Source organism: Crocodylus porosus, unplaced genomic scaffold (assembly GCF_001723895.1).
Source record: "Crocodylus porosus isolate Cpor-Errol unplaced genomic scaffold, CroPor_comp1, whole genome shotgun sequence".
NCBI classification, from domain to species: Eukaryota; Metazoa; Chordata; order Crocodylia; family Crocodylidae; genus Crocodylus; species Crocodylus porosus.
Genome location: NW_017728951.1, coordinates 17,739,765 through 17,811,853, shown reverse-complemented (window position 1 = coordinate 17,811,853; position 72,089 = coordinate 17,739,765). Strand labels below are relative to the sequence as shown.

The 72,089-nt window shown below is 43.2% G+C and overlaps 1 protein-coding gene across 3 annotated transcripts; it reads right to left on the bottom strand.

Annotated features, from left to right (window-relative positions):
* Positions 1-17,224: 17,224 nt before the first annotated feature.
* On the bottom strand, positions 17,225-61,674 carry CCDC186 (coiled-coil domain containing 186). Of its 3 annotated transcripts, XR_002104846.1 has the most exons (18): positions 61,625-61,674; positions 61,436-61,446; positions 47,800-48,511; positions 43,971-44,097; positions 41,293-41,421; positions 39,861-40,073; positions 37,342-37,461; positions 36,122-36,247; positions 35,712-35,810; positions 33,857-33,943; positions 32,830-32,972; positions 30,002-30,257; positions 27,489-27,678; positions 26,431-26,511; positions 24,487-24,697; positions 22,183-22,402; positions 21,255-21,633; positions 17,225-21,141 (listed from the first exon to the last, which is right to left on the bottom strand). XR_002104846.1 is itself a non-coding variant. In XM_019555910.1 (17 exons), the coding sequence occupies exons 3-17, from the start codon at positions 48,492-48,494 to the stop codon at positions 21,550-21,552; spliced, it is 2,781 nt and encodes a 926-aa protein (XP_019411455.1). In that variant the 5' UTR covers positions 48,495-48,511; positions 61,436-61,446; positions 61,625-61,674; the 3' UTR covers positions 17,225-21,549. The 3 variants fall into 3 exon arrangements, 2 of the variants coding, with proteins under 2 accessions (XP_019411455.1, XP_019411456.1); XM_019555910.1 differs by having other exon boundaries at positions 17,225-21,633; XM_019555911.1 differs by having other exon boundaries at positions 17,225-21,633; positions 36,143-36,247.
* Between the last annotated feature and the right edge of the window lie 10,415 nt (positions 61,675-72,089).

Below are 72,089 nucleotides of genomic sequence, written 5' to 3'. Positions count from 1 at the left end.
TGAATTGAATCGGCTACCGAAACTTCGCACAGCCCTACTGGGCACTGAAAAGCATTGTGAGGAAAGACTGTAATATAGATCCACTGAAGTCACTAGAAAAACCTGTTGTTGGCGTCGGCCTAGGAGTTTTGCCAAGTAGACTTCTGATGTGTGAGCTAACTTAAGAGAGGCTTGAGTCTCATGTTCAGAATTGGGGTCACAGAGAAAGGGTGCATTTCTGAAGTTTGGGAGATCTGCCATCTCATGCATCATCTGAGCATGGATTATTTCTAAATCTTCTGATTCAAGTCACAAAGTCGCTAGAGGAGCAAGAAAGAATATTTCGCTGGTCACATATACATAAGACGCTGACTGCACATTTGTCACTGCACAATCATTTAGTACTTGCAGACCGCACGGCTTTCTAGTGATGCTGACTGTGCAGTAGTTTGTTACTACTGCGCTGTAGAATCATATCACGGTTCATGCAATGCAATGCTACTGCACAGTAGTAATGAGCTACTGTGCAGTAAGGGTCTTGTGTAGACGCGGCCACTGAATACCAGATGGATGCATGTTGCAGAGCATTTTTCTTTCTTTCTAATGTGTTTTTTAATGAGAAAACAGAGCTTTGCTGAAGGCAGGATCTTGAACTTGATGGATCCATAAAGCAAATGCCTTCTCCCTCTAGACTAGATCAGCTGGATACAAGACATTGTTTCACACTTTATGTACAGTTATTCCAGTCTGGTATCTGAAATGCCATGGACGTGAAAGGAATAACTCTCAGTGCTGCCAGAATTTACGTAGATATGAATTAATCAGGGGATAAGACCTTATTGACTTGCACTTCAGAATTGCACTGGTAACACTTAGCCTTGGAGCTGTATTGAGCCTACATAGCAAAGCTGCAACACTTAAGCACAATGAGGTAACAAAGGTAACAAAGAGATTAGAACTGGAATAAAGCAACCTCCAGATCATACCCAGTCACTGGCCTGTTCTGCCAGCCCTGCTGAAAACTGCAGTGGGACAGTTGTATTGTAAGTCCCTAGAGTGATTCTGTCCTTGGCTTTGGCAACTGAAGTCCAGGATGTGATGTTTTGGTAAACTTGCCTTAATAGAAGTAGGTTTTGAAAGCATCACATGGTCTAGTCTCCAGTGTGATCTCCAAGAGCAGAAAGATGCAGCGTGCAGAGATGAAGCAAAGGCTTTATAGCCAGTTGCTGCTTCTGTTTGTTGTAGCATAGCACAGATTGTTTCCTGCCTGTTAATCTGCAGATTAACTCTTCGCCATCCGGGCTATTTAACAACATCTACAAGTGGTAAGAGCATACTAAGAGCTGTTCTGCAGGGTAGATTAGCCTACACTAAACTTCATGCTGGGCAGTTCAAATATTACCAGCACCCACGCTGGCTAATTTAAGCTACCTCTGCCTCGGTGACTGGACCAAAGACATCCTGTTAGATATAGGAATAGTTAAAAGCCCTACTCCCAAAACACATAGGCTATGTTGGACACTGCCAATATAGATGTAACCTTTTAACAGGTCTCTGTAGTCGGCATCCAGAAGGGGGATGAGCAGTGAAAAGAGATGATCTCCACCACCTCGGCTAGGATGCCTCCTGACAGCTACTAGAGCACAGCAGGGTTTGAGGTGATTTCTGAGACAAAATATATGCATGTAAAAAATAATAAAGCACCTGCATTGCAAAGCACTTTGGGTTTATCATAGCCTGCTGCTTTCATCAGTGTGTGGTTTTGTTCATATTATGCAACAGAAAGAAATGAGAAGTGGGGTTCAATTGTTACCAATGAATTTTAAACTATCTTAAAGGCACATGTACCCCTGCTTCTGCCTTTGGTCAGTTAAGATGAATAGTGGACCAGTAGAACATTGAAAATGAAGTCATCCCCAGCTGCCTTGACTGTCTTGGCTCTCTGGAGCCTTAAATATAATATATAAGCTACTTCTTAGCTCCTTGTGGTTTGGTTGTGCTTTATCGGCCTTTGTTGTTGTTCTGTCAACTGATTTCCCCCGTCCTTTTTTTGTTCTGACAGTGAGCCCTTGACAGTAAGCACTTCTGCATCCTCGGACTGCTCTGATTCCTCCCGATGCTCACTAGTACTCCAGTAGGGAATGACTAGGTGTGGGCTCAGCTGGTGGGTAAAAGTTTGGAGCAGTGGACACGTGCTGGTTGTATGCTCAGCACAGCTCAGCTCAGACAGTAGTACTTGGCCTACTTATGGATGTTATTGTAATGTCCTGAACATTTCTCCCTCCAGAGCTTGAATTCAGCTTTGGAGCCAGTCTCACCTTCTGCTACTTCGAAGACAGTTCTGGCCCTGGTGTGTCTTGTGTGTGCTGCTGGAAGGTCAGAGCACTTTGCAAATATATTGAAGACCTGATTCTGCAGAAAGCTGGTTGCTGACTTCAAAGCCAGCAGCACTGGGCCCAAAGTGCAGATATGATCATGTTTTGAAGGAGATAAGTACCCACAGACAATACATAACACATTTCGTATTAAAATCCCCAGCAGTATCTGGGCTATTGTAAGGGAAGTTCAGAAAATGCTGCAGTTTTTTGATCGGCTGAAGGTCAGAAGACTTGCATATGTCAGGTTCTTGCATACTCAGCTGAAACGCCTGTTTTGCTCAAGGAAATGTCTAGATACAGTTCACAATGGTTAGTAAATGCCAGTTCAAATAAGTCTGAATCCACAGTGGTGCAATGCCTGACAAATCCTCTGTACCACACGTGGCTTGTCTTAATACCTATGTCCATAGCTTGAGTAAATTGATTATAACAATTTGTTTTTCCTCCTGCCTACAAGGAAAATGTTCTGAAAATTCAAGTCAAAAACATTTTGCGACTCCCAGCTGCCTCCTCATCTGCATAAATGAAGGCGACTAATGGGTACCACTGGGAAACTAAAGTTAGATTTCTATGGTCTTATTTAGACACCTGAATAAGTGGCCTGACTTTCAAACGTATCTGTGACCCACTGACTCCTTATGTAATACCAAGCTCTTATCACTCTTGAGGCACAGATCTCAAAACAGTGGACAAAGGAAGCAAGCTTTTAGCTTTATTTTAGAAACAGAAAATTCAAGACATGGGGAAGGGAAGTGACTGACTCTCTTTTAACTTTATACCTGCATTCAGAAATCTTGGGCAAGAATTCTGTGTTCAAGGCATCTCTAGTTTTGGGTCTGTAGCGTAGTACAGGGGAGGGTGAGTCTTGTAGATGAAGCATATGTAGATGAGGCTGTGTGACTTAGAAGGCCTGAGGTTTGCCACAGACTTCCTTTCCAACATGGTACAAGCTCTTGTCTGTATCTGTTTTCCTCTAAACGTTGGGTATGATTATTGTGCAGGAAACCTTGGTTCACTCTTGGTTTATACAAGACCTCTAAAAGCATAAAATAGGAGCTGTTGATACTTGAGCTCAATTATCACCATGTGGCCTAGATTCTCTTTATGTTGGGAGGAACTATGATTTGGGTGTAAACATCTTGCACTGTGCATGCATTTCTGTTCCGCCCCTCTTACATACTGTATCATGTGACACTCATCTGGCCTTAAATGAAGAACTTTGTGAAGCAAGAGAAGGAAATATCACTATCTGATTTGATGTGGCTCTCACAACAAAGAGGTGTAAGTACAGTAAATGTATCAGCCCATTCCAGCAAGGGCAGAATATTCCCTTCCTTGACGTTTAGCATAAATACAGAAGGGGTCCAAGCCCCTTGGAGTTCAGCCATATAAGCAAATCCATTTCCTTATGAGCAGCTCTGGCTTATGACTTGAGCCCATCCCTACTGGAAGTAGGTGAGTCTCTGCTCTATTCAGCATATCAGCCCCCTCCTGGAAGAGCAAGGGACAGAAGAGTAGACAGGACACTTCAGTCTGAACTATATTTCTGGCTGGCCTGTCCTACAGCAACAAAAGCCGCTCTTTTTGCGCAGCAATGTTGGAGTGCACTACTTCACTTTTTTTAAAAGGGTGCTGGGCTTGATCCCTCCCTTTACTGCCTGTTAGCAAGGCTCTGTTTAGTAGCTCTAGCCTTCTGGCTGCCAGTTGTTTGGTCTTCATCCTGCCCTGTTCCCGAAGCTGAGCTGGCTTAACAAAAGTGTGCAGCTTTTTGTGCTGATCGAACTGAACTAGTGCATACCTGAGTGAGTATAAACCTGGCTCACATTTGTTTTACTTACATAAGTAAACTTACAAGGGAAGGGGCAAGGTAAACTGATATAACCAGCTTTAAACTCACCTGGATGTGTCTACATGCATATGTCCCAGCTCGGCTTCTCTGGTTTTAAATTGACTGCAGTGAAACTGCAGCTGCCTTAGCCCTGTTTGATAAACTAGGTTGAAAGTGGAGTTTTTTACTCTTTCGTGGAAACTGCAGCTTTTTGAAAGTGTGACATTTGTTCCAGTTCTGAATAAAAACTAAAGCCTCTACAAAACAGGCTCCAAATCAGTGTTGGAACTATGAGAACATCATTTTAATCATGTTGAAACAGTATCAGTGGAATGATTTAAACCCAGCAATTAGGAAACTTTGGTCACTATTCAGTAAAGCCGGTACACTAGGGAGGAAGGGGAAGAGAGAATGCCTAAAGTAGCTAATAAAAAATGCTGGAGAGGGGGTGTGCCATAAATCTTGCCAGGCACCTGTACCTGTAGTCCTGTATCAGATCAGGATTCAGCCTGGAACCCTCTCCCAGAGGTAATTTCTTATAAGTAAATTCTTCTAAAACTGAAGTAAGGATCCAGCTATTTAAAGCATAGCTGGTGTTGTTGCTACCTGCTTTACGCAACAGCTCAGAGCACTGCCCAGGATGTGGGAGGTCTGGTTTCTATGCCCTCCTCAGTCTGAAGGGATTCAAATCCACATCTCTCCCTCGTAGCCCTAATTATCAGGCAAGAGGCTGCTTCGTCTGTTTGAAGCTGAGCCATGTGAGCCAAGATTCCTTGGGCAAGACAGAGGACATCAGAGTATGATTCTGTAATCCTGTGAGCAAAGCAGTCTTCAGGGCTAAGGAAAGAAATTACTCATAAACCAGTATAAGTGATCAGAAACCAGTTCAAATCTGTAATAACAGACGTTCAGTGCATGTAAACACTTTCAAAATGGCCAAAACCAGTTTAAGATAAACCTGGATGGACATAACATCAGACTTCACTGACTTAGGTTAGGTCAGTTTATTGAACTTCTGTTCCAGGCCTCCTCCAGATTCAAGTTAACTCACATTCCCCTAGCATCCCAGGATGCTTTGCACCTACCTCCTCCACCAGCCCCCATTCGCAGGGCAGGAGGGGTAGACTTGGCCCAAACTGTCTGCTCCAGCTAAGCAGGGAGGCAAGCTCTAGCACCCCCTGGCTTCTGGTCTGGGCCACTGCAGGCATGTGGCTGCATTTCTGAAATGAAAAGTGAATGTTTGTTCACTTGCTTATTAGTTTAATTTACACAGCCTAGATTAACCTGTGAAGAGTGAATCGATTCAGCCTTGGACTTTGTGACTGTCTGTACGTAGCCCAGAAGAGAGAAGGTCTGTGTTCTAATCCCTGTTCCTAGGACTGGGAGGATGTCAGCCAGCTAGCCTCACACTGAAGCACCCTCGTGCCCCAGCTAGACCCTTCGCAGCACATTGAACCAGGTCAGAACAGCCTCAGGCTGGCAGGCTCAACCTCCAGACCCTCTGCCAGCTGGGGCTGCTCCAGTATGGCTCAACGTCCTGTGGTCCTAGGCACATGTGTAAACATGGCACCCAGGAGCAATAAGCTCCAGTGCAATATGCACCAGAGTTAATTGCTGCGCATTAATATGCACATGTAGATACAGTAACTGTTTAATTCCTGGTCACCACTGCCCTTCAGTATTTTAGAACTAGTAGAGCTCATACTCTTACCTCATTTACTTTTTATTAAAGCAAAATGAAGAAAATTCCTGCACCTGGAAAAGAAGCTATGGCTATCAAATGCTGGTATAAAATATCAGCAAATGCTGGTGATAAGCCACTACATTTCAGCAGTGTAGTGGTTTAACTTCCTTTTATAACTTTTTCAACAAAGATGTATTGCTTAACACTTCAAAGTTTAGTAAATAAAATTCGGCCTTAACAAACTTGCATAATTATCAGCTTTTTAAAATATCTCTTTCTTTAATAACGCTACTTATATTAAAGTCAGAGCACTGAATCTGAACAGCTCAGGTTAACTCTGTCAGAATTTGTCAAAATTGTCGCATTTCTGCAAAACATGCCCATTTCAGGGAAACGCCCCCTTTTTTTGAGGACAAGTGTTCTAACTCTGTCAGTTCTAATTAATCCTTGCTCACAATATCCTAGCATGACATGTTATGGGACTGAGCCATGTTTAATTGTTCACTCATCAAACGCGAGTTACCAAAAGCCTTGAAAGTGGGTAGAATAACAACTAGGAAATAATATGAACAAATAGCATAGCAGCTTTTTAGCCGATGGCCATAACATCCAACCTAATAGAGATTGTTCTGACTGCAGTTGTCTTACCCAAAAACTTAGCTTCTAGCTGGTTGAAGTCTGTCAATCCAGTAAGGCTCCTGGGGGAGTGGGGGGCGGGGATCACCCACAGACACTGCTGGCAGGGTCAGCAGCAGCCAGCGGTGATAGGGGACCACCCGCACACGCCCCCAGCGGCATCAGCGGCAAGGGGTGGGGGGGTGGCAAGCACCAACCACCCACAGGTGCCCCAGCAGTGTCAGTGGTACTTCTTGCAGGGGGTGCAATGCCAATCTCAGGGAGTGCACATGCACCCGCGTGCACCCCCTACACACACCCCTACCTCACCAGTGGCAGTAACGTTGCATAGCATGACCTGTGATGCAGCACTACTGCGCAGTAGTAATGAGTTGCTGCACAGTCAGTGTACGGGGACGCTACGGCACAGTAACGCTGGTTCGTGCGCAGTCATTTAGTAGTTGGGTATGCAAGTATGAAATGACTGCTCAGTAACAACTGTGCAGTCAGCATCTCATGTAGATGCAGCCACTGAGTATCATACCTGGTTGCTGTTAATGCCTTCTATGGAAAGAGATTTTCCATTCAGGAGCAGCTGGCCAAGTATTTTGTCTGCTTTTTGTAGTTTTCATTAATGGTGAAAGGAAATGAATTGCTGATTCAGCTTTTCCATCTGATGAGCTTAGGGATGTGATAAGACTGGATTCCCATTCTTGGCTAAATTGTCTGCAGTCACAGCAAATAAATTGGGCTCCAGCTCCAATTTAAAAAACTCCAGTTCAGGGCGCTATGCCTGCTGCAAGGTTTTCTTGCTTTGTCTGTAGTGGTTGCTGTGGTAGTGGCTGACACTGCCTACGATAGTCTGAAATAGTGCTTAGCAATGAGGTCGCTTGACGCAACAGGCCTGTTCTGAGGCTGCTCCACGGTCTGAGAATGCCGTCTCTTTTCTGCCTTGCCTGAATTTCCTCAGGTATCTAACTTCCTTTGTCACGCTGAGCCAGTGTGCAGCCTCTCTGACTTTCCAGGGACCGGCTTCTCTTCCACAGTGGTCCAGCAAATTGAGCAGTTTTTCTGTTATCGATCTGGGAATTATCACACATGATTCACCTGCCAGTCCTGTTTTGCTCATTCAGTTCCTCACAGCTGTGCAAGCATTCCCGAGAGCTTTTCCCAGGAATGTGTCAGCCATCCAGACAAGATGACCGACATGAAGACTTGTAAATCTCTTGCCTCGTTTGTAGTGTTCCACAAAAAAAAAAATTCCAGGAATTTTTCAGGGTTTATCATCCAGGCATAAAAAATGGGTTGAAATTGGGATAAAAGGAAGAAAAGAAAAAAAATTGGTTTAAATTGGGGAAAATAATAACATTTGGTGGGGGAGAGGGGCTGAGCATGTGCTTGTCTGTACGCATGCACCCCTCCCGGGCAGGAGAGTCTGCGGGAGGGAGGGGTGGAGGGGAACCCGTCACCCCCAGCCCAGCACTGGCCCCAACCCCAGCCCCACACCATCCAGGGGGTCTGCAGCAGGGGGGCCAGGGTGGGGCCAGCCTCAGCTGTGCTGCCAGGCTGGAGGGGACAGAGCCCGCGGGACCCCCGCACCCACTCCACCAGGCACTGCTCAGCTGCAGCGGGGAACAGGATGGGGGGCAGGGAAAGGGGGAGTGGGGAAGGGGTGGCAGCTCCCACCACTGCACAGGTCCCAAGAGCATGGTGGGAGTGAAAAACAGGTGTAAATCATTAAAAACCAAATAACTTCAATTTTAAAAACCAGTAAAAAATGAAAATGCAGAACACTACTCATATAACCTGGTTCTCACAGTCTTTGGGCTCCTGCCTCAAACAGGGCTGGTGGATGCTTTCTTTTATGTGGAACTCATCCTATTACAGCTGATAGATCTCTGTACCGCCAGGCTGCTCTGGATAAGAAGTCAGATGTGCTCGTGTGTGTGGGAATGGGGGGTGGGTGCATGCATATGCATGTAGCCAGTGGTTCATGGTCATCGTCTGTATTGCTTGCCACCTTTGCACATACCAGTACAAGCTGAACTTCTTGCATGTGAGCACAATTTGCAAGATATTTCTTTGCAGTTCAGGTATATATTATTCCTACTGCTGGTAGTGATGGTCACCATGGAAGCTAACTGCTATCCTTTCTGTAGGAGCTAGCTAACCCCTTTCTCAATAGCATCATATTGTACAGCAGCCTCCATTTCCATTCCCTCATTTCAGGATAGGCTATTTTGGTTACTAGTTCCTTGGTACCTGTGCTGGCTACATCACATCAAGGTAACCTGTTCATATCACATCTTTAGACACCTGCAAGGATGGGCAAATCTAGAGTTTTGAAAAGAGGAGTGCAGATGATGAGGTGCATTGTCACATAGAAAACAACACTTTTTTTTACTCCAGTTAAAAATAAACTAGAAGGTTTACTAATATGCTGGGGGCCTAGGGTTGTGCTATACAGTTTATGATCGAAGCCAAAACAAATATCGCCTCATTGCAATGAGTTAAAAACCATCTGCAGGGATGTGAAATAGGAACTTCATTGCCAGGACCAGCTAACAAACAGCAGAATTGCAGAATAAAGGCTAGCTTGATTGGTGGAAACATGAAGACCATTAACAAGAAGAGGGGGGGTTTTAACATCTGTGTGATGAAGAGTTTAGAAGGGATTGGGTAAATTGTACTGAGCCATAAAGTCAATTGACTCCCTCACTGCTGCCTGAATAGAAATGCTGCTGTCACTACCAAGCACTTGGTTTTAAACTTTGGGTGGAGCAGAAATCAAAGCGTGGAGGGGTGGGGGGGGCAAGTATACCAGTTCCCCGCCCTTGATTCATCCCTGCCGGCACGACTTAGAAGAAACTCTCTCAGTTTAACAAATCCTAAGAGTCTCTGAACTGATCTAGTATCTTCAGGTGTAACCATTGCCTGTATCACTTTTTACTTTTTAGGGTCAGGTCATAGCCCTCGTGTGCAGTAAGTGTTTCCCTCAAGAACACGATGAAAATGCAGTTGTTATTAGATTGATTTCCCTGGTTCTTTATAAAAGATAATGAGGTTGTGGGCATGGTCTGTGGTCATGGTATTTAGTGTGCAGACATGAGGATCACTGCAGTCCGGTTTGCCTATGCCGGTATCAAGTTGCGCTTTTGCCTATTGTCAGTTTGATTCCACATGGGGTTCGCAACCAACTATAGCTACTTGCTGGTGTTAAGAGTGCAGAGGGGTGGTCGCTTTCCTGATTCAACATCACTTACCGGTATCTGGCTTTCACCAATATTAGGACTGCAGCCACATAGTATTTCTTTAGGTGAAGAATCTTAGATAGTGTTTTCTGGCTCTTCATGTTCCCTCTGACTGCCGTGCGACTGATCCAGCTTGGAAAACGTGCTAATACATTGAACTTGGGTATCTGACTTTAGCAATGACCATGCCGGTTTTTACTTGCTCCAGTTTTCTCTCTCAGTATGTGATGGGTGCTCTGCAAGGCAGGTGCTGTACTGACCGAACCGTTTTGTCCAGTGCCAGTTGTAACATGCCTAAAAGACAACCCAGTTCTTCCACCATATCATTGTAATCTTTTTAGCAGCTTTGCTGCAGGGATGACGTTGTAGATAACTAACTGCTTTGGATATGTCTTGCTTTGTCACTTGTATGAATCATTTGTCTCAGGCTCAGCCTTAGTTATGAAGTTCACTCTGTTCAGGTGAGAGTTGTGCTTTCTGTGGGTTTTACCTGACATTTCAGGCTTAGGTTGTCTGCTTCTAATTTAGAGTGCACCGTTGCTTAACTTTTAATTTTGTTTTGCTTGTCTGCAACTTTGCTTTTGACTTTCGCATGATGTTCAGGAAGTTGTTAATGCTGCATTCTGGACATGCCTACACATGTATTTATGCCAGTTTAAAATTACTGTGCAGTAAATTACTGCACAGTAAACTGGTATAGGCCGGCATCTGGGTCTAAATTTAATCCCAGGTCAGAGCAGCCTGCCATGCTCCTGTGTGGCCACCGGGGGAGCTCCAGCCTCTGGCCACATGGCTGCCAGCACTTAGGACTAACTTTAGCCTCAAATTGAAGCCAAGGGAGGCAGCCAGCCAGGAACCCTGGGGCTGGGCTCAGGCTGGCCCACTAGTGGCTGGGCAGACCCAGCAGGGAGGCCCCCTGGGTTACTGAGCAGCAAAGCGTCTACATATTCATTGCTACACAGTAACTAATCAGGCATAAATTTGATATGTGCATCATGCAGATATCAAGTTTACACTGAAATCAGCGTGAGTCCCCATATTTAATGTGCAGTACAGGTGTGCATGTGTAGACACGCACCCATACTGCACAGTAATTTTGGTTACTGCACAGTAAATGCGCCTGTTTTGTATATTCATCTTCTTTGTCTGTGCCCTGTGCTAGATACAAACACAAAGGAGCTTTACAAACAATTAATTTTGTTGTTTTGCGCTGCATTAATGTCATATGCATGCAAAATCTCATCTTAGGAGTCACTGCTTACTTTCTCAATAGGGTGCAGTCTTTTCTTTTGTTGTGTCAGCAAATTGTAATGCTTACCAATTTTTATTAAACTAAAAAGATCCTATTCATAGTGTCCTGAAGTCCTGATCAGGAGGCTCACACCAATTTCAGATGGTCCCTGTCCCAAACAGCTTACAATCTAAGCATACAAGAGACAACATGTGGCTACAGATAAACCAACATGATGATACTGGTCCACTTGATGGGCGGCAAGCTAGGCATACCAGAAGAAAAATTGCAGGCATTGCGGCCAAGGCATCATGAGTGGGGCTTTAGAGAACAGAGAGTCAGTTTCATAAGCCATTTTATTTTTATAGGCAGACAAGTTTCTTTGAGTAAATCCAATATCTTTTATTAGACCAACACAAATAGTTGGAAAAATTCTTCTTTGCAAGCTTTCAGGTACAAATAGCATTAGTCAGGCTGAGAAAGCATCTGCAGTTGGTCTGTGCTCTTCCTGGATGGAATAGTAAAGAAGCCAGAAGCCAGTATGCATGCAGGAAAGCCAATCGGTGAAAATGTAAACTGAGTAAATCCATGACTGAGAGACAGGTGGGGAGAAGGGGAATGAATATAGCTGGTAAATAATAGAGAATTTACCTGGGGAGTCAGATGTTAGGCAGGTTATAATGTGTCATAAATCCAATGTCTATATTTAGCCCGTGGTTTTTTGTATCTAGTAGGTTAATGAAATGAAGTTTGTAGGCCATCTGTGAAAGGTGTTTTGTAAATTCCCTTTGAGGATCAGGACTGAGAGATTGGAGAGAGAGTAGTTTTCTTGTGAGAAATGTGACCCCACCAGTAATTGGTTATTCTTGCCTTTGATACATTTTTGGTGTGTGTTCATACTGGTGCACACTTGTTGTTTGGTTTCTCCTACATATTTTCCATCAGGGCATTAGGTGCACTGGATGAGATATGTAACATTTCTGGAGGTGCAGCTATAAGATCCAGGGATGCTGATGGTTCTGTTTTGGGGTATAGTAATTGTGGGGGTGTTGGAGATGTGTTAACTGGACCCATTCGGTGTATTTTGGGCTGTAGGAAGTTTGCTTCTGGTGATGAGATAGGTGAGGTAGTTCTGGGAAGATCTCTAAGAATTGGGACTTCTTCTAGCATGGGTTGCAGCTGTTGCAGGATTCTCCATATAGGGTCCAGTTAGGGATATGTCAGAACCAGTGGTGTGAGATTCATGGGGGTTTTCCTTCTGTACTCCAGCAATTCTTCACATGGTATCCAAGTGGCTCTGTGAAAAGTGTGATCTCTCTCTGGAGGAGTGTCTTTCTTGAGTGAAAGCCCTTTTGAGATTTGTGCGGGACGATCACAGGTGTTCTCTTCAGTGCGAATTCAGTGGTATCAGATGGCTTGGCTGAATATTACAGCTTTTTTGGTGTATTTAGGGTGATTGCTGGTTCTGTGCAGATATGCTTGTTGGTCCATGGGTTTCTTGTATATGGCCCCCAGGTCTGCCTTTACATTATCTTTGCTGCATCAGGTATTTGCCATAGAATGAAACTGGCTGTAATTTACTACAGAAAAGTATTAGGGCAGGTTTTCTGTTGCAAAGAACTAAAGAAGACGGTAACTGTGAAATACCCTTGAGAAATCTCTGTATTTATCTTGTGAATCATGTTTGTAAGTGTAACACTGCTAACATTGCATGGCATCCCATGGCACCCTGGAAAGGATCTCCAGGCACCCCCGGGTGCTATGGCACCCTAGGTGAGAATCACCAACTTACACTTTCTACCAAGCATGATTTAATTGCTTCTGTGAAGCAGAGCCTGCATCTCTGCAAAGGCAAAAGATCTGACCAACGGTTGCAACATGTGCTAGCAAACCAGGAGATACGGGTTCTCTTCCCAGCTTTGCTTTGAGTGTAACTTCGGGTTTGTGACTTGGCTCCTGCCCCTCAGCCACCCCTCTTTTAAAAGGCAAGCACTTGTCTATGTCTGTAGGGAGGTTGCAAGGTTAAATTCACTGCCAGCTGGAAAATGCTGAGATTCCCCTTTAACAACACAGCAGCAACCCTATCTTTCAAGAAATGTTCAAGATTTCTTTTCATCACTTACTTAAGCTATTCAAAATGGTTGGAAATGATCAAGATCTTTGTATCTCGGTTGAAACCCACTGCAGTGCAACGCACCCCTGCTCCACTGCTGGGACACTAATTCCAGGCCTATTCAGAGGAATACAATTCGTCCCCTCAGCCCCAAGCAGTACATCTATGAGCTGTCTTATTAAAGAGCTTTTCTAACCCAAGCAGTGGCCCTCCAGCTGGAACAGGCCATTTGGAACACCTTTAAGTCAGAGCAATTAATGAAAACCAGCTTAGGCCTTAAAGGATTTGCTGTTCAGGAACATTCAAGCAGTCAGAATACCCCAGTCTGGAGAGAACAGAGCTAATAAAAAGGGGCCAACTATATTGTGGCTGGAATGGGAGTCAATATCAGATCTCTGCAAGGGACCGCAGCTGATATAGATAAACTGGCTGTGATGCAACCCTTCCTGTGGACACGCTGTACAGAAAGCCCCGTTTTTTCAGATTACAGTAAGAGCACAGAGGAAGCAAGATCCTCACTCACTCTAAGCCTGCCTTTCCAAACAGCATTATACCTAGAAAAGGTCTCTGCTTTCTCTCGGGGCCACACGACCAGTGCTTTTCTTGCTGTCTGCAGCTGCTCGCTCTGATGTGCACACCTCTCCACCAATGAATTCCAGCCCATTGCATGGGGTTTCTACTGTTTCAGCTATTCCTAACAAAAGGAACATTTAATTATTTCCCCCTTTAGCCTGAATAGAAAGCGAGTAGCTCAACTCTCGCGTTTGTAGAATCTCAAGGTTGCGAGGGACCCCAAGGCAATCTAATCCCACCCCCACCCAAATGCAAGAGTCACCATTTCTAAACCAAAATGAGATTCTAACCCGTGACTTTACCCACCCCAGGGAAACAACTCATCACCTGGCTACTGCTGAATCTGCCAAAAGCTTTTAACAGCGTTGGCTGCCCTTTGATCAAAGACACACTATAAACCATGCAAATTCCAGCACAAGGTACCATGTTTCGGAAAGCACATGTTGCCATTTAAATGCCTTATATTCAGATTTTAAAAAAAGAGATAAATGAATCCATCTCAATCAGCTGAATTGTGCGCTGCTGTCAGAGAGCAGCCTTGGAAGACAGAAATGAAAGCCCCTAGCAAAGGAAATAACATTATTCTCATGAAAAAATGTGATTTGGTAGCTTTGCTTCTGGTTTATTGACAAATTCATCAATTCTCTCTTCTCAAACTTCACCCATTCCACAAGGAAGGAAAACTTAAACTGAACATTTTTCTAGGAAGTGGTTCAATGGCTCATCTACAGTTGTCAAAAGCCATCAGCTCAACTGTTTATCTATGTCTTTCTCTTTTCTTGTGCTACGCACGTGCATGAAGCTCTTCTGCTTGTATATCCGCCTCCTGTTTGGTCAGACTCCAAATGCCAAATTCTCAGGATTGCATGCGATTGTTTTCCTAAATCACTTCCACAGTGCAGACAAGCCCTCAATAATTAATGTCTACGTTAAAGACTGAGCACTGATCCAGAGAAGGGTCTTGCATTGCTTTCCCAGTCCAACCATTGTGCTCATCAAGCTTCTTGTCAATAGAGTAAGGAGAGAATTCGGGTTAGACTGTCCAGACTCCCCATCCATTTGAATATGTTAATGTTCTTTACTTTAAAAGTCTCATAGACTGCACAGAAACTTCAGACATCTTGACACATGATCCAGGATAAGTGGAAAGGAGGAAGGTTAATTAAAGCCGCTCTCTCTCTTTCTCTCCAGCCATTCTAATTCAAAAGGCCCACAGCGTCTCATGCATTTAGTATCCCATGCTTCAAAATGCTGGTGGGGCGCTGTAACTAAAGCATGTGCATAGGTGCCCTTCATGAATACGTCCTATACCTCCAGAGCAGGCAGCTCTCTCAGGTGTGGCCCTCTTTCTCTTTGTCCACATGCTGAAAACTGTCTCATTAACATCAATAGCAGTACTCAGATTTAATTACCTTTCAAAATTGACGGCTAAAAGGCTGCCCAAATTCATGCCACTCAGAACAGGATGCTCAGGGACACAGTAAACAGAACATTACACATTAGCTGAGTATAATTTATTCAGATAAACAAGGCGATCTGGTATAATTCACTTCCCACCACCCAACCCCCACATCCTCCCCACATGCCTGCTTCATGCATGATTTTTTTTCATGCATTAGTATACTAGAGTGACCTAACAATTCAGACTATTCCAGCTTTTGAGGCTTATAATTTTTTAACCCTGTTACTTTGGGGTCAAACTGCAGGGTTCTGGATTTATTCCCCAACAGCTTTGATATTACACTGGCAGTTTAAGCACAAATAAATATACTGCTTTATACCTTTTAAACGCTCTCCATTAACACAACTGTAAAATCTCTTATAAAAGTAGGACTATATTTGCGTCTCACTTCCCATCTGTAAAATAGGGATAATACACACCAACTGGCAGAGGCAAGATTACTACTTGGAGTTCTTTACTTCCTTGCCAGGTCTCACTTAAGTTGCTGCTGTTTCCTTGCAGAGCCAGCGGGAAGAGAGTTTGTCTGTCTCTCAAATCTGCAGCTACATTGCCAGCTTTGCTCGTGGAGGGGATGGAAAAGATGATAGATAACCAATTTCTATTTGCTTAGGACAAGTGTGTTGAGCCAACAGTAAGAAAGCACCAAAGGGCCCTTTATCCAGTTACTGTGAAGACAGAAGTCTGCAATTAGTTTCAGTAGGAACAGAAACAGCACCCCACCTCCATTTTTTCTTTGCGCCACTTCACTCTGTAATCTATGAAAACGGAGCTTGTTTATAGCTAATAAACCTAGTATAAGACATAAGCACTCTGTCTGTATTCCTGTGCAGGTAGGCCAGTCTGTAAAGGTCAGACAGAAGCCCAGAACGGCTCTCTAGAAGCTCAGCTGGCCCTGGCAGGCTTGCTCTGCCAGGGTTTAGGAATCATCACTTGTGACAAAGGAAACAGATACTCCATGATGCCATTTTGCACTAATCTAAGTGTCTTAATTTTTCTGTTCTAATATTACGGTTAAAAGGGCCATAGGCACAACTTAGACTGAATTCAGCATCTGTCAAGCACAGGGGCACAACTACCAAGAGTGCAAAGTTGTGACCTGCTACTGGGCTTACTGTATTTTCTCTATGCAATATGCATTTTTAAATGAGTTTTAAACACTTAAGATACTAATTACAGCAGCTCATGATCCTCTGCAGTGCTCGTCTTTCTACAGTTGCAGCAGGGAAAATTCTGCTTCCAATTTCTGAAGGCTCAAGTACAATATAGCTTGAACGCAATCCTGATTTCTCTTGGTGTTGCTGCTAGATAGTAAGAGTTCATCTGCAGTGCACAAAGGCATACTGCCATCTTTCGTTTATGTAGTGCAACAGAAAAAATAGATCTAGTAGCAGGAGTTGCCATAGCCGCTGATTTCAGTACAACCATTAATGAGAAATTTGTGGCTCAGTAGCCTTTAATCTAACCTTCCCAGACGGACACGCCTCAACTGTACATGAAGTTGGATGTACCTGGATGACATAGTTGCAGGGACAGGTCATCAAAAAGCATTGACTGGTCATCGATACAAGCACGTTTAGTTTGGCTTCCAATTTGGTTCGTTAGATCTTACATTCTTAGTTCCAAGGGAAGAAGTGAGGCAGGATAACTAAAATTAACAGTTATTTTTACTGTCAGAATTGGCCGTTAATTAACATGCACACATATGCGTAATCAGCACCACCTTATGTCTACTTCTATTAAACAGGGCTACTCTAGAGTAAGGTACTATCAGGTGTGAAGAGAAATGGTAAAATCTGGTGATAAGTAAGCATCAGCACTGGGTGCGTGTGTCTAGCTTTATCCCTTATGACAAAGTGATTTATCCAAGCCTCCATGGGTTATCAAGTGCCATTTCAGACCAGGTCTTACCGGGGCACCATGTGGTACAGCACAGAGACACCTGCACGAGCTCAGGTATTGGAAACACTCTAGCCACAGTAGCCAGGAGCTTTGCGTAGGCTAATTTATACTCCCAGACCTAGCTTGTACCACAGTGGGGAGTGCAGACATAACTCAAAGTCTGCCTACTTGTTATGTAAAACACATATCAGGCATGACATATCCAAAAACAAGCATTCACAAGTCTGTTTATTATTTCAAAAGTACAATATATACATAATGTATAGTGATGTCTTAAACTTCATTTATACAGAAACAAATATCTACAAAGTTAATCAAATCAATAGTCACTATGTGTATATTCATACAACATACATACATACATTGGAAGATTAAACAGAGTTTTACCATCAGAACACAAAATGGGTAAGTAAATAATCCCTTCCATTTTGGAAAATACCTAATACCACTCTCCACCATCTGTGACTTAGCTGGAAATTCTTTATTTGGCGAAGTTTTCAACTCTTCAACAGGCCTGGAAAGTCTGATTTCTAGCACCACCTATTGGTAAGAAATCAGAGTTGTGCAATAGTAAAAAAAAGAAAAGTTCTGAAGAGGAGCCTCTTCCCCTCACCATGAATAAGGCCTGTACCTTTGTGAACCTCCTCGCAGAGCATGGTGGCCTATACAGTCAGAGATTTAACAGTTAAGATCAAATGGGAAGTTGAGGTCTGAATTCTCAAGTAGGAACACAGCAAGAACAGTTATGATGCAACACACACGTTTAAAAAGGCTGACACTTTGAACAGACCTGGATTAGAACATCTTTGGGGAACGTACGCCAGATCTCGCTGCTTTCAGAAGACTATGAGAAGTAAAAATCTTAAGTACACTTCTCTATTAAGTATGTATAATAAGAAAACCATCACCAGGGTCTAGGATATACAGGGGACCCACTAGCTTTTTAGAACATATCTGAGGCCTTTCCACGATGGGGAAAGGTCAGCAGAGTTTCTGTAGGAAGTGTGGCCTGTACTGCCGGATGTGGGATATACACATTACAAAAGCATGATCTATTCAGAAGTGGGTGAAGCATTCTGTAGGATGCAACTAGCCAAAGGCTTCTGGTTTAGATTCTTATTTTCAAGAAGAGCCTTCAACGTTGTGTGTCCCACTTTGATAATTTTCAATGAGAAATGGATAGTTGTTTTAGACTCTTGAAAATAGAAGCCCCAACTTACTTGGGACACTTAGGTTTAAAAGACTTAAGTATTAAAATACATAATAGTTTTAAGACTATTACTTAATAAGAATAAATTTATCCTACTTCTTCATGAGCCTCACAGAAGTATACCTCAAAACCTTGTAATGTAAACCATTACGTTCCCGAAGTAAGGATTAAACAGAACCACTGATGCATAGGACTTGGGGGCTGGCTGTCTACAGTCACGATGTTCCTCTGCGATTTAAACTATTCCCTTACTAAAGCAGCAGTGTCTTGTTTCAGCTCTTTTTTATAGGATGCATTCATGTTCCTTGAACCAAGTGAAGCCATCTATCTGACTCTTGATCTGTTCCCTGAAAACAAAAGCAGCCACTGACAACGTTCATAAGGATAACACATTTTCCGGTCATTTGCATCTTCTTGCATAAGAGAAAACAGACATAAGTACAGTCAAGAAAAACTTCTCATGTTAAGACCAAAGATGTGTCTATGTGAAGACGCAAGACGTTTCCCCTCTGTGGCTTTACTTCTAACATCTTGGTCTATTTAAATTGAAGGTGGTGAATGAAAGGAGGTTTTGGCTGCTTATGAAAACGACACACACAAGCAAGGATAAAAAACCCCTAGAATTCCCCTAGAGTCACAGACAGAAAGCAGCATTTTTAAGCAAGACAAAAGGATAACTAGTGTGCTAAAATAATTTAAGACGTGTAATGGAGTGATGTCAAGAAGCACTACAAAGAATTCCCGCACTATCATTGCACTTATCCCATCTGCATCACATTTCTTCATTTATATTAAACAGCTGAAAAACATACATTAAACAGTTATAGGTACTATATGGAGTGAGCTTATTATCAGAATCTAAAATATGGGAATCAGTTTAATACAGGAAAATAAGCCAAACAGGCATATAAGTATAAAAATGCAAAACAAACAAGAGCTAAGCCATGTTTGGACACACAACCTTTATTCCTGAATACTGTCTCAGAGGGCCTAATTCAGTTGTACAAACTTACCCCTCAGGTGATATCCTGGCATTCTTGAACAAAATAGTAAAACTCACTGATTTCATAATGAGCCAGGATTTCACCTCAGGAGGCTAGCTTTCATTGCCCCATACCCACTTTCCCATCACAAACATTCAGAGTGAGGACAGACAAAGAACAGCAAGTTCAAAGGGAATAGGGACTTACTGGATATTCCAGGATAATTATCCATTTGTCTGCTCTTAGTCTGCAGTAAGCACAAGTTATAAATCAGGGAAACTTAAATCTGTTTAGTTCCAAGATAAGTTTCTCCGGTGTAACGTTCACTTACTGTGGAGTAAGAGTGGACAACATTACCACATGCCAGCTGCTCCAGGGGAAGTCGCTGCCCTCTTTGCCTTGCTGTTCTGAACAGTTTGTCTGTATACCCGCAGCAGATACAGTCCTGAGGCTGGGCTGGCTAAGGGTAACAACAAAAATTGCAGGACTGCTCTCACTGCCCCTGGAACTTGGGAAAGAAGACATCCCCCAGCATTAAGGGTTGAGGGGCCGCATGACCCTCTCCTTATTGGAAATCATTAGTTCTTTACTACCTCTGTTGTTGGTGAGTAAAAACACCAGCTACTCAGGAGCAACAATCTGAGCCTGATCTTGTAAACATGCATGTGCATGGTCATCTCTAACCAGTGGGGCAGTCTCACTGACTGATTCACATCAATCAAATCAGGTACTCTGGGGTAAAATCTTCTACTGCTTAAATGACACTCAGGCTTCTGAAAATGGAAGTTAGGTGCTTTAAGCCACTTAGATGCATTAGTAAATTTTACCCTGTCTTTTGACACAACCGGAGATCAATTTTGCAAATGACAAGTGGGGAGGAGGGCAGAAAATCTGGGTTTGTTTTTTCATCATTAAAAAAGCTGTCCTTTCAAATTTAAATAATAGATAAAGTCTTTTTATTGTACATGTGCACTAAGTGCAAATATGTAATACAGTATATACTTGATATATTTATACGATGAACTGGTCTGCTCTGAATTTTGATCAAGCAAGCACTAAATGTATAAAAATATACATTTACTGCAGAAGCAGAGCTAGTCCAGGCCAGGAAAATTACTTTTCCCAATACTAAGCTGCATGAGTATAGCACTGAGACTCAACTTTTAAAGTTGTCACTGCAGGGCTAGCTTCCCATCACTCTGTCAAAGCAGGATGGAGGTATCCCCTGGAATCTTACCTCGTGTCATTTTGACAGTTTAATACTTCACACATCAGTAAAGTTCAAGATCTGGCACAGATTTCTGTGCCACAATTACAGTTCAGCCAATAAGCTACAACTCACCATTTAACACACACCTCATGTCTCACCCCCATCTTACTGGCTGGTCTGTACTTACAACTAATGTGACAAACAAAACATGCTCAGAATTTTTTTTTTTTTTAATTAATTGGGTATCTTGGACTGGGGGAGGGAAGATTTGATACACATAGCAAACAGCTCATACTTTGAAAATTATGCTAATTATACCGAAGGTCTGGAAAAACTTTTTGTATAAAACTAAATTACCTGAGTTCAAAATGATTTAAATGCGTACACCTAACCACTTGTGCAATCCAAGCTTATATCAACTAAACTTGCCAAATAACTGCAGCAGAAACAAAAGTTGTTCATTCTTCAATTTCTAGCTGGCTTTAAAAAAATAAGAAGCAGGTCAATTAATTTTAAATTCCCAAGCTATTAAACTTTTTTCCAAATGGTAATTTATGGAATACCATGTCCTTAATTTAAAAAACAAAAAACCCCCCACAAAGCTTGAGAACAAAACCTCTCTCATGCATATGTTAAAAATACTTAATCAACTTAAATATCAGAAACATTTATACAGGGTAGGGAAGAATCTGTCTGAAAGCCCCTGAAGCTCAGCAGCACTGGATCTGTCCAACAGCAAAATAAAAAAAAAAAAATCAGTTTAATTTTTTTTGAAGCTCCATTATTAGCAGACTATTTAATTGCACAGGGCAGAAATTAAAATCTCACTGAAACTTACTCTACACATTGTACACACCGCAAAGCATTTGATGTCATTTCAGAGTACAGTTCAACAGAAGAACGTAGTGTATAGTGAAGCTCAGCAATGCCTTTGGCTAACATCAAACAGGCAAAACAACCCGAGTCTACAGACCCCTTCTCTTGAGAAAGCTAACAGCTTGCATACTTAAAAGCTTGGCAAGATTGGATCTTTGAACTGTTGCACAGTCAATTTCCAGGAGAAACTTAAGTTGACACCCTGCAGCACCTGCCTTTTCTGCATCTTTGTTCTGGTCTTTCCATAAAAACTCTAGTTACGTTTGCTTCATCCTCTGTTCCAGTTCATGCTGGTGTTTAATGAGCCGTTCTATTTCTGTTCCAAGTGTCTGAAGATTCTCCTGTGAAGAAAGGAAAGGGAAGGAAAGACAAACATTAGTGAGTGTAACACTTGCTCGCAAATTTAAAATTACTATTAAAAACAAAGTTAAAGACTTGTGTCTATTGCTCCCTGAGAATGCCGCATTTGTGCCTGACATGGAAAAGCTGGAAGAGTAAAGCCCCTGTCAATAATGAATCTGATGCCAGGGAGGATAAAGTCGTTCCCTTAGATGTCAAGATTCCACTAGGCTTCTCTAGAAGCTATTGCTTCAATTCAAAGCTCAAATTAATAAATATGTAAAAACACGCTTATGAAATAGGATAAGGTAGTGCTTTCAAGGTGCTTTACCTACTAGTTGCTTACGAGACTAATAAGACGCATACTCTTTCTTCATACTTATGCATACAAAATTAAAACGCTGACTTGTACAGAAGTCAGGTGGCATGACCTATCTCAGTATATTTTCTCTGCCCTTCAGTGCCATCTCTTTTGGTAGTCTGCATCTATTTAAGGCAGTAGGTATTAGAGAACTGCAAAGGCAGACTGAACGAAAGGCCTAGGTACTCACTTTTAGTGTTATGTTCTTCAGTAAAGTATCCTCTAGCACAGCCTGGAGTTTCCTGTTGATCTCTAAAGAGAGTTCCAACGTGAGCCCGCTGTCGGCAGGGTGAGACGTGTACAGAGACGCCATGATCCCACCACGCCTGCTCAAATGAACTTTGTTAAAGTCAGAGGCCTCTGAGGACAAGGTTCCAGCTTCTTCTCGCAGAATGTAACTCTGAATAATCCTAGAGAAAATGAGGATAGATATCACAATGCATTGCAACTGCAGAGACTGACTTCTGCTCCAAATATTAGCTTGTTTCAGGGAGACTTAAACTATATTTGGGATGAAGAAAATGACGTCACTGTAAACCTGATGAGCAAAACCATGGTTGATGTAAGTGCCCCGGCCTAGAAGGGCATTTCAGATGAGGGGAAGGACTTTGACAACGAAGCCCATTTCTAGCTACAAATGCATCAACAGTGAATAAATCAGCCAACATAACAGTTTGTAGGGCTCACCCATAAAAAGAAACTCAGGCAAAGTCCTGTTCCCTGACTGCAGTCACTAACAGATCTCCTAGTGACTTAACTGGGGTCAGAATTTCGCTCCAAGCACTCCTAGTGACAAAACCCAAGCCCAAGACTGAAGGCTTTTGCTTCAGCAAAGGACCAAAGAGCATGCAAGATTTGTACTTGTAACTGTTCTCGGAGATGTAGCTTGACTACTGTCTAAAGCAATTCCAGAAAGCATCTCTCTTTGTCAGTTTTATTTGCACAAAAACGCAACTAAAGGAGATCTGACAAAGCTTCCAAGCAGATAAACAGTCACAACCTGAATACAACATTTACGTCATGAAACAACTCTAGTAATACATTCCTATTGTTTTTCCACAGGACCACTACCTCGTGCTGGGAAGGAATCAATCAGAGCCGTGGAAAGGAGACTGCCTGGCAGACCTTTACATCAATAATGCTAGAAGGGGAGCAGCAAATGATACAGGGGATGACAGAAAGAGAAAGGATGGGCTCATGCTTAAGTGGGTGAAGTGTCTACCTGGAGATGTGGATTCTGCCCCTGCCTGTCACACAGGTCAGTCACTTCAGCTAAACTTTTCAAAGATGTTACCAATTGTTTGTGCCTCATTTTCTAGTTCACAACTTGAGACCTTAGAGTTTGAATTTCAGCAGTGCTGAGAGCTCCTACCTGATTGAGGTAAAGAAAATGAGCTTCAAATCTCAGGTGTGCTACACGGTGTTGACTATTCTGAGAAAGTAAGGATCTGGGGGAAGACACCCAACCAGAAATCCTCTGTGCCTCTGTCTGCCACCTACAGAATGATGAGTACCATCCCACTCCCATCTCAGACATGCAGAGATGGATCTTAAGTGTCAAGCACTCAGATACCGTAATGGTACGTACCACAGGAAAACCCATGAGGAAATAGCAATAATTCTGTCTTCAGAGGACAGTGTGAATAGCGTACACTAAATGGCCAGACACAGAACAACACACTGAGGACAAAAACTATTAAGCAACTGTTCATTCACTAAGTTGCCATCCATTGGTTCAGAGAACAGTTTGTTCTGACTCAGATCAGGAATTACTGCCCTAAGGTTACTGAATACACACAATTAATAGACAGAATCCCTACCGCCGAGAGCTTACAATCACTTGAGGCACCAATAATAAGTGGGCATATTTCATAAGAGATATTTAAACAGCAAAAAGCAATTCCCCAGAAAAAAAAAGACAGCATACATGACTTCTTCCGCTCTATGACCAAGCTATAACTGAACTGGGCAACCCCCCCAGGAAAAGCCTACCCTGTAAGTAGCACCATAACCAGAGCTTGGTATATCACACTCTTTAAGTATATGCCTCTGGATCTGATATTTTATTACAATATATATTAAGCATTATGCTATTTTTACTGTACACAAAGGCCCCCACTAGAAATTATGCAAGAGGCAAGAATTCTTGTGGGGGATATCTTTTATTGGACCAAGTGCACGGGTAGAATAGACCTAGGCAAGCATTCAGGTATAACAGTGGTTCACAAACCTGCAGAAATCCCAGCCTGTGATGAATTAAAAAAAAAGTAAATGGACCATGATAGCGATCCACAACCTCCTAGTTGGTCACTTTTTCTTGAACTGTTTTACAAAAGTAGTAAGGGAAAAACTATGATCTTTGAGGTACACTGTGGCTGCAGCAATCTTATCCTAACTTTTCTCTTTTAAGCCAATTAATTGTCTTACGTAAGATTCAAAGTCACGATACAGCAACCAAACACCAAAGACCATATGGCTCCAGTGGGATACATACTTGGTTTTTTTCCTGATTTCCTCCACCAGTTGCTTAATGTGATCCTCCATGAACTCCATCTTTTCATTTTTCCGAGCATGAGCCTTCTGTAGCCTGACAATCCTCTCAATCAGGATAGCCTTGTCCACTTCTGGGAAGTTATCGACAGCTACCGAAGAGCCAGTATTCTCAGGCGACCTATCTTCATTGCTGCTTCGAGCATTAAGAGAGCCTGCCAATGCAGTTTTGTGCTCATTAAAGAATTCTAGAGTAGTAAATACAGTATTTCTGTTCCACCCACCTCCACATACACCATCCAGTAAATCACTACCATTTGGAGCAGCCCAGGACTTTGATTAAATACTGTCTTCACGGAATGCCGATCTCATTTAGCCATTACTCGGTTTGTCTGTCCACTGTATTCGTATAATTTTAATGCATCTGTTCAGAAAGTGGTAAAACTCCTTACAGTGAGCACAACTGTACTGATGTAAAGGATATATTTATATCTCTGTAAATGTATTACTGGTGTTATTGCCCCAGCAGGAGGGGCTGACTGATTTTCCCTTCGTAAAGTTCTAAACTGATATAGTTAAAACTTTATGAAACTTCAGTGTAGACCAGCAAATCTCCGACATGAGCGCTCCAAACTTAGCCGCTTCCTACTTAATGACAGAAGGGATCCCGAAAAGCTCTGAGGCAACTTTAAAGACAGTGGGGAGAATAAAAAGAAAAAGGCTCAATACATCAAATCCACACGCTGACAGAACATGTCGTTTTTTACATAATGAACCTACTTTAATACTATCTATTACTGATCAAATAAATTAATTAATGCCTGAAGGCGAAAAATGATCTTTGAGCTAAAAATAATAAAACAGTGTTCTGCATAAGTACACTAGGCCACTAACCAATTTACCCAATGTCAAATATCAATATAAAACCATGTTGGAGCCGACCGCTATTATCTCTCTGACTTTTGACTAAGTTTAAGGAAATCATCTAAGATCCCCTCTAGATTTTCAGATAAAGGCGCGGTAGGATCTGAGGCGTGATCCACATGTGCCTGGAAGGAGGTATGATTATGGGATCCAGCATCAGATCCAATTACGCCTTACTGCCAGTGCAGGAGAAGCCCAGAATCGCAACTGCGGGCTCCCCCTGCACCAACAAGTAGCAAGCTTCTGCAGCTGCAAGCCCGACATCTGCGTCCCATGCCAGCTGCAGGGCTCACGGCCAGTGCAATGTGTGGTGCACCCCTGTGGCTGGGAGCCCTGCCTGTCAGCTAATAGGGCTCCCAACCACGCAGGACCTGGCCACACACTGAATTAATGGTGTGATAAAACCAAGCCACAAACTTGTTACACATTTTTTGTGGAATAACTTTGTGACTCATCTTATTAGACGAACTGCCATTAGTCCTTGTTTTATCATGCCATTAACTGAAAGCATGGTTAGGTCACATACAGCTTAAGATGCAGTTAACTGGTTAATCACACCTTAAGTGTAATGTGTATATGGGGTGTAAGGTACTTTTAAACATCAATGCAATAACAATTGAAAAAAAGTAGGAGCTAGCTCTCATGGCTATTGTTTAAATCTTGTAATCAAAGCACATGGCTACACCTATACTGAGAGGCCTAGGTATTGTGTTCTCAGCCATAATAGTATCCCATGGCAGTGAATTTCACAGGCAAATTATGCAACAGGTAAAAATGGAGCCATTTCAAAATGCACTTATTTCCAGATACTTCATAGTGGCAGGTATTGCACTTCTCAGGTCTATGTACTGAGAGACAAAAAAAATAATAAGGGGGGAGGGGAGGGGAAAGGGGGAAGAGAGCGCAAACTTTAACAGACCTAAGGGCTTTTGTCAGGTAAATGGGTGCAATACTGTATCTCTGTGTATTTACAGGAGACTACTTTGTTAAACCAGTAAAAACAGCAAACCACTATTTAAGTTACCTGATGAGCTAGAACGACTTCCCATGCTGCTCACTTCTTTATCATAACTACCGTTTTCAATCTGTTCCAGTTTTCTTCGTGCTGACAGTAAGAGATGATGATGAGGGTTACCAAAATGAGGATAAACCTTAACCCAACACAGTATATAGCTTCCAACCCTAGAGAAATTCAGGCATTTTTCAAAATACTAGTGCCTGAACGCTTCTGAGAAAAAGCAGGCTCTAACATTTATTAGTTTGTTCTGCCCCGTTCTGGGTGAGAAAAGAATTCCATGTATTACACAGTCTTGGAACAGTAACGCATGCTATTGATCGCTTTTTAAATAACTAATGAAGGACATAACACAGCTCTGTTCTAGTTGTCATTGTTCCTGGTAGCTGACAGCCAAGTATGTTCCTCCCAGGAGCTGGATGACGCTTCAGTAAAAAGGGGAAAATGCATGTGAAGAGGAAAGGTTCATACACACATACACAAGGGAAACAGAATTCCCTCTTGCACAATATGAAGATGAGACAAAAGCTGCATTTCCATGCAAACTCCAAATGCACATGTGATTATCATCAAATGCATTCAGAACGGATGCACTTCTGAACTATTAATGTTTTTCACTTACTTTGCACGCAAATTATTTACCAGTCTTCCTACAGCCATAATTAAACAGATAAAGCTCTTTGATAAAAATCAAACAATAAATGCCACAAACAGTCCCAGCTCCAGTAAGGGCTTAGGGAAATGTTGGCAGGTTCTGAACACACAATATGGCAGAATTCAGATAAACCAAATTTACCCAGAAGAATGTCACAACCAGCATAACCAGGGAAGGTAAAAATCAAAGAGTTTGTGTTTTGTTTGTTGTAAAATGGCTGTATTACATGGGGTTTATTTACTTTTTAAGGCAAACCTATTTCAAATCATGGACTCATGAGTTACTGTTGATGAGGTGCAACTAACATTCTTCAGCAATGAATAGAGAGCCAGAACCCCTCTCTACCAGCATGGGGTGAGGAGAGGCCATATTAGCACACACACTACTGTCTGGAGCTGGAAAAAATTTCAACCTTGCTGAAGTTGTTTGGTGAGATCTTTAAGATTTGATGTGTGCTTCCGCTTCTGAGTAACCAGCTCATCCTTTAGTTCATCCACTTGGGTATTCAGCACTGTTAGCTCTTTCTGTTGAGAATCTAACTCCGTCTGTAAGGCCAGGACCTCATGTCTGCGCAGCTCTTCCTCCTTCTGCAGTTTGTTGGTCTGAATTTACAATGTTAAAAAAAAGACAAATAAAAAACCAGAAGTAACCATGTGCTTAACAGAAACAACACATTCACTTACACTGCACCTGCCTTCTATCCAAGGATCCTGCACTCTTTTATATCACAATTAAGATCAACATCACCACTGTGGGGATGTGGTGTGCCATGACTAGGGTTACCATACATCCATATTTTCCCAGGCATGTCCTCTTTTTGGATCATCTGATCTCTGTCTAGGCGGTTTTTTGAAATCTGAACCAGCGTCTGAGATTTTGCTCTGTTCCACTGACAGGAGCAGGGGAAGGGTGATTAAAGACAGGGGGCACCACATGCACGTATGCGCCCATGTGTCTGCGTCTGTGGAGGGGGACAGGTGCCTGGTGGTGCTGGGGGAAGCTGTCCAGGTGCTGGGGCAGAGTAGGGAGGCGGTGGAGAGGCATCTGCCCCACCAGCAGGGGAAGGGGATGGGGACCCTTTGGGGGCAGCAGGGAGCTCTGTGGCTGGGCTAGTGGCACCAGGGCTGGTGTAGTGCTTGTGGGGGTGGGGTGACCAGGAGATGCTACCGCAACCAGGGGAGGGGGGGCATGGCTAGGTCACCTGGAATGGTCCTGGAGCCCCAGCCCAGGGTGGAGGGGGGGTGCCATAGATCTTCCCTTCTCTTGCCTCCAGCCTACTCTGGGGCCAGACTTACTCTGCCACTGCCACTTGCCATGCTCCGAGCTGGCTGGGACAGGGGCAGCTGGGGGCCCCCTCCAGCAGGGCTGAGGGGAGCAGGGGGCTGCAGGTAGGGAGTAAGAGGCACTGGCAGGACTGGGAGGGCTGTGGGTCGGGAGTGAGAGGCACCAGCATGGCCTGGGGGGTTGGGAGTGAGAGGCACCAGTAGGCCCAGGGGTCTGCAGGATGAGAGTGAGGGGCAGCAGCAGGGATGGGAAGCTGCAGGTTGGGAGTGATGTGTCCCCCTGACAGATGTTACCATATTTCCAGTTTCAGAAAAGAGGACCCTAGCCAGGGCAACATGTCAGCAACTGGACCAGCAAGGGAAACCCAGAGCCCTGACTTTTCATCCTCAATCCTCTTCGGGTGGTGCAAGGGATGTTCCCCAGTAGCAATTCCTCTGATCAAACACCTCAGGAAGGAATGGAAAACCTTATTTTGAGAGGGAACTAAAAGAGCTGCACTTGTTTAGCCAAACAAGTCAAAAGCTGAGCGGATATACCATATTCTTTATAAACAGATCGAAAGTAAACACTGAGGGTATACGGATGCAGAAGAACTATTCCAGGACAGCTGGCACAGAACAAAAGGGTATAAAAGTGGCCATGGATAAATTTAGGCTGGAAATCAAGAGTAGGTTTCTAAGCAACAAAGAGGAGCCTTGAGAAGGAGCTTGCTAAATGTATGAATGGACCAGCACAATATGGCTGCAGGGGACTAGACTCTATGACCAATGTTCGTCCGGTCTGAACGCCTGAAGACAAACGGCAAGGCCTTCAAAGATTCTAGTCTTCCACCGCACAAGTAAATCCTTTTTTTTCTAAGCCTGGGCTGTCACTTGGAGGCACTTTGATTAACCACACAAATGCTGTGGTTTACATTACTAAACCACACTCTTGCCAGCCTAACTTTTCCACTTGTGTCTGTGCATACCTCCTTCCAGAACGAAATCATCTGTCCTAGCAAAAGCAAAGGGCTGCCTCTACACCCAGGACTTTTGATGTTTCATCTGTATGAATCCCCCCGTCCCTCACAGCCAACACAGCTATGCCAGCTGAAGTTCCTTGTGCACACCACGTTTAAACAAGGGACATTCAGAAACCAGTTTCACATGCAAATCACATCATGTAAAATGCCAGATCAATGCAAGCCATGACAGTGAACTCACACCATGACTCCATCCACACAGCCCAGGCTCCATCCTGAGTCGTCACCCCTACAACTCTAGAGGACAGCGACGGGGAGGGGGCACAACTCTGTGTTTGGATGGGCATAAAAATAGCAGCAAGATTCTTCCCTCGCCCCTAAAGATAACAGGTCTTAGATGTCACTGCCACTGGGATACATAAGGCCATCCACACACCAGATTTGTTACTGTACTAAGTTGGCAGACTCAGGAATCTGCTCCTATTGCTGCTGCACTGGCTGTATTCAGATATTGTTTTCAGTCTTTTATTTCTAACCACAAGGGTCAGAATTTTTCATTTTCTTTGGAACAAAAACCAAAATTCTATCCTCATTATGTAGTTGAAGAAGCTGAAGCCCCAAATCTACACCTTAAACCAGCCCATACTAGATAACCTGCGGACACTGTGCGTTGTACTCACCAAATCGTCTTTGGTCTGTCTCACATGTTCCAGCTGCCTCTGTACCTCTCGTTCACTGTAAGTGAGCTTATCGAGCTGGTTCTGTAATGAATTGTTTTCAGACTGAAGCTGTGCATTCTTACTGGTTAGTTTTTCAGTGAATACCAGTAGCTCAGACTCTCTTTTCCGACTGCCTTCAATGTCCTTTTGGAGATCAGTAATCAAGGAGTTCAGACTATCCACTTCTTCCTTCAATGCATCCATCTCTTGTTCATCTCTGCCAAAACCATGATACAGTTTTTAAAGACTTTGCTTGAGTTTAAATATAAACGTGAATGAATTAAATGGCTTTCAGTGTGCCAATAAGGTATCAATGACGCCAGTCATATTTGTGAGAACGGCCAGTAAAGATCAGGTATAAGCACTACCTGAACTTGCAAATTCAATTGACTAACGTGGCACAACCCTGACTGAGGTGCAATTCCACAAATAAGCAGCAGTTCCAAAGGGGTCCATAAGCGAGGACCCCCTTGGAAGATACAAATCCAGGGTAGAAGGCACAACTAATCCTGCCTAATCTTTTAGAAGAGCAGGGTTTACATGCACATCTCTGCAAAAATATTTTCCAAACTTCCATAGTGATTTTTTGGAAAATATTAAGAAGTACAGAAATATTTCCTCAGTGTAAACAGACCTCTAATCTTTTCTTGCTTTTTGTTACCATTCAGAGTATACATCTAAATTCTGCCCAAATAGTTTATTACCACACATTCATTGAGTTTACATTTCTTTTAATATACCTGGATATAAAACAGACCACAAAAACCCTTTAGGATTGTAAAAGCACTATCTGTTCCTTATATTAAGGATGAGCTTATCTTGAGACTATTAACCTCCTTTGTGGTCAAGTATTTCCCTTTATTCTAATCTGACTGAGGCTGTAGCTGACTGAAGTGGGAAGCTAGAACAGTAAATTATGCTGTTTTCAAAGTGGACTGATCTATCACAGGCAAATGAAACTGGAGGAGTTTCAAATTCCAGTTAACCCCTACGGGGAAAAAAGTCACAGCAATAAATCATTCTCTCAAAAATTATAATTTGTTTCTGTTTAGTTGATATAACAGGCAAGAAACCAGCTTTTTCTCAAAAGGCAGAAAGAGATGCATTTTGTTAAAAGCTAAGGCAGCGGTTCCCAATCTGTGGCACGGGTACCACCAGTGGTACGCGTTAACTGATTTATTATAATTACTTTATAGGACAAAAATTTGCTGGTGGTACTTAAGGTTGAACTGAAAAATGTGCTGGTGATACTTGAGGTTGTATTGTTTTAAATTGGTGGCTCACAATCTGTCAGAGTTTGGGAACTTCTGAGCTAAGGTACTTCTAACAGTAGTAGCCACTTTTGTATACTGATTATATTTAATATAAATAGAATCTTAATACATGGTTTACTAAAGATTAATGTTTAGGAAAATGAAATGGGTATTCAGAGGTCAGATGTTGTAGAGTCCAACTAGTCAAAAGACCGGCTATATCCAACAGGTATTGCATGACCTAAAAGCATGACCTCTATTACTGATGTAGTGCACTCATGCACAAGGCCAACTTGTCTATCTGGTTCCTAGGACAAATTTACATTGGTTAGAAATATCTACTACATCTACAAAAATGTGGAAAAAAGAAAAATCACTCAGTGAGAACTCCCTCAGTGTGAAAGAGTACTAAAGAGGCTGACATGGAGATAACCATCAAAAGATTTATGCAAGGGGTAGTCAGCTTCTCGCTCTGCTCCCAGGAGCTTCTCTCTGCACACCAGCGTGTTGGCATGGTATTCAATATAGGACACTTACTGCTTGCTTTATCTTATATTACATATGTACACTGCTGTTACACTGCTGCATGTGGTAACTGCAGTTTTCTTAGAAAAGACCAATGCTATGTTAGCACGAGCCAAAGGGCATATAAAGGAACTGAAAATGTTCATTTGCGTATCCCTGAGGAAGGCCGACAAATTGCTGAAATATTGTCCCATGGCAAATTAAAATTGCTTACAAGTACTGCAGGAATGTGTAGGTGGATTATTTGTGATGCTTGTCTGCCTCCAGAACAGTTCGAATGTGTGAAAACAGATAGTATTTGTTTGTGTTCTATTTCACATAAACCATATGGAAATATGATTATGCCCAGACACTGTTCTGGGATGTCCATAAGCCAAATTCTCCTCCAGCTTAGAGTAGAGGGTGTGGGGTAAGCCAACATTTGCTACAGTGCAGTTAACGGAGCTTTGCCAGAACCAAAACTAGTTCAAGAGAGGAGAACCAGCCCTTCTGTTCCTTAAAAGCTAAGGATTTGATGTAGATAAATTTGAGATGCAACTTAGAGATGCAAATGAGCTCAAGTACTAGGTGAATGTTCTGAAAAATCACATGTTAATGGATATAAATTAAGGTTTCCTTTAAGTGCTTCAATGCACCCATCACAATAAAAGAGCCTGATCCTCTCAGCTCAGCTGCCTCTTGAATCACATGAGCACTGAACAGTTTCCCTGCATGGAAGCTGAACAGTCAGCTCCAGAATGCACACTTATTTTTATCCTGACAGGTCCCATTGTTATATGATCTATTATCTGTAATATCATCTCTTATCTGATCATCACATTTCATCAACATAATGAATGTTCTTGGGTACATTTAAATCATTCAGAAGTTTTACAAGGGGCTCTACTGGAACAGGATAGATTCCCTAAGGACACCCAAGTATAATACATACCAAGGCAGAAATATTTTTAAAACAAAAACATGCTGCAGATTTAAGGGAAGTCTGTTTTAAATCCACACTTTAATGTATACCTTTGATGTTGTTCCTGCAGATGATCAACAATTTTCACTCTGTCCAGCAAATTCTGAATCTCAGCCTTCTGCCGATTAATGATTTCTTTGTACTTAGATAACTCATCATCTGTTCTCAACCTTTCATCCTCTAGACACCTCACCTAAATGTAGAAGATAAAAGAAACTATAAGCTTATTTTCTTAGCAAACTTCAGAGCCGGTAAGTTTTATATGGCAGTCTAAAGTTCTGATTAATTATTATAGTATAGTACTGCCTTCCTGTTTTTGAACATGAAGTGTACATATAATTGGATTCAAAAGCTAAATTAAATACTAATTTTAGTCATATGAATATGAAAAAGCTGTAAATATCAGCTGCTTAAAAGGACCAAATTAAATAAAATCAAGAAGTCCAATACAATCTTCCCTAAAGTTTCATAACTCTACAAATATCAAGGAATCAAGGCTCCTTAACTTTACCATCTTCCTGCTATTAACAAAGGCAACGTACATCATGCCCTCCCAATCCTTTTCTCCAAAGACCAGCCCTATGGGGTCTGCACTGCTCCTCTTCTAGCCGGGATCAGGATGAGTTGTTTGGCAGTGGTCTATGGCCCTCACCAGCCTCCAAACAACACCCAAACGCAGCTGAACTCTAATCTTTTGTGTAATTCTTCTGCCAGTTGGACAAACTCTAACTGCTTGTACAGATCCATATAGTGCAGTTCTACATAAATATACACCGCATAGACGGTAGCAGTCATTTTCAAAACCTACTAAAGTACTCCTAATAGCTTTGCTGTAAAACGTGGCAGAGAAAAAAAAATGGGACAGCAAGAGGTACCAGCTCAATGACACTCCAAGAAACACTGGCTAGATCAGCCATTCCTAAATAACGCAGCCCCCCTTGAGCTCATCCTACAAAGTTCTCATTCTATAACGTGTATGGTGAGAATACATGCAGTGACTGTGTTTCATCTGTCTGATCTATTGCCAAAAGTTTTATACTCCATTTTCAACCTACGGCTACAGCAATCTTTAGTTACCTTTGTTCTCAGTGTACGCAGCTCATCCATGCCCTCTTTAAATGTTCTTTTCAAGTCCTCCAGTTCTTTGATTTTGGCATGATGTACCTGGTAAAGAAGGAGAGCATCACAATAAGCCTCAATCTGAGGCAGGAGAGTCTGTACGGCAGCACTCTGTGCCACAAACCTAAGGTAGCGCTCTACGCCTTCAGCCAGGAGCTGAGAGGGCTGGGGTGGCAACAGGAAACATGGAGTGGCAGCAGCAGTAGCAACAGCCACCTTTGAAACCAGATGCCTTAGTCTGGCCTCCCACTCAAAGGTTGCCAACCCCAGTTTAAACTATTATTAAACTTTATTATTGGGGTATGTGATACTTTAAAAGCAGCCAGTGTCTCTTGTTTTGCCTCCTTGCTTCTAATGAACAAAAACTGCCGAGACATAACTGCACCTTTCTTCAGTCAAACAATTACACATTAAAAAAGGACTAGTACTACAAGACCTGAGCAGTGGGAGTGTGACCCGTTACTGGCCTCCAAAAATGAGTTTCAGGCTGTCAGAAACAGGCCTGAATAAATCCTGTTTCTTCATTCCTCACTACCTAAAAACAAAGTCTAAAAAGCCATCCAACAGCAAGGACACCATAGAAACCTGTAAGCAAGATTCTGCGGTATTTAAACACCTCCAGTGCTTGTAGGAGCATCTGCCTACAAGGCAGTTTTGTCATTTTGTTGCCAAAGGAAGTAGTGCATCCTACATACTTCCATTCAGAGGACTACATAAAGAAGGCTTTTTAAGGGACAATGGCAGAGCCACCAGCACAACACTGGATTTTTTTTTTATTTTTTATTTGAGACAAGCAAGGCCAAAAATCAGGGAGCTAACAAGAGTCACTCCTTCCAGATTAGACGTAGTTGTGTAGTTGTAGGGGAGCTGTTTGGAGAAAACAGGCTGAAACAGTCACTAGCTAAACCTGGGTATTGGCATCCACCAACCCTCCTCTGCCAGCCAGTCTAACAAAGTCATTAGCAGAAGTAAGAAATTTTTTTCCGAGTGGACTTGCCACTGAAGGGAAATAAGCAACTTTGCCAGGGGGTTCATTGCTTGGTACACTGCACAGGAACAGCGGAGACTCAGTTTCAGAAGGGAAGTTTGCTCCAGTGTTAACAGACCTCATCTGCCACACATCTGACCCCAAACCTCTCTGTTCCCTCTCATCAGTCCCTGGCCACATCCTCTCCCCAGGCTCCTATTTCCTTTGGCTTGCAACCCCTCCAACTCTTCACTTAGGTTCTTCCTCTTTATCTGCACGGTACCCAAGACTGGGAGTAACTCTTTGAGAAAAAACTCTGTCCTCTCAGTTCTAGTGCCTGCACTACAATGGCCTCCAGCAACTGGGAAAGTCCTAATCATTCCCCAGCAGCCTTTAGCTAAAAGTTTGCTCACATGTTCTGTGCAGGAATCAAACTGTAGGAGCTGTGAGATGATAAAGCATGCTTATGGCAGTCTGAATTTTGAGAGAATATTACGACTAAAGCAGCAAGTCTCTGCTGAGCAGGCGAGAACCAAGATTCCCCCCTAGATGTTTTAGCCTTGCCAAATTTGTGGTGGCAAAAGGCAACACCAAAACCCTTTCTTCAAACTGTCGAGGCCCCATGGCTTCTCAAAAAAGCAATTGTCATTTCCCTCTAACTTTGTTCTTGGATATGCTGGAACATCCCCAAAAAAGTGTAGCCTGCAGCAGATACCTGGTATGCAAAATTCAGCCAGAGTAAATATTTGGCAAAGTTAAGCAACCAAAAACAAGTTCTAATCATGAGAAGCACTGGGCAACTTGGAAGAGAGGCCTTGCTGCCTCTAAGCAACACAATGTGTTTACCTCCAACTGGTCAGACTTTTCTTGCATTTGTTTCTCCAGTTCTCCCTTTGTTACACGGAGTTTTGCATCCAACTCGTTCGATTTAATTTCTTCTGACTCCTACAGGAATGCAAGAAGCAAGCACACTTCATTTTAGGCGCATTAAAAAAAAAAAGCCACTCTTTGCCCATTTTATGGGCACATGTTATTAATATCGCTGACTCTGCAATATGGCTACATAGAAGCTTTGAGCCTTGCCCTCCAAAGCTGGCCTCCCTATTTATTTTCCATTCATACCTAATCTTTGGACCTGCATATAAAATGACATGTCATCTCACTTATGCTATATACACAGTAATCTTTCACTTTATTACAAGTTATGCAGCAAATAGAAAAAAGAAAAATTAAATGCTAAACACGCTAAATTTCACCTCATAAGAAAACACACCTACTTGGTACGTTTTTATCATTTCTTGGCAGTTTTTCCGTATCTGATCTGCTTCCTCTTTTGCTTGTGTTAACTTTGTTGTTGCATCCTTGAGTCGGTCTCTAGTTTCCTAGAAAAACAGAAATGGATAATGGGTTGAACCTGCTGAGTATCATAAAGTTTTTAACTGAGGAAAATGTGACCTTTTCCAAATATTTTCAACTCCACGGTGACCAACTTCTCTCCAAATAGCAATGTATTTTGTTTGAACAACTGCAGCTATTGATGGAGACGGATAACATGAAAACCCTTAGCTTTTGTTTAAAAATTAAAAAAAAAAAAAATTCTAGGCCTTATGAATGTAGAGAAATTTGACATTATAAATCAAGTGAAAGCAAATAAAAATAAAGCTGTAGCTAATTACTTTTAAAAAAATCTCAATTTCTAAGCCAATTTCATGATTTAGCCTTCACCAGTTTCTGTAAGAAGCCATGTTTGAATTGTAACCCTCCCCGCCTTCAGTATGAAAAAATGGACAGAAGAAATGTACCATCCCCTGCCCTGCTGCCTCCAGCAATCCTCCTCAAGGTGTTAAAAGGAATAAGCCCTCAAAAACCAGCAGGCAGCACGAGTCAAACAGCTCAGCAAATGAAAATCTCTCATTGGTAGAGCCTACATTTTGTGAGCCAACATGAAGTCAGTAATTCTGAAAAAGAAAGTTAACAACAGGGGATGAATCCTTTCCAAACAAAGCTCATGCATCTAGGAAGACTTCCCTCTTCTGTAATAGATCTGTTACAGCCCATCCTCTCCATCTTAGACTCCTCAAAGCAAGGACCTTTTGCCATAGCTATCTCTTTCCTTTCAGTATGTGTGTGTTTAAAAAAGAAACAAGTGAAAAAGCCTAGTTTCTAACTGCTCTTTCTCCCCAATCAGACTGGCAGCGTCTGTAACCTGGATCACGCGCAGATTCTGAACTGGTAAATTCAGAATAGGAAGGGCAAGAAACTCTTAGCAGGGACTGCAGGGTGCATAATTTTGATTTGGTAAAAGGCCTCTGGCAATCGTACAGAAACAAAAACCCACTCTGGATATATTCTATTCTGTCCTTCCACAATTTCGCTTCTCAACTGGAAATTTCTTTAATCCATCTGTAGACAGCACTGCCTACAGATGGATTTAGGGGCACATTGCAATCTTACTCCAGGACAGTGCTTTACTAACCTTGTGAGAATCCATTTCAGTTTTCAATTTGTTTTGGGCCCATTTGACTTTGATAACATGAGAGTTTATTTCTTCTTTCAGTTTTTCTATCTCTCTGCTCAATCTAGTAGCTTCGCCTTCCTAAAACCAAAACAGAACACAGGTATTATTTTGCAGACTTTGATCCTCCGGTGTTTATATAGCTATAGCACTCATGTATGATTAGTCTTATTCTAAGTGTAGGCTGTCAACTTTAAGGCTATGAAAAAACGAACATAACGCTTTAGCCCCTAACTTGTAAATATCCTGCCATCGGAGGTGGTTCAAGCACCTACACTGAACAACTTCAAGAGCAAATTGGATGCTTATCTTGCTGGGATCCTATGACCCCAGCTGACTTCCTGCCCTTTGGGCGGGGGTCTGGACTCAATGATCTTTGGAGGTCCCTTTCAGCCCTAACGTCTATGAAATCTATGAAATGTTTAGGCCTGAGCTCCCCTAGTGAGAGTACATCCCTGTCTGCACACACTGCTGGTACATTTAGGGGCTGCTAGCAGACTGGTTTCGTCAGGAACGGTGACGATCCAGGAAAACCTAGATTTGCTGATCTTCTGAGAAGGCTGCAAAGGTGCAGTTTTACTCCTTCAGTAGATTGAGGGGACAGATGCAGGTTCCATGGAGCTACATTCAGAAGGTGCAAAAAGATGCAGCTAAATACTTAAGGACTGGTAAAACTTTTGTACAGAACCGATGGAATCCTTGCATGACTGGATACATAAAACAGATCAATACCGGAAAAAAGAAAATAGTCTATGTTTAAACTGCTCTGTGGTTGTAGTTCATACACTATTTATGCCAGCATAATAGTTAGCATAAAATGCTAACAAAGCACTGGGTGTGTTTAATATGCAACTAAGGACATGTGGTGCAGGGTAACAGCAAATGCTAGCAAAAAAACCACTCCACACAAACCACCTTTCCTATCAACAGCATGAATTGCCAAAGCATAGCTGGCCTGACCTTAGATACCAATATCTACAAACCAACATGTCATAAAATACTCCATGCATTATATTAGACTCCTAGCAACTGCAATGTTATTCCTTAAATGGGCCAAGTTTACCTTACCCAAGGTGTTTAGAGAAGCATGGCAAGAGGGCTGCATAAACACTGCAAATCTTCAGGGCTGCTCTCACAGGTAAACCTGCATTTAGATCTACCAGCTAAAGTTCCTTTTGCAGGTTTGAGCAGATCCCCTCCTTCTTATAGGCTGGAAAACCACTGAAATATACTTAAAAGGAGCCACTTAAAGCCACGGTTTCTTCAAGTTTCGGTGAGCTTACTTTGACCTTCCTTTTCCTGCTCACACCACAAAATGACATTATGAACAAATCCACTAGGTTTCAAGGAGAGATCAGCTACCAATGGCCCACGGGATGGATTTGTTCCACCAAGCAACTGTCCCCCATCCCTACCGGCCAGATATTGGCAGCAGTTCCGGAGTAGAGGAGAGCAGTCATGTTCCTCTGCTCCTGAGCAGTTTTGCTGCCGCACTGCCTGCTGCTGTCCCAGCCCTCCCTGCTTTCTCTTTCGTACCCTCTTATCGCAGCTGTTGCTTCTTTCACTAGTAAATTGGTTGCTAGCAGGATTTGGTGCCACTGCTAGCAACCAGTGAATGTTGGCTGGCAAGGGTAAAGGGCAGCAGCAGTGGCAGCAGCTGCAGTAAGGGGCCATGAGAGCAGCCTCAGCATAGAACCAGGACAGGTAGGGTGGCAACAAGTGGCTTAGAGGGGCAGTGGCAGCAGCCACCTTTGAACACAGCTACCTTCATTTGGCCTCCCACACCTTAAAGGATGCTGACTTGTGGTTTAAAGCTATTATTAAACTTTTATTACTGGGTAGCTGGTACTTTAAAGGAGCCAGCATCTCTCATTTCACCTCCTTGCTCGCAATGACCAGAAACTGCTCAGACATAAGACTGTAGGAAACTTAACTGCACCTTTCTTCAAACATTTGTGTGGAATATTAATAAAGGGCTTAGCACTGCAGGATGTAAGCAGTTGGGGTGCAACCTGTTACTGGCCTCCAAAAATGAGTTCCAGGCTTTCTGAACTGGCCCTGAATAAATCCTGTTTCTTCACTACTCACCACCTAAACAAATTTTTAAAAGCAACAAAACAGCAAGGACACAACAGAAAATCCTAAACATGATTCTGCAGTATTTAAACCCCTTCATCACTGCTTGTAGAACCAACTGCCTACAAGGCAGGTTTCTCATTTTGTTGCCAAAGAAACTAGTGCATCCTACAGACCTCCACTCAGAGAATTATCAGAAGGTGTTTCGGGGAGATGACAATAGAAACAATAGTCTTTTTCCCAAAAGAAAACTTTTTTCATAAAATGAATCTTCTGACCAACACACAGCAGAAGTGAATTCAGTAAGACACATTTCATTCCATAATTATGCTAAGTGAGGTCCAGACTATTCACAGAGTACTTTTAATCAGTTCTTTAAGTCTTGTACAATATGCCTAACATACCTTGGTTTCATAGAGCTGGTGCAGTCTTCCTTTTTCCTGAGAAAGCTGTTTGATTTTATTAGTATGTTTTTCAATTTCTTTATTTGCATCTCTCAGTCTTCTCTCAAGTATCTCCTTTTCTTTCCGGAGGTCTAACGATTCCTTTTCTCCTCGAACATATTTCATCACCATGGTTTCCTTTTCTTGGCGCGCTTCTTCACATTTCTTGTTTGCCTTTAAAATTGTTACTCTGATTCCGTTAATAATGCATTTTGCAGTTAGCATTGATAAGCAGGCAATACCCACACACAGTACTCCATGCAGTAACTATTGATGAAGGTGAGGATGCAGATATATATTTTCACTAGCATGATCAGGCTGAACACCAGTGTAATTGTAACGTGGACATAATATGCAGCCCTATGCTGGTGCATGTTATTCTACTCCAAGGAAAAGTAGCCCTAGGAAAATAAGAAGTACTTCTACACCAGTGCATGTTATTGGTATTGGTGCAGGTAGCTCTACTCAGTATTTGTAGGAACTGTCCATCTGGGCAGAGGTTGGACCCTTGTGGTTCCTTCCCTGCTATTCTATCTTGGGAGAACAGCTTGCTCAAATGCAAATGTGCTGTCATAGCACCCCTGCCACCTCGCGGCAGGGTACTGTTATATTGCCTACAGCAATTGGTGACCTGGAGAGAACCAGGTATGAGCTCATTCAGGCCACCAATGAAACTCATGTTTGTAATATTAGGTACATATCTTAAATGTCTGCAAGCCCACAGCTAAATATCTTATTTTAATGGCATAAATCAGCAGGCTGTACAGCTTCAGTGTATTTGAGCATTCATAAAATCAAAAACATACACATCTGATGCTTCGAAGTGAAAATATGTTTGCAAATATATATCGTGCCAAATCTCTCCCCACAATGTTCTAAATAATGTCTATTTAGTTGTCTGTTTAAAATCACGGAGATCTTATTTTCAAAAACTTACTACATTTTCATAAGAACAGGAAGCAAAAATTGTGTTCTAAAATTCACGTAACGTGGAGAAAGCCCCTGACTTAGTGCCATATTAAGAGAAAAAGATGACCCACCAGCAACAACAAATGAGGTTAAATGGTTAACCTGGAATTAGTCATTAAAGGGTGCATTTTAAAATCGGTAAGAAAGGAAATCTGCTGACAACTCAAACCAATACAAATAAGACTTAAATTAATTAAAATAATTTCACAGATAGGGAAACTAAAAAAGCATTAGCGGCCTAGATTTTGTATACATAAACATACAGATGCTCTGTCTTTTCACAGTCTAGGTGTCAAGGACTCTATTAAAGGTTAAAGTGCATCTTGGAAATCTTGGGGAATCTATTTCTAACATGATGAGGCTGCCAAACATTTCCAAGAAAACTGAATAAGCAATTCAGTGATTAAAAATCATTCTAAGATACCTGGTCCATACGAAATGTCATCTCCTTATGCAATTGCTGAATAGCATTTTTGGCTGCAGCATCTTGGGTTGTAAGCTTGTCTTTAGCAGCTTTAACTTCTTTATTAAGCTCTTCTATTTTTGCTTCTAACTGCAAAGCAAACATCATTGAGTAATCAGCAAAGAGACAATAAAAAAGATTTCAATCAAATTTTGGAAACATAGGAACATTTCACCTAAATTAGGTGTTACAGCACTTTAAAACACCAAGGAAAATATCAGGGTAGAATAAATTACTATGTGAAAAGGAAGAGGGATTTGGACTAATATCTCTCTCTCTGCTGATGGAGTCTATTGGCAAGGATAACAGAAGTTGCAAAGATCTCAGAATTAGGCCCTATGTTCTAATCCAGCTGCTTAGGTTTGCATTAAAAGAAAGAATCAGACATCTGACACCAAGAATTCAATACATTTAAGATGCACCTTGAATCACTGCCTAGCATATAAAATATAACTGATGGATTTGTGCAAGCATGCAATATTATATCAGTTACTTCAATTATGAACACACAGTACAAAACTGTATGGTTTTTCTCTGTTTGAAGAGAAAAGACTAAATTATTTTCCAGGGACTGACTTCTTTATAAAGAGGGGGGGTGGGAAATGAAAGAAGGAAAAAGAGGCTTCATTTTTAAATGCCATAAATATTACAACTCTCATTGCTGAAAAGTACCATTTTAAACCGCAGTGTCAAAAGATATTTGACTAACCTCATTAAAAAGTAATATTTTCTGAAACTGCCCCCAAATGTGAAACATTAAAGAGCTGGCTTAAATAACAAGAAACAGAATTCAGAGTAGCATGCTCACTTATCAGTACCACTTTCTGTGATAGTACATTTAAGTGAAATATCACAGCGAACTCATGATCCTCACACCATCAGACAGTGATAACAAGGAAATAAGAGCAAGGGACAAGTAAGCTGTTTGCTGCTTTAGGCAGGAGTATATGTTTCAGTTTCTAACTTTTTTAATCCATCTTCTTTTCAACCCTCTGTCTAATAATATTCTGAATGTTCAAAAGATTGCAGAGACGTCCAGAAGGCAAATAAGGATCCTGTAGCATGATACATTCTTCAGGCACTGGAGAACAAGTCTTTGCCATAACATTTGAGAATGCCCAACAAATTGGGCAGAGGAAAAAAAAAAAAAGACATTAACAGACAGCTATCTGACATGACTGGGATGCTAACACTAACAGTAGTGTTGTATATTAAATTACTAATATAAAAAAAGTTAGTAGTTTGGATATCATACCACATCACTACAGCACATTTACAGTCAGTTTAAAAATCCATGCTGAAACAACAGTAACAGCATTAACAGATAATCCCATTATAAGCACGCAGTGACATCCAGGATGACGCTCCCTTCTGCTTCACCACAAGGCTGCTGCCACAAACCAGTGAACAGCAGGGATGTTTTTCTCCTTAGTTGGTGACAGCTTAGAACAAGTGGAAGTGCCTGCCATACAGTCCTCTGCGGTGTTGTAAAATATTCACTTGAAAATATATATTTTATATAATTTTTTTAAATTTATATATATTTGGGGGGAGGGTTGTTTTGGTTTTTTTCGAGTTAATATTTTACAACACCGCAAAGGACTGTATGGTCACTACAGATGACTATATATATATATATATATTTTGAAGAGTGTCTCTAAAACATACGTTTACAGCAGTGATCATAATCTTTTACTAGTTATTTTCTTGGGTTTTCATTTCTTGGTTAGTTTAATAGCAAAATACTAAAAAGGCAGGTATTCTTGCACAGATTAAGAAGAAATCTAACCACATTAAGAGCTTCAGAGAAAGTACTCCATTCAGCATATTTGGTTCCAAAGGGCAGATAATCCATAATATCGTGAGATTTTACTATTGTTATCAATTATAAAATGCTGTAAGACATTAACAGCTAAAGTAGTTCCAAGTAGAACTTAACTTTTTACTTTCACATTGCTGCCTACTACTAAAAACAAGATATTTATATATTCTAAAGCAGGGAAGTCAAATTCATCTAGCCTCACAGAGCCATGACAATTAACACTGGCACCACTCATCCTGCCAACCAATTTCTGACCCCATAAGGAGACCAGCTTGCTGGATGGCATAACTCTGTGGGTCATATTTTTGACACCCCTGTACTACAGCATTTAAACTTAGAGAAATATTTCTTGAAGCATAGCTTAGAATGACATTACAGAAAACTGATAGGAATATCCCTTTCAGGCCAACGCGGCATATATTACATTCCCAACAGGGGTTTTATTCTCATTTGATTATGAATGCTGGCTTCAGCATTTACTGCAAAGAGGGAACTCAACTGTGTGCAATACAGGGTCTTCAGTGGAAATCTAAGGCACTGAAGTTAAACACAGGGAACCCCAAGAAATATTGAACAGCTGAAACTCCCTTCGACTTCCAGGCGTTCAACACATCAGTAGTTTGAACCCAAAAACTATTGAAAATAAAGACAGTATAAGCTTTCAGTAAAACAATTTCCTTAGTATGGAAAGAGACAGCCTGTTTCATATGGGGTTTATGAAAATACTGGGCCCGTTTCCCCCGTGCATCTCAGCGCCAGGCAGAGGCTCTTATTGCCAGCGTGTGGAAGAGGTCAGACCCCCCTGTGCTAGCTGTACCTGTTTAATAATGTTGAGGTGCTGCTTCTCTGTCTCTGTTCGTTTTTTCAGTTCGTCTTTCAAGTTGTCCTTTTCGGAACAAATTTCCAATATCAGTTCCTGATGCTTTTTGTTTTCCTTAATTAACCTGTATGCAACAAGGAAAAGGAGAATGAAACGTGGAAACCCACAATCGGGAGGAAGGACACGACACACAATGCTGTGCAAATGCGGTGTATTTTAGAACCCCACTAGAATTGCAGCCACCAAAAGCAATAAAGCCTTACAAAGAAAGGGTTAAATAGGTGTGTGGAGGACAAAAATAAGTGATCCCCAAAAAGCTAGGTACCTGTACATTTTAACCTAGAATGAGCTGTGACAGCTTTCTATAAACACTTTCGTGCAGGGTTTTTACAATAACTGCTGACAGAGCCTTATATACAGCGTGTTTATAACGTCCTTGTGAAACTTTAAACTTTAATAAGTTTGGATATACACTTTGGAGAGAAGCAAACTGTAAATGATGATTCAAAGCATAATTCATTAAGTTTTAACACAATACAGCTCGAATTTCTAGACTTCAACATAACACCACCTTTCACGATACATCGTTCAATCTGATTTTCCAACTCATAGAAAACATTTTATAGTTGCTGCTAAGTGATTTCATGAATTGCATTTGTGATCCTTACCCTATGCATGGCTTATACTAGGCTAAAATGAACTTAATGAATTATGCTTTCAATAGCTGTTTACAGTTTGCTTCTATCATGTGTATATCCAAAGTTATTAAGGTTTAAAGTTACACAAGGACTTTATAAACACTCTGTCCAGAAAGCACTTGATGCTGCATACACTCTCTGGCTGGTATGAATGTAAGCCAACAACTGCATGTCACTGGGCAATGAAAACACTGGTAAAAATACTGCTTTCTAGTTAGCTACACTGTTCCTGCCACTCTGGTTCCTGGGAACTTCCAAAGCATTCAGAAATGCCCAGCCATAATATAGATATCAATGCAAACACCAGTATTACCTTATTTTTACAGCATGGACAGAGCAAGCAATTGATTTGCTCACAAAGGAAGCCTTTCCCAGCCACAAACCAAACTGAGACCTCCAAAGCCGTAATCGAGACTCTTACCCACAGGCAGCTCTCTTTTCATAACACTTTGTACTTTGCAGTAGGGCAAGCTGAAGGCTGAACTGAAGCTACAGTCTAAACAGCGTATTTGGCTTGATCTTCATGGCCTCACACCACAGCGTTCCAGAATGGAAGTGAAAGAAGGTTATAAACAACCAACTGGAGCAATATTTGCAGTATTATGGACCATCCCTTCTGCATTATTTAGGTACCTAGCAGCACTCTCAGAAACACCTCAGCAGGTTAAGTGACTACAGTTGGCATCAGTAGAAGTTCGGCACCTAGGCTTCACAAGGGAGTTTTAAAATCCTATGGGTCATCCCCTGCATCTTCAGCCATCAAAATGTCTGTAACCTTCTGGTTTTAAGCAACTTAGGGCACATCTACAAGTGTGCTTTACTGCAAGTTGACTAGTTAGCTCCATAGTAAAGCATTACCATTTATCTACATAGTGTATTAGGGTACACTAGATTAATTAACTGCACCCTTAGATAGTAGCATCGGGGACAGTACTATCTTAGGGCACAGTTAGTTACTGTACTGAAGCACGTGTGGATGGTGACTGAGGCACCAGGGTGCAAAAGTACAGGGGCTGCCTGCTGCCCAACCCCACACTTTAGCACCCTCATGCCCCAGCCAGCCCCTCGGCCGCTGACGCTGGTACCTGGAGCCCAGGCTGCTCTGCTCTGGGACTGCAGCGTGTTGACCCAGGTGCAGCATCTGCACATGTGCCCTGGACCGCAGTAGTTTCAGCATCTACACGTGCCCCCACTGCTGCCTGCCTTGTCCCCCCACTGCTGCCTGCCTCCCCATACATCCCTCTGTCCCTTGCTCTCCTGTGCCTGTACCTGCCCCCCACCCCCTGCTCCTGCTGTTTGCCCCGCTTCCCTTCTGCTGCGGCTCTCCTCCTCTGGTGCAGTCAGCAGCAGGACGGCCCCACACTGGCTCCAGCCCAACCTGATCCCTGCCCACCTCCTCCTCCCCCTACAACCTGCCACTTGGCTCCCTCCAGTCTCCCCCAGCTGAGTGGCCCCTCCTCCACCAAACAAGCTATTCCAGCCTGGGGCCAAAGCTGGAATTGAGCCACTGCCTCCCCAGGCTCACACTTGAATCCAAGATGAGGCTTTTCCCCCCTCCCACTCCCCAAGGCTGACTAGGGGGAGGAGGGAACCTCACCTTAGATTTGAGTAAAAACGGTAATTTAATAACAGCTACGTCAACTGCAGCCTGGTCCCAAGGGTACAGGGCAACAAGCACCCACAAAGCTTTTCATGTATTCTGTCAGGCTGTAGATGCCCAGCTATAACCTAAATCTGACCCCAGCAGCACAAAGCGCAGACCATTTCCAGGGCGGCATTGCAGTGATTCGGCAGATTGGAATCTCCGACCCAACCCAGAACGCCCTTTGGACCAGCTACCACCCCGAGCAGTCTCCTGTCGTCACAGGCAGGCCCATTACGGGAGCAGCAAACAGCATGCAGGCATGCCCTGCTCTTCTGGAAATGCAAGACGGAGAAGTAAAGTAATGATACTTGTCTCTCTAAGAAAAATGACTGGCTCCCAGGGCAGGATACTGAGCTGCTGTAGTAACAGAGCGTACACAGTGAATGACGGCCCAGCTAACAAACAGGTCAAACCCAATCAACCTGTTTATACACTATCCTTAGGAATTTTGGCCATCTACACACCTACCACTTCCAACTCCCACTCCTCATTCCTGGTCATTGCTGCTTGTACGAAGTACATGAATCACAATCATGCTGTCATGCTTTCTATTAGGTGTTTTCTAGGAGGAGTTAATTTGGTATGTTTTTTGTTAGGGATTAATTGGCAATGTTATAAAATCTTTTCACAGAATGGGAATTTCTCAATGGAGGTTCTCTTTTCTTTTACACAGCTCTCCATTACATATCACAGTATATCCCATGAGAAGTAAACACCCAGAAAGCCCACACAGATTACAAAAACCCCTTGTGTTCAGCCCTGCCAGCAGGAATAAGTTTAAAATTAGAGGATACACTTTACAAATGATCAAATGCTTCTTATGTAATGAGAAAACATTAAGAAAGCCCAAAACGAAAGCAAAAAAATCCACCAGTTACCTGAAAGAGTTCACATTTAAACATTCTTCATCTCTTTAAATAGTTAACAATTCAACTATAAAATTTAGCACAACAAACTTTGATATTCAGAAACCTCTGTTTCAAAACCTTTCCTGCATCATCCAGTAAAGTGCTAATTTATTTCTATACACTGACGCTTGAAGGACTCTACATTTAACAAAGCCTTCAGTCTTCTGAAAACTGAACTGAAATATCCTTTTCCAGCTTTTTGAAAAGCCAAAGTCATCTGAAACTAGTAGAAGAAGCTTCTCGTTTTACATGGCAGTTTTCAACCTTTTTTTATTTGTGGGCTCCTAAGTGTGGGTGTTCACTTACTGATTGATCGCAGTCATCTTTCGTGAACTCAGACACAGTGGCTACACATAGACAGTCAAAAAGCCTGAGGCTGAATCGATTCAGCCTTTGCAGACTAGTCTAAGCTGCACAGAAGGAACCGATAAGCAAGTGAACGGACATTCACCTTTGATTCTGGAAATGCAGCCACATGTCTGCAGTGGTTCAGGCCATGAGCAGGAGTGAGAAACACAACTGAGAAAATTGGTTACGCACACTTGTATCTGTGGCGAGATTAGTCAGATACTCACTTTTTTATGGTTTGCTCCTGTTCCAGGTATCTGTCTTGCACACATTTGTCAAACATTGCCAGGGCCTGCTCCCCTTTCCTCATTCCATTAGGGAGTTTATGCTCTTTTGAAAAATTAGTGGCTATCAGTTCAGATTCAATTTCTTCCAACAAAGCCTCCTGCGATGAAGACTGCTGTATTGTGGAAATGAGCTTCTTTGTGCAGTCCGTGTCATAAGGGCTCTCCGAGTAAATTCTATCGCTAGATTTTTTTACAAAGTCAGATTCTTCTCTCAACTCCTGCAATAACTCCATCAGGGACTGTTCTGTACCATTCATTTTCGAAACCTGTCGTTCAAAATCCCTGCTGGGCAAGTGTTCGGCTTTCCCAGAGCCTCCCCCTCGTCTTACAAGAGAAGTCTTAGCACAGCAGTCCCCGCCTCCTCCGTGATCAGGTGAAGGCTGCTGGTGCTCCAGCATTTCAGTTCTGGCCCCATCCCCCCTCATGTCAACAGCTGTGAAACCATGGGCTGCTGGCAATGACTGGGATTCCCTTTCCAAGGTGGGATCCTCTTCTTCAGCAACACTTGCACCATCCTTCCTGTCAAAAGTTCTGTCAGCACTTTCATGCTGTGAAGAGCTGGGGGAGGCACTCTCCAAGGCTTGTAAAGTAATCACCTCTATTACACTCTGCATGTCTGGCCTATGCACTTCCATCCTTTCCTTTCAGGAATCTGGAAAGAGAATGTAGGGAGTGTTAACTTCAAAAGAGACAGGATTAAAAAAAAATAAAACCAACCTGAGGGACTGGGGAGAGGAAGATTCAATTGAAAATCAAAATGCAGGACAGGGATAGAAAGAATTTGCTTCTGACAAAGTTTAACAAGGGTTTTGCTCAGTTTAGCATTCTGTCTGCTAAATGGACACACTACTGATTGCATCGAGTTTCAAGAGATGGTGGGAAGAATCAAGGTGCTATGATACTAACTACTGTTAATTAGTGTATTTTCCTACCTTCTAGTAACTCTTGCAGTCTGAAAGGCGAAACCATAGAGGTGACAGAGCTCAGTTCAGTGATTCTCAAAGAGGGGGCCGCAGCATCCTGGGGTGCCTTGATATCCTTTCAAGGGTGCCAATGTTAATAGCAGTGCTAGGTTTGCAACATGATTCACATGATAAACCTAGAGATTTCAAATAGAAATCCATAGGTGTGGGCCTTGTTCTTTCCAACAGAAAAAACCTTGCTCTGTTATTTTTTGATACTCAACGATGAGTAAAAACTAAGAGCTGGCATTTTTGAGGGGGTGTCTCGAGTCTAAAAAGCTTGAGAACCACTGGCTTAGTTCCATTTAAAAAGAAGAAATCAGAGTGGCTACTTTCAGACAAATAGCAAAAACCAGGGCTTCCATAGTAACTGGTATTATAGTACATGATTCCAATTGCCATTAGTAACAAGCACAAAGTGAAGACACGCTAATCATTCTGTGGAGTATGGGATCACGTTCCAGCTACCGCCCATAAACATTTTTTCCAAAAGTCGAGAGGCTCTCACCCTCCTCCCACTCAGTCAAAAAAAACACACAACAACGACACTGTTCCTCGTTCCTGAGCCCTGACTGTCCATCACAGCCTATACGCACAACTAGCAGAACACTCAGCAACCTGGAGGGGTGAGAAAACAGCTTCCCATTCCTGCCAGCTTCACACCCTACAAAGAAGCATCTAGCTGCTTGAAGATGGCACTCTACCTCCGTCTGTAATACTGTACAGCCACCCTCTCAGAGAGGAGTTGGCAGAATGAATGTTTGCAGAATCACTAGATGTAGGAATGGCTCCATATAGCAAAGCTCGGGTACACAGATTGCAAATGGCCAAGCACACTTGCTGGCCAGCTTCCCCAAGGTGGCTGGTCACACAATGTTGTCTCATCTTCATTTCAGGATGCTTCTGCAGGTGTCCAGACAATTCACTGTGAAGACTCTAGAAACACCACTGGCCTTTTTAGGCTGACCTGTTGGCCAGTCTTCAGGAGACAAGTTGCAATGCCTTGATGACAAGGAGTCAAATGTCTTTGGTCTGCTCTTGCCTATTTACCAAGATTCCCATTTCTCTGAACAAGCAGAGGTAGTTTCCTAATTCAGCGGTTCAACTTTGCCATTCCAGGAAGCAATCTGCCCTCACACACCAGTTTCCTTGCTGCCTCCCAACACTGGCACCACCTCTTCTCCATTACCAGGGTGACCCCAGGGTCTCTTGGCTTTGCTTTTGCTCACTCCCTACCATGCTAGCCAGTGCCTTGGGTTGTGACTTGTACTGTCCCAGCTACTAGTAAGCAAAGCGACTTTTCACTGCATCCTCACCATGCTTGAATGTATAATGTTCAATAGGGGCAGACTTCTACCAGGTCTGTGAGTGACTGCTGCCACTAATGCCCTCCAGCATAACATGCACAAACAGCTACAAAAAAAATGAGCAATCAACTTACTTGCCTCTACCAAAAGACACTAAATCTAAGCAAAAATCTAAGACTGGACAGAAGCCAGCATTTGGTAATGGTAGATAACATGTAGGATTCACAGCAAGGAAACACAAGGAATTTATACAGCAACAATACAAATATATGGGGAGGAACAAACACTGAGTTTTGAGGATTTAGTATTTCCTGCAGACTTGCTACAAATGCAATTATTGACCAGAATAACTTAAGAAGATTCCTAGCCTTCCTCATAACGAAGCCTGCATTATATCACTTTGTATTTCAAATTCTGTTTGCTTGCAGTGTAAAAGGATTGAATTGTGAAGTGTGATTTCCCACCATTCATCAACTGTTCAGTGTTAACTTTTGCATTCAAATTACCAACATGTAAATAAGGAATACTAACATTTGTCACCATTTCATTGCTGCTCCTCACATTGGAAGCCTCCATCTAATACGTTTAATGGAAATGACAATGGCAGCTGCACTTTGCCATTCAAGTACAATACTCCTTGCAAATAAATGAAACAGAACAATGAATTTTGAACACTTGTTCAGTAACAATTTAGCTGCTTGCAACAGGCTTTACAAATAGAAGTCAGAGGCAGGTACCTTTTAGCAGCTGAAAAGTCTACGTGCAGCTTATAAATAGGGACCTTCTTAAAACTGTGGTAAGACAAAGGCTTTTTCACAGCCTGCTCCCAGCAGTGAGGACCACTGGTTGCCAATATTTTTTTTCTGGTGTTGATTTCATGGACAGTCCCAGATTTCATGGTTTCTGTGAAACCGCAAATTAATTAAGTCCCTACTTATAAAAATTCAGTTTATTATAAAAATTGAGAGACTACTTTAAAGATCAACTGTTAAAATATAATACAGCCAAAAACTGCTTTAGATATTAAGATACACCTGCTTTCACTGAGTATTTGAGAGAATGTTAACAGACTTGTCAGGTCTTCCTGCAGTTATTATCTTAACCTGATTATTAATTTAAAGTTATTTTTTCCAGGTATGCATAAGTCATGAAGTTAACTGTATCATTTCCCAAGGACTTGTTGCTTTTAAAAATTTGAGTAATACCCATGATATGGTGCGCTATTTGTGTGGGTATAGAAGAACAGAAAACACTAAAGTACTAGCCAATTGCCCATCAGGAATGACACGGCGGGGGGGCGGGGGACATGCAGCACAGCCACCCACCATCCCGGGGAGTGCGGGGGTGGGAAGCCTGTCCCACCACCCCCCTCAGCCAGCACCCTAAGCTGCTGCCACCTGCAAGAAGCTCCACCCTGCCCCCCGACCCCGGCTGCTCCATCCCTGCCATCATGGCGGCGCTCCATGGCACTGCCGCTTCCTGTCCAGAACACTCTTGGTGCACTCTGACTGGTTGTTTCTAAGACTAAGGCTCTTATAATATTACTAGCCAATTGCCTATCAAGAATGACGGGGAGGAGGGGGCTGGGATGGAGTGCCAAAACCTAACGCCCCATGCTGCTACTATTCTGCCTCTTGCAGGGGGCAGGGTCTGTCTGATAGTCAGTGGTGGTCCTGTCCACCCTCTGTCCAGTCCTCTGTGTGACTCCAAAATCATGGTGGCACCCCCCCCCCATGCTTGGAGCACTCTGATTGGCAGTTTCCGTCAGCCAATCAGAGTGTGAATAAAGTATTACAGATGGACAGACTTAGGCTTTATAATATTATAATGATTAAAATATATGACAACATAAAATTCTGTGTGTCAGCTCAGTGGCATTCACTTCTACAACACCTAAGCAAGGGGAGTGAGTTAATCTCAGGATAGCTCATGTCTACATGCAGCAGTTTGTCATCTTTGTAACCCTGAGAGTCAACCACATCTGACTTTGACAAACACCTAGGCTGACCTGTCAAATCTTCCTGTGATTTAGTCCACGATGCTTGCTCTACTGCTCTGGTAGAACCTTTATAATGTGCCTGTGCAACTAGTCTCGTGAATCCTTCGGACACTCTAGAGCAGCATTTCTCAACCCATGGGTCATGACCCAAAAGTGAGTTGCAAGAATGTTCGTGACCCTTTCATATAATCATGGGAAACGGGGGGGGGGAAAAAAAAAAAAAAAAAAAAATCACAGATTTTCCCATTTAAAAGGAGAAAAAATACAGGAAACCCCTTGCAGGCTGACGAGTTCCAGCCTGTAAGGGGCTGCTTGGGGCTGGGGGAAGTGGGAAGCAGAAGGAGGGCAGGGGGTCCCATGTGCATGTGCATACATGCACAGGGCAGCCGGGCAGTGTAGAAAGCAGCTCCCACAGCTCCTGCTAGAATACGCTGATCAGTAGCCAGACTGAAAATGTAAATTGTTTTGCTTGCTGCTACTGAAAGAAGCTATCTTAGCTGCTTAGGTTTTTTTTAAACTATATACCTAATCTCATAGTAAATGGGACTATTACAAGTGCACAGTTACGAAGCTGTGCGAGTGGCTGAAGGATCTTATATGGTAGGTATAAGAGCCAAATTAATAAAAATTTCCAAGCTGAAGGAATCTATTTAACATGTTTTGAATTATGTACTTACTATTTTTCTGCCAGCAAGAGTCCCCTGCTGAGTTTGAAATCCCCTTAAAAGATGCTTGGAAATCAATCAAAATTAGAAATATATTCCTTGGACTCACTTAACAAAACATGACCCATAACATGTTGTTTATTCATTGCATATGCTGAATGACGGACTTTTTTTAAATCCAAGACACTCTCCCATCCTAACTTTTGCAAAGCAGGGACCAACTGTAGAGCACCCTGTTTGTTAGGAATTCTTAGAAGTCCAGGAAGTCAAATACTCTGAGGACTTTGGGGGGGGGGTGTTAGCTTTACACAATGCTGGTCAGAATCTGTTCATTAATGTTATTTTGTAGTGAATTTTTTTAAAAGTGCACATGATTTGTGATACAATAGCTGTACAGTAATTTTACTGACTAATCCAGGGAGCTTTTATCATAAAGAGTTATTGCAGGAGCAAGTATGAGGTCATCTTATAACTTAGGAATTAGACTAAGGTTTTGCAGCTATTTGCAGAAAAACAGAACCGGCTCATAGAAGACTAAACAACACACATCACATTTCAGAAAGGCTCTCCAATCAAACTTCTGATCTGCATATTATTCAATGGCTACAATAATTCATAACACCAGGTTCAGAAAGAGTCAGCTTTAACTTACGATGGCAAAGGAAGGATGGTCAGGCTTTGGTCCTAAAGCATCAACCTGCTAAATGCATTAGATGTATGTACATGTTTTAACCCCTACCTACTGAGCACAAATCAGCATGGTTACAGGCCCAGAATACAACCGGAAGCTTCCTAAATTCAGGTATTGATCATACCAACATTTCATAGCACAGGTAAGTTATTTAACATCAGTTTTGTACCACAGACCAAGCTGCTTCAGATTTCTTCAAAGGGAGCCCATCTGAACCCTCCGGTTTTAACCTGCAAAGTGCTTTAAATCATTTAGGTTTCATATAGGTCTTTTGTTTATATTTCTAGTCCTTCCTCAAAATCTGTGCTGATCAACAGCATAGACATCCTTTGCTACTGCTAATGCTCCTGGTCTTTGAAGGCAATATCTTCAAGGTCAACTGTCAGACAATCACAGCAGAACGTAGAAGCCAGCACCTCCAAGGAGTAATCCTTCAAAAGCTCTGCAAAATCCACTAAACCCCTGCACTGCCAACCCCAAGGGGTCACAAATCAGAGCCCAGGCTAAAACAAATGAGATCTGTTTTAAACCTGGATTGCAGATAGAACAGATCAAGGAACTAGTGTGTAACTTGGGAATTTCTAGGATGCTGTGTTTAAAAAGTTTAAGTGTTACATTCACACAATTCATTTAATTGAACCTAGGAGTCCTTCAAGTTCATCCAATGAAATAAAAAAAGCAATAAAAATCCAAACCCAAAAGCTAAAACACAACTTCAAGGTGGGGTTGGGTGGCTGGAAAAGGGCACATTCTTTCTTAATAAGAAGGACAAGCCATAGAGAGCTGTTAAACCAAACAAAGCCTGTGGCTTTTGCTGACTCTTCCATTAGCAAATTAAAACAATATTGTTTCACTTTCCATGAACCAACTGCATGCGTATGCTTTGAAGACTCAGACTTTCAATCTGTGGGAAAATACAATTTCCTATTCCAGTTGAAAAAAATACTTACCACAAAATAACACTTTCTGTGCAGCGTACCAGCTGTTTACTGCCTGACTCTGCTCTTTGTTTAAACCAAAAGCAAGACTGTTTCATTTATTTAAATCAGGGAAAGGAGCTCTGTAATCTGCACTATAGAACTGCTCAGTACCTGGAGCTCCCATTGTCTTCTATGTCTATGCAAGCATATCAGGAAGGGAAACCTGGTTAGAATCAGGCCATAGGATTCAAATACAATTACTTTCCACCCTAGCCAAAATACCTCATTCTAGATGAAGTATTTTCTTGTAGACACAGATAAAATTTATCTGCACGCTTTTCCTGACTTGTTTCTCCAAAATGCCTATGAAAATTGTCTGTTCCAGAAATCTACGTGAATCTGCAACCTCTCAAACTCATTTCTTCAGAGATAAACTGGTTTACTTGTTACAAGCATAATTATTTGAAAAGTTTACTTTTCCAGTACAGTGTGTACATTACTGTGTCGTCAAGAGTAAATTGAGGCTATAGCTAAAAATAACTTCCTGTGCCTTCTGTTTGCCTCATCTAAGGGGGAACCTGATGAAATTAGCAGGCACAGGATTTAAAAACAACAAAGCCTGGAAACACTGCCTTTTGGTTTTGCTTTGGCTTTTTATTTTATACACAATGCATAATTAGCATGTGACAGAATGCTGTAGAGGCCATCAGTATAACCACATTGGGGGAAAAAAAAGATTTAAAAAAGTACATGGAGAAAAAGGCCATCCAGAGCTGAACACAACAGAAAGGGAAGCAACCTACTCATGGTGAATAGGAAGAGATGAACAGGCTGCTGGGCTAACAGGACCCAGGGGTTTAACCCAGCCCGGCAATTCCTAGAAACCTCAGACCTTCGAGCCGATCTGTGTAAGCAGTCCCCTATGGCTCATGGGTGAAAATTTACATAAACATTTTTCTCCCTTAAAATGTTAAAAGGCATTGAAACAGAGGCCTTAACAACATAGGAAATCTGTAAGGCTTCTTCTGCAGCCAGCACCAGTGCAGCCTAGAGGAGAACCCACAGTATAGGTAATATCTACCACTACTGCAAGCTTGCTGGCCTACAGCTTCCTTTACTTATAAATACTTTCCCCCAGTCATCTCATCATTCTAATATTATAAAAGCCTTTGTCCAGGAGTGGGCAAAAAGTGGCCCAGGGGCTGGATGCAGCCCGCCAGGCCATTCTATCCAGCCCACGAGGCCCCTAAAAATTTTAGAAATTTAATATTAATCTGCCCTGGGCTGCCTGTCATGCGGCCCTCAATGGCTTGCCGAAACTCAGTAAGTGGCCCTCTGCCCAAAATAATTGCCCGCTCCTGCCTTAGTCAGTCTGCCTGTAACGCTTTATTTGCACTCTGATTAGTTGTCTTGGCAGCCAATCACAATACCTACTGAAACAAGCAGCGTGCTCTGCACAGACAGAAGCATGGCCATGACAGCAGGGACTGAGGGGCCGGAGCAGGGAGGCAAGGCCAGTTGGCCTTGCCCCCCGCAGTCCCCACTGTCATGGTGGCACTATCCCTGCTGTTCCCCAGCAGGACTGGAGCATTGCTGGCCTTGCCCCCCCCAAACATGCTCCTTGGACACAGAGGGGGGAGAAACGGGCCCAGACCCGACACAACCTCACAATCGGCGCATCTACACAAAATGCTAATTGCGCAGTCAACTAATTCCACTGCACATTAACATGGCAGGCAAGAATCATGCCAATGCACAGTAGAATTAGTCTACCGTACATTAGGGTCACAAAAAAAGTGTTCATAGTAGCACTGATTACAAACACATTAAGTTAGTACCTGTTATTATAGGTACTAAACTTCATGGGCCGTCATCAGCGCATTAATGAACATTTGCCCAATGCATGCAAAATAATTCAATGCAATATAGACTATGGAGAATGACTTATTTGAAATTGTTGACTATGAAGAGAGGAGTGAAGCAAGTGATTGTTTTTAGAACTTCCTCAGTGAGTTCTGCAAGCCTGAAGTAGCCAGTAAATACAAGAGATTTCATATAAATGCCTTAATTAATACTAAAGCATATTAGCCAGGCTGTAATATGCTTAACAGGCTGTCCCAAACTAGACAATCTTCTTCTTAATACCATACCCCCAAAAGCATTCTTAGAAAAACCACAGTAAAATTCTAATGAATTTTCCACCATCTTCAAAAAGGTGACTGCAGCACACCATGCAGACACTGCATTAAAATAAACACGGAGGAATCAAAATTCAAATGAATACTTGAGTATTAGTTTTATGAATCAGTCTTGGGTATGACAGAAATCAGGTTGCAGTGATGATGGTGTGAAGCATAACCTACATTTCATGACACAATACAATGAGTTTCCCCAGTTCTGCACAAGAGTAGTGGCATTACGCACGCGCACTTGAGCTTGAATTTTCCTATAATTACATGGATTAAAATTCAAACAACTTTTAAGCTTGTGCCTCAGGACTAAGGGCTAAAGTCACTGGACTATGATAATTTAAGTAGACAAAAAAATACACAAGTGTGCAGCATTATTTTGTAACTACAGAGGATTTTTCAAGGTGTACTATACAAGGACAACTGTGCAAATATTATAAATACACCCACAGAGGAATGTTATAGGCTGTATTATAGAACAGCCACATTTTAAACATATCTCAATACTCTCAGCTGAATCAACGGGAGGAAATGAGTACACCTTTGTACTTCACTTGCTCTACCAGTTCTTATTTAAGAACAGGGTATCTTCAGTTACTGTCTTTGCTCACTATGTTGGATCAGAAAGGCCAACTTCTTTGTTCTGTTTCCAAGTCAACACACAATGAATCTTTATTTTGCATGGTGTGTCATACAAACTTCATCTCAAATCCCTTCTTACAGAATTAGCCAATACTACTGCCCTTGATAAATAACAGGAGAGAACTTAAGTCTTACAAGCAAGTGTTTTTATGCAAAATTCAAACAGCTGGTGTCAGGTAGCAGGAGAGATAAAGTAATGCTCTTATACATGACAAGAAACACAGAGGAACAGCCTCTCATACCAGTGGCCCTCTGCGTGTTTGCAGAGGGATCCAGAAAAGATCTCAGCTGGGGAATCAAAAGGCAGAGGGGAAGTGGAGAGAGAAAGGATGAAATGGAATTGACAAAGTATTGCACTCAATTCTTGTGAATAAACTAAACAGTTGCAATGTAGATTATCACACAGTCCGGTAGGTGGAGAATTGGCTTATGGGACGCACCCATAAGAGTTCAGAGGAGGGCCACCCATCTACTTAAAGGCCTACAGGAAAAACCTTTCGAGGACCAACTGGGGGACCTGAATCTCTTTGGCCGCAAGAGAAGGCTGAGAGGTGACCTTGTGGCCATCTACAAACTCATCGGGGGGGGACAGCAGGAAATAGGGGATACAATGTTTACCAGGGCACCTATAGGGATAACTAGAAACAATGGCCACAAACTGAAGGGGAGCAAATTTAGATTAGACATCAGGAAAAAATTCTTCACTGTGAAGGCTGCCAAAATATGGAATATGCTTCCAAGGGAGGTGGTGCTGTCCCCTTCCTTGGAGGTATTTAAGGGGAGATTGGACAAACATGTGGCTGAGGTCATCTGAACCCAGCACTCTTTCCTACTCAGGGCAGGGGGTTGGACTTGGCTAGCTAATAGGTCCCTTCCAACCCTAAAATCTATTAAATCTATGCAATCAGTAGCAAACACAGGAAATATTGTGGTGATGATGGCACCAGAAGGCAACAAGCTTCTGGACAGTGGATGCAAGCTGATAGTAAGCAAGAACCAAAGAGAGTTTACCACATATTCTCAACTGGCTTCTCAAGATGATTTAATCTGGCTCCTTCAAGCTAAATGAATTTACTACATCAACAAGCTCCCTGACATTACCTCTGCTTGGTAAAATAAATTAAACATTACCAAAGAGTTGCCTGTGCCTTAGCACTAAGTGTTTCTTTAGCAGTATAATTTTCTAGTGTTCTCGCCAATCATCCTGTTGGGAAAATTATGTTCCGTCAGTCTAAAGTTCCTTTGCAGGCTGTCCCCTCAGCTTCTCCTTATGAAAACCAAGAACAAAACCCACTGTAACAATTCTGGTGAAGAATAGTTGTTGAAATCCAGATTATGAGGAATCATTCTCAAAACATCATGAGAAAAATAAAAAGAAATCCCTAAAATCACTCAGCTCCCAATGAATATCAGAATGGTTTGTAAATCTGTAAAAAATATAACTACATACGAATGAAAGAGAGAAAATAAGCTAACTATTAATACACAATATTTATTGTAGATATGACTAAGACACTTGAGAAAATTATCAAAACATTAAAATGTCTAAACAAGACAGAAAAAGATCAGATCACTTCAAAGAGGAGATCAGACTTCTCTGTATATACGACAACATCCTCATGACAGAAACTGTCTCACTCTTCATTCTCTCAGAGTGCTTGGGCTAATACTCCTAAACCTAATTGTACAACATCCCTGTGGCAACCTCAGTAGTTACTTATATATTTAGGTAACGGGGGGAAAGTATTTGTGATTTATCAGAATAGGAAGCTGGAAATACAAAGAGGCACTACACTGACCTACTAGCTTCCATTCAAAGATATAGGAATAGGAGTTTGAGAATCTCTGCCATTAAAAAATCACTTTTGCCCCCATCATGCACTGTATGTACCCAGGCTGGCTGGTTTGCTCATACCTTCATACTGCTTTGCACCACTCAGCCCGATTGCCAGAATGCAGTCAACTATCACCCAGTCAGCTCCATGACATTGTTTTGGAACAGTCTGAAGACACTGCTCTCTGCATTCAGAACAAATACATTATACAACAATTGTTCTGTGCACAAAACAAGATTACATTATGGATCTAACCCCTAGGTACATGGCAACAGTGCTTGTGTGAAACATACACATAGTTACAGATGAAATGATATCAAGTATTGCTTGGTCGGTACAAAAATATGTTTAAAATATATGATTTCAAGTAGATTCTTACCTAAGACAGTACAGAGTTTGGTCTTCCCAAGACAAGTAATATGGTATTAGTTTCACTATTTAGTTACTGCAGCTTTAAACAGAATAATGCCAGATGTATGCAAGCTTTGTCTCTAGTCTCTCCCTTGTTATTCCACTTCTGTCCTCCTGCCAGCAGAAGGATTTCTTGAAATATAGTAAAAAGTAAGGGTCATTGCTTGGTCTTGCTCGGAAGGACAAGGTGCCTTTAACACTTGATCCCATCTACAAAGGAAAGCCAAAGAGCACTGGAACCATCAGGGAACTTTTGGGTTTTGAACAGGGATGGTGATGTCAGCTGTGCATCAAGGCTGCAAAACAGTTTTCTAACATGTGTAACTTGGCATTGCTCCCTGATTGGGACAGACAAGGCCTCACTGAGCTGTAAGCCAGTGCGAACAGAGAGCTTATGGACAGAGAAGCAAGTCTCTAGGACCATGCCCCATTTCTGTCCCAAAGTGCAAAGATCAGCATTATCTTCAAAGGAGACTCAGCCCAAAGGAATTGGGGACCAAGATTTGCTTGTTCTTTCCCTGTAAGTTTTCTTTCCTTACATCACAACTTCCTTGTGCCCTTCCTTGCCTTGGCATATCTTATATTTATTGCTTTGTGGCATCATTGGGTTTTTCCCCACTTCATCTCACAGAAGTCTTTACAATATGATTAGATCAGACCCAGACAGGGAAACTTCACAGGTCAACTCCAAGGCCAAGTGAAGGTTTAGGCTTTAGCTAGTAGGACTTGATTTCTTCCATTCACAAGGCAAAAAAATCAATGGGTAACCTGAACAGATTAGTGTTTAGCTGATTTGGTTCCCAGGTTAGCATGCACGTAATAGCAAAGTGGACCAAGTCACAGTTACCAGGGGAAAAGCCTACACTAACTAGGAGTTGGCTGATGGCCCACCTAAGCTTTATAAAGTGCTTGAGAGCAATGTTTAAGCTCTAAGCCCTTGCACATCAAAAACAGAAAAACAGCAGACCCATAATCCTCCACTAGTACAGCTGCAACAAGATAGAAAAAAAAGCTTTTTATTTTTCTAAACCAAGTCAAACTTCTTCCAGCTGAACCTACATAGACCCTGCAAAGTTTCACCTTCTTTGGCAACCTGGGTTTCATTCACATAACCTAACTACCAGGACTTTAGCCATTACATCACCCAACTCTGCCTGGAGCCGGCCTAGATAACGCCACCAGACAGTTCACAAGCTCTCCACCACCGGTATCATGGAGGCATTGCAGGAGGAGGGCACTATAAAGAAAGTCCGGGATTTAAGGCCAAAGCCCCGATCCCTTAATACTTAAGCCCCGGGTATTAGAACTGGGCACAGAAGGAGCTGGCGACAACACCGCAGCATCCCGACACCCTTACAACCGAGGTTGACACTACGGGTGAAAACAGCCCCAAAACACATTCCCAAAGGAGTTTCCAAGGCATGCAAAGCATGGAGCTCGTGCTGCTATCGCACCCAGTGCCAGCGCCGCTGAACTATGCTCTCATTTCGTGAAACGGGCGCACCTGGAGGATCATGCGAAGAGCCAGGAGAGCAGATGAAGCCAAAAGACCATCACTCCCGAAACTAGCCCCATCGGGCGATCACGCGGTGTGTCTGTGACAGCCCCCGGGAAACGGACAGCATTTCACCGGCGTGTCACAATCACACTCGGGCGCCAGCACTCACAGCAGAGGCGATGTCTTTTGCGGGGAAAAAAAAAATAATAACAACATCTTCCACTGCAAGCTTTCGGGTGCCAGCACCCTTCACCAGGCACCGCCAGATCTGAGGGCCGGAAGGGAGCTCGCGAGACACCGGGACGGTTTCCCTGCCCCTTGGGTGCAATTTCGCATCGATCCCCCCCCAACCCGATCACCTCCAATCTTCCCGGGCTCGTTTCTCAGCGCCCTGCGCCAGCCGTCAGCGAGAAAATGGCCATTTAACCCGGCCTGAGCGTCACCGCCGGCCGGGGACCTACGCCGAGGGTCCCCCCGCACTCACGAGTCCCGGGCGGGGGGGAGACACCTCACAGGGGCACCGGGGGGGAGGGGCGCAGTGTTTCCCCTCAAACTGACCGGGACTGGGGCGGGGTGGGGGCAGAGCAAGGAGCCCCTCCCGGGTGCCGCCCCGCGCGCTCCTACCTGGGCAAAGGCCGTACCGCCACCGCGCCGCCATAGCCGCGGGCTGACACCTCCGCCAAGATGGCGGCCGGGGGCGGTGCCTGCACTGCCTGGCCCCGCCCGCCGGGCCCGCCCCGCGGCCTGGCTGGGCCCCCGAGCCGGTGGGGCGCTTGATATTCGACGAGATCTTTTATCTTGGACTGGGAAACATTGTCCTTCGCGAGGTCTGCGGCACAGATGTCCCTCCCCAGGCCCGGGGAGGGCAGTGTCCGCGACCCTCGAGTGGGCCGAATCGAGGCCAGCGCGCCCGGCCAAAGGAGGTGGTCGAGCGCGGGGCGGCTGCGGGCAGGCCCCGCCAGCCCGAGGGGCGCAGAAACGACGCGGGGGTGTAGGGGCAACCGCTCTCCGGGTCCCCCGCCCGCGACACGCGTCCCTGTGCGAGGCCCGTGTGGCACGCTGTTAGGTGTCACGGGGTTTCGGCCTTCGCAAGCAAAGATGGCAGCGTCCAGCGGGGGCGGAGAAGAGAGGAAGCGGGAAGGAAAACGGGAGGGTGGAGGGCAGGTCGCATGGGTACGCAGGTGATTTATACGCCTGATCTTTGCCCTGAATGATGTGTGACCGGACACGAGAGACCCTTGTTTTCCTCGCTGCCTGCACCACGCGCCACTCCGGTGCTCCGCTCTGGACCGATGACCTCCAGGATGGACAGTCATGAGCGATTTGCTCCTGCGACTCTGGGTCCATGCCGAAACTCTTTAGGGACCGCTTCAGGGTGTCCTTGTACCGCTGCTTTGGTGCGTCGTGAAAGCGTCCTCCATTCGATGCTTCGCCATAGAAGATTTTCTTCAGCAGGCGAGCGCCGGGCGTTCTTGAGAGGTGGCCAGCGCCTCTTAGCTGCGCTGGTTTCAGCGGGGTGAATGTGGATACTGGGGAGAGCTGGTCTCCCGAGCACCTTGGTGTCCAGCACCTCATCCTGCCGCTTTAATATCTTTCGCAAGCAGCACAGGTGGAAGCAGTTTAGTTTCTTGACCCAACGCTGGTAGACGGTCCAGGTTTTGTAGCCGTAAAGGAGGGTCGGGAGAATGATGGCTTTGTAAACCTTGAGTTTCATTGTGTATTACACAGTTAACTGGGTAATAATCACATGAGGTATTGAAGCCAGCCACACATGCAGTCATTATCGTGTGGTAAAAATGGCTGTTCAACTATACAAAGAGGCAAGCAGCCACAATGCTGAAACTTGCTGCTTTCCAGCTTTATTTTGAATGTGTGGCGGGGCTCTAAGATGTTCTTCCTCAGGTCTCTGAATATAGGAAGCCAGGCACAGCATGGGAGAGGGGCTGAGGGTAATTCTCAGGTGCAGCAGACAGGAGTTAGCAAAAGAAAAGAAGCTGAATACTAGGAGATCTGGAGTCCCCTGTGGGTCGGTGGTAGAATCCTTCCCTACCATACAGAAGACCTGGACTTGATTCCCAGACACTTACATAACTACAGCCATGGAGACACCAAACATCTGGACTCACTCTGATCTTTGGATTCTGTCTCAGTGGCCTAAAGGGAGGATGGAAGATCTTGGCAGCCTCCACTCTTCCAAAATTTCCTGACCAGGCATGTACATCAAAGGTCGGGGCGGCCCTCATGCATGCACCACGATCTGGGAGGACTGACGGTCGCCACTGGGAGATCAGGGCCTATGAAGGGAGGGAATGGTAGGGTCAGTCACCTTCCTTATATAGAAAGTATTCAGGAGTTGGATAAATGACAGTGGGCCATAAATCCAAGATGAGTGTTTAGTCCTTGGTTCTTAGTGTCCAGCCAGTTTATGAAGTTTTGTTCTCAAGTTCGCCTTTTAAAGATGTTAGGTAGATTGCCTTCGAGTACAGAGACGGTGAGGTCAGAAATGGAGCAGTTCTGTGCAAAATGTGCTCCTAAGTGAGTGTGTGTCTCTGTCCTTAGTATGTTTTTCTGTGAGAGTTCATTCTTCTGCACAGCTGCTGTTTAGTTTCACAGGTGTGCAGATAATTCACTGGATGAACTCAGATTTAAAAAAGGAATCCATTCAAGGGGTGACTTGAATCCAAAGGCTTGAGAACCACTGACCTAAACCAGTTGCCCACAAGGACCAGCTGGTACGGGAGGATTCAAAACCCTCTTGTGATGGATGGGGGTATAATTTGCTCCTACATTAGGTCTTAGCCCAGTTTCTAATATTAAAAGATGAGTTTAAACCTGGAGCATGGAGGTTGATTCTTCTGCATCCTTTTGTTGTCTTTAAAATCCAACGGTATCAAAATCACTGGTACAGACTACTGAAAACCATTCCTGGACTCCTATGAGTAATTGCACTCACCTAAATTAGAGTTGTAGAATCAAACATGAATTGTTTTCAGTTTCCATAATTTATTAAATACATTCCTCTGCATATTTTTCACATAAAACATTCATGACAAATATATCCCTCATGTTTTGTGCAGTACCCCCAAACACCCTGCTTCGGGCATAGGGAGAGTCTGCTGTTGTTTTGTGTTCTCCTGGAGGGAACGGAAGCCAATATGCAACCAGGTCTGTAAAAATGCAAATGTGTGGCAGTGAGGATTGGAGGCCATGGGAAACAATAGGTGTAAGACAGGTAGGTGGGGGTGGGGGGGAAAATCATGGACTAAAACACTGGATTTATAGCACATTATAAACTGCCTGCTATCTGATAACCCCAGGTAACTGCTCTGCACTTTACCAGCTACTTTCTATCACCAGGTCAACATCCACCCCTTCCCCACACACCCACCTGTCTCATACCTATTGTCTCCCATGCCTCTGATCCTCACTGCCATGCATTTGCATTCTCACAGACTGTCATTTTGCATATTGGCTTCTCTTCCATGCAGGAGAACATAAAACAGCAGCAGATTCTCCCTGTGCCCAAAGAAAGGTGCTTGTGCCCAAAAGCTTAAAAAGAACAATTTTTCCAACTATTTAGTTGGTCTAATAAAAGATATCACATTTATCCAAAGAACCTTGTCTGCCTATTCATTATTTATATACTCACTGCCCAAAGGTGTGCTGGGCATACACAGACAGACTGAAAGAAAATAAGAAAGACATGAACCCCAAGACCCAAGTCATAAGCTCCATTCCTACAAGAACTTACAAGTATATGCCATACTTTGCATACAGGGAAAACCCTAAGAACAAGGATATGTATAAATATTTACAGTTCTGTCCCTTAAAGGCCAACAAAATCTCAGCTAGTAATATCAATAATTGGGTAGGGCAAGTGCAAAAGAGAGAAGACTTAATAATAATTCCATGTGCTTATAGCTAGTATAATTCACATTTTCTTCTACATATATCAATAGATATATGTAATGCGGTCCTGATCCTGGAAACACAGGATCATGCAAATAATACTATAAATGTCAGTGGTCCTATTTGGAATCACTCCCAGGTGTGGTGTCAAGCAGGTTAATCTTTGTGGCATCGAGGCTTATGTGTGTACAATATTGCTAACTGCAAGCAACAAAACTGTGAGCCAAGCCTCCAAAAAGTCAGGAATGCAGTTTGGTTTATTTTTGTCTTCTCGTTTTGAAACCTTTAGGTGCCCTAGCTTCACTATTTCTCTGAGTCCAGGAGGGCTAGACCGTTCTGTTTAAACCAGAGATTCTCACGCAGTCTCTTGCTTTAAGCTCAAGGGGCATTTAGGAAAGAACAAAAAAACCCAACTATCATAAGACTCAGACTAAAACCCCAAATGCCAGCATTACTGTGTATATATAAAGAAGTATAACTGTGGCAAACCTTATAGAAGAGGTTTTTATTTGTAATTAGTACTAGCTGTAACGATATGGTACCAAACACCTGATAGGGGTTTTAACCTTTCTGTAGCCTTGGCCTATATCAAGTAATTGGGGCCAAGAAATACCAAGTATCAGTATCAAGAAATACAATTCAACCTCCTACCAGGACTCCTGTGTGTTGTATTTTCCTTTATCCAAATTGGTTAAACCACTGGTGCTCAACCTCTGGCCTGCAAGCCAGATCCAGCCTGCAGAGCCATGTCATCCAGCAAAGAGGGCTGCCCACAGGTTCTGGAAAGATGACAGCAAGGTACTGATGGCAATTAACAGTGCTACTGCTTCCCCACCACGGATAAGATTGGGCCTGTGGACTGACCCTGTGCCACTCATCCAGCCCACAAGGCCAAAAGGTTGGGCACCCCTGGGTTAAACTTTGGGCTTTTTTCCCACTTGCATTACCATCTTTGCGGGATACGTGATCCCTCTTTGTGTCAGACATGCATCTCATGGCAGACCCCAGTTGTGAAAAACTGTATAGGCAGATGCTCTTTGACTGATAGGGCCCTGAATGGACACGAGGCTTTATTCATGCATTGCTCCTTGCAGGATCAGGAATAAAAGCAGCTTCTCCTCAGTCCAGGAGAAAATGACATGCTTTCCCTGTAATTAACTGCTGCACACAGATGAAAGCCTCTGTGCTTGAGTCTCAGGTTGGTGTCAAGCAACAGTAAATCTGATGTTAGTGGGTGAAGTGTGACCTTATGGAAGTCAGTGTCAGTTTTGCTATTGGTTTTAGTGGGGCCAGACTTTTACCCAATGTATGTATTCTGGTGTAAGATGGGTGTGATGTAACAGATAGGGCCCAGTTTAGCAAACTGACAGGACAGATAACACGCTTTTCTCTTTCAGCACTGAAAGTATCTGTATTGCATTTCAGTAGTGGACAAAACAATTCCTAGATCCTCCACAGCATACTGTTTCATAGTAGCTAGGGTCAGGAGAGACCTGAACAGATCATCTAGCCTGACCCCCTGCCACAGGCAGGAATGAATGCTGGGTTCACAAGACCCCAGACAGATGATCATCCAACTTCCTTCTGAATTTGCCCAATGCAGGGGTGAGGACCACTTCCCTGGGAAGTTGGTTCCAGATTTTGGCCACCCTAACTGTAAAATATTGCCTTCTGATCTCTAACCTGAACCTATTCTCCGTCAGCTTATTACCATTGTTCCTCGTCACCCCAGGTGGTGCTGGGGAGAAAAAGGCTCTACCTATTTGCAGTTGATCTCCCCTGATGAGTTTACAGGCAGCCACCAGGTCCCTCCTCAGCCTCCTCTTGCTGAAGCTGAACAGGTTCAGGTCCCTCAGTTTCTCCTCATAGGGCCTGTCCTGCTGCCCTCTCACCAAGCGCGTGTCCCTCCTCTGAACCCTCTCCAGGATGGCCACATCCTTTTTAAAGTGCTGGGCCCAGTACTGGACGCAGTACTCCAACTGCGGCCTGACCAAAGCCGCATAGAGGGGGAGTATCACCTCTCTGGACTGGCTTGAAATGCACCTTTGGATACATGACAAGGTATGGCTGGCCTTGCTGGCTGCAGTCTGGCATTGGCGGTTCATGTTCATTTCCGCCTCTGTGCTTTCAAGAGGGGAACTCCCCAGCCTGTCTGTGTGCTGTGGATTCCTTCTCCCCAGGTGCAGCACCCTGCATTTGTCTGCGTTGAACCCCATCCTAGTCTCATCTGCCCACTTTTGTAGTCTGTCTAAATCTATTTGCAGTCCTTCTCTCCCTTCAAGTGTGTTCACCTCGCCCCACATCTTAGTGTCATCAGCAGACTTGGACAGCGTGCTTTCCACGCCCTCATCTAAGTCGCCGATGAAGATGTTAAACAGTCTGGGCCCAAGGACCAAGCCCTGGGGTATCCCGCTGCTCACATCTCGCCAGGTTGAATACAACCTGTCCACCGCTACTCTCTGGGTGTGCCCCATCAGCCAATTTTTTACCCATCCAACTGTGTAGGCATCAATGCCACAGTCGCTTAATTTATTGATGAGGATGGGGTGAGAGACAGTGTCAAAGGCCTTCTTAAAGTCTAGAAAGACTATATCCACAGCGACACCATCATCCAAGGATTTAGTCACCTGGTCATAAAAGGCAACCAGGTTGGTCAGGCAGGACCTGCCTTTGATGAACCCATGCTGATTGCCCCTGAGCATGATCTCCTCTGCTGGCCCCCCACAGATGTGCTCCTTGATGACTCTCTCCAAGATCTTCCTAAGCACCGAGTTGAGGCTTACAGGCCTATAGTTACCTGGGTCCTCCCTTCTCCCTTTCTGATACAAGGCATTACACAAAGCACATTGTAATCATTAACTATACTGCAGAATACATTGAAAAAGCTACTATAAGTGAAAATACCTGCATTTACTGTAACAGAACATCTGGAATAAGTGATTGCTTCTTTCCTGCAGGGAAACAAAAAATCAATTTTCTTAAAGCAAAAGAAAAACAGGTGGGTCCTTTGTTTTTCTAGACCTGTGGAGTTAGCTCTTATAATTCAGTGGACATGTTTAGGGGCAGTGGGAATGAAGCATATTTTGCACTTTTATTTACCACAATGAATTAAGGAGGACTCTGAATCGCTGCAATCCAAGTTCTTCTCCTTATGCCTTCTGGAAAATTGGGATTTCATACCCCAAATTCAAAAACCAGAAAGTGCTTCATGAAGGTCTCCCTACAGATCCCCAAAAGAACATCGAGTTAGAAGCGAAAACAATGCAGCAGTATACGTATGTGTTTAAAGGAACCAGTTTAGGCCCTTTCACTAGGCATTTAGATTAAGGCATTTTGTGGGAAGAAAAACTGGATTGCATTTTCACTGCTGAGATAGTAACCAGGGTTGTTTGTAGCAGAAGCAGGACATTGACAGTGCCCTCATGCCCCCTGCTTTACCTGTCACGGGTTAGGGTGTTTGGTGTCTTGGGGCAGTGCCTTGTAGTAGTGCAACAGGGTTGTTTGTTGAGTTTTAAGAATAGGTTAGACAAATAAGTGTATACGACGTGCCTAGAAAGTGTATAGGACTCTGCCTTGAGCAGGGGGATTGGACTAGATCAGGGATGGCCAACCTGTAGCACCATTATCCTCTGTGTGGGCAAATTGGGATAGGGCAAGAAACAGAAGGCAGAGCAGCAGATTGAACAGGTGAAGGGCACTAGGGTGGCACTCAGGAAGAATGCAGGGCTAATTTGTGGCACACCTACCAAAAAAGGTTGGCCCCCACTGGAATAGATGACCTGAGGTCCATTCCAGCCCTCCTTTTGTATGATTTCTAATGGAGTTGAGATTCCTCCCACACCTGATACCATTATTTTGAAGGAAAAAATGTAGCACTGGTTTTAATCAGGCCAGAACAGAATATTTTAACTACAAGCCTCCAGCCATTTCTATCCCAGGAGAGATACCTTGCAATCACTCATTTTTTGAAGGCCACACTAGGCAACACCAGGTTGTTAGTTCTCTGTCATGCAGCATAAGGGCTATTTTTACTTCTAGAGATGGCTTTCAGCCAATTTTAATGCTGTTCCAAAGGTAAGCTGCAAAGTTCATATACTCTACTGTTTGATTACAAGTGACTGAATCTGCAAACTGCTTTCCACTCGTTGTTGTCATTATTCATTCCATGGCATCTGCAGAGGTATTTGTGCATTAGGGCTTCACACCAACAAAGATTTGTGCACATGCTTAGCTCTACATGCGGTGAATAATTCCATAGGATGCCAAGTGTGTAAAGTTAAGCACATTGTGCAACTCCTAGCTGGACTGGAGCCAATGGACATTGTTAATTTTAAACATCATTTTCATTAGGGCCCATATCCTGTCTTCCAGGATGCAGCCCAGAGAGCTTGCTGAGCACGGAGTTCTTCCTTAGTGGTTAAAGATCATCCTCTTCCCTAGTTTTGTTTTCTGCAGCTTCAGCCTTAATGCTAGAGTAGATCCCAAAGTGTCTGTGCCGACCATGGACAAAAGGCAATAGATCACTACTATAATTCTTACTGGAGAGCATCAATAACTTCCGTGTTTGATGCTTTACTGACATTGAAAGAAACAGTCTCTGAGCCCCAGAATTTACAATCTAAGAGATGTCAAGGCTTCCCCAGTGAAACCACATTTGCGCTGTTGCAAACAAGGCAAGGCCCATCTGCCTTGCAGAGCAGGGAGTAGGATTTGCTCCTTTGTGCTTTTTAGGGGGTTGATTTTTACTGCTGGTGATGGCTTTGTTCTCAAAGGGAAACAAAAAAGATGTTTTCATCATTGCTTCATTTCCCCCTATCTGATTGTTAATAATGTTTTGCATGTTTATGGACCTAGGTTCAAAGTGCACTGTAAATCACTCTCCTACCCTCCTTCAACCAGAGTTGAACCATTATCTCCATTTTACTGATGAATCAGTGGCTAGACACAGCCCCTCTGGGGGCACAGCATATATGAACATCAGGGCCAGGAGACACTTCCCCTAGTAAGAAGAGCTAGAAATAGAATTTAGATTGCCTGACTCCCAGCCCCAGGCATTAGTCATGATTCATGAGACTATCCTAACATAATAGACTTATTGGAGACTGAATTGGTTTTTTGCATATGTCAGAGTTTATCACTGCTGTAGAAGGACTTCTTCCCCATTAACACAGAACTTTTTGCTTAACTTTTTATCCTTAGGTCCTGCCTAGGTACGTATTTTGTATAACTACAGCTACATCTGTCATTGACAGAGTTATAGCAGCACAAAGCCTAGTGTGATCGTAGTTATACCAATGCAAAAAGAAGCTCTTGCAATAAAAGTATTTTTATTGTAAGCTCTTTGGGGCAGGGACTGTATTTTCACTCTGTGTTGGTATACCATGTAACACATTAGGGTCTTGGTCCCAGTCCTGTCTGGGGATTCTATGCACTACCATAATGCAAGGAAGAAGTAAGACCGATACTTGCAGCCCTGAGAGATGGCTATAGACAGCAGGCACAATTCCCATCAAACTCCTGCATTACAATTTGTATTTGCATTCACATTTGCATTTGCTCTGACACTTTCCCAATCATTTTCAGTATGAACTATGCTCTCCCAGCAAACCTCTGCCACATTCTTTTTGCATAGATCTATGCCCACTTCGGCAACCGACTCTGTTATTTTCCTTTTAACATTAGTGTCTACTGCTTTCATTTTCTGCCTGTTCCTACTCCCATATCCCAAGGCATGGAAAATCCTCTGTTGCTGAATAACATTTAAAAGAAACCATTTGCCCTGGCCTGCTCATTCTTTGAAGTGTGGTGCTGTGAAAGAGCTGCACATTGACTTACACTGATAAAACTCCATGTCCCCAGTGGGGCACTTAATTTTCCTTCTAATTGCTTCCTGTCAGATGTTCCATTTTAAAGTCTATAGTGTTAATTAGCTTACTTTTAAAGCGGTGGACTGACAGCTTTGCTTTTATTACAGCAGTGCTTGGAACTGAAAATGATTAGTCAGCTGAATGCACTAATAAGAGCTAAGCAGACAAGGGTCCTTGGGTAAATGTGATATCTTTTATTAGACCAACTAAATAGTTAGAAAAAAATGTTCTTTGCAAGCTTTTGGGTACAAACACCCTTCTTCAGGCACAGGGAGAGTTTTAGGCCTCAAAGACAGATTTTCAGGTTTGTGATTATTTTTTGGAAAGACAATGATTTCTAAAAAAATATCTCAGCAGGTTTGTGCAGAGGAAGGGAATGAGAAGAGAAGTTCAGGGAAGCAGCATGACTCTGAAACTGCCTAGGCTCTTCTGTCACCTCCCACATGAGCTTCTGCAGCTCTGGGTGACAGATGGCTTTATTGAAAGCTACCCAGTTTTCCTCTTTGCTCTTAGACTAGCCCATAAAGTAACCTGCCATGGTTGGTTCTCACATACGCAGGGATAAGTCAGGACTGATCACTGGGGTGGCTACCTATCAGAAAGAGGTAGGATTATCGTATTTCCAGTTCCATGAAAGTGGACACCTGTCACAGGGACACCTCACTCCCAACCCACAGCCCCCTGGCTATGCCAGTGCCCCTTATTCCTGACCTGCAAACCCCTAGCCCTGCTGGAGCCCCTCACTTCCTACTCACAGTCCCACATCCCCCAGGCCAAATTTATATGCCTCACTCCTGACCTGCAGCCCCTGGCGCTGCCAGTGCCCTGCACTCCCAGTCCACAGATCCTCTGTGCCCCTTACTCCCCACCCACAGACCCCCCAGCCCTGCTGGTGCCCCTCACTCCTGACCCACAGTTCCCCTACACTCCTCAGCCCTGCCAAAGTGAGCCTCCAGGCTGGGGCTCCTGCATCGCGTCAGGCGGCCTGGCCACGACACCCCCTCTCAGGCAGCATCTCCCAGGTGCCCCACCTCTGCAAGCATGGGCACCAGCCCCCAGTGCCACTAAATCAGCTGCGCAGGGCCCTCCCGCCCCTTCCTCCACTGGAAGGTCAGGCGCCTTTCCCCGCCTCGGGCCCTGCCACAGCCTTTGCCCCTAGACACCATTCCCCAGCGCCAGCAGGCACCCCAACCCTACCTATCTCCTCCACCCAGATGGTCCACAAGCCCTGGCTCTCCAGTCCCCTGCACCCAAAGACTTACCTGCATACAACTGCCAGGGCTGCCCCCATCCCCCTGCCTGGCTGCATCCCTGCCACGTGTGTACACGCAAAGA

Bases quoted from the DNA above. Each gene is read 5' to 3' on its own strand.
- CCDC186 (XM_019555910.1), bottom strand. From the start codon at position 48,494: ATGGAAGTGCATAGGCCAGACATGCAGAGTGTAATAGAGGTGATTACT. The intron at 44,098-47,799 runs GTGAGTATCTGA...TGTTGCATACAG, and splicing joins CAGGAGCAAACCATAAAAAA to GTTAATTAAGGAAAACAAAA. The intron at 36,248-37,341 runs GTTAGTAAAGCA...CTGTTTTTCTAG, and splicing joins CTGAAATGGATTCTCACAAG to GAAACTAGAGACCGACTCAA.